Below are 72089 nucleotides of genomic sequence, written 5' to 3'. Positions count from 1 at the left end.
TCATGGGAAACTGCTTAACAGAATGCAGAATACAGGAAGAAATTATGCTTGAAAACCAGAAAGCTTTGTAATAAACTACATAATGAAATAGTATCATACATTTATCATAAATAATAAAAGCAGCATGAACATGCGATACTGTTTTATTAAATGGTCAGAGTATTACTGAAGGCAGAGAAAAACTACCTCTTTCTTGAGGAGGAAAAGTAAGATAGAAATAAAAAGGTAAATGTAGCTTCCTACAAAAATGTCATAATATTATGTGCTAGAAAGCATGATTATACCTTTTCTAAGCAGATTATGGTTTCTGTACATGCACTGTTCTTTGGATTGTATGAACAATCAGATCACATCTAACTGGCTATTTAGTCTCACATGCCTGTACTGTTGCAGTAGAGATTTTTGCACACATAGTTCTGTTGCACAAATATTAGCCTGTGTTCCTTGCTGTAAAGGACTGAGGTCATGTCTACAACAGAAAGTTCTTCTGGCAGAACTCTGAGCTGATTACAACTTGTACACATTGCGCTGGAAGGAGAGATGCATACTTACTGAACTGCCTTTGTTAGTGCCAAATGCCCTCCATTTAAAGGTCCATTTGGGAAAAAAAAGATGAGGTATACACACTTTCTGTTGACCCTAACCACTCTTCCAAGCCCAGGTCCTCAGGGACATCCTAAAGCATGTTCTGAGATGTCAAAAAGGAGTTCAGGTTCAAATTCTTGTAATTCCATTTTTTTCTAGCCCACTGTGTTTTTCCCATTCTTTAACATTCACATTTCTGTTGTAGATTTCCGTGATACTTTTTCAGGTTTCTGTTCAGTAGCTCAACTAGAAATAGGGCCCCAGAGACACAAATTTCACAGCAGAGCCTGTTCACCTACAAAACATACAGGCACTACACTCAAGGTAGCCAGTGAAGCTGTGCTGGACAGAAGGTGGAGTAGCTGATAATGGCAGTGCATGAAAAGGGCAAGATGTTCTAGACATCTGATGCTCAGCATGGCACAAGAGAGAAGCAGAAAGCTAGTGTTAAAGAATGTGCCATGTTATACTGCACTACAAACTCGGGAAAATCACCAGTGATCCCATATTTCATGAAGGTTGAAATGTCCTCTGGCACAGAGACACTGGTGACAGCAGATGGAGGTTGTTCATTTTGCAGCCCTCAGCCCAGATGTTGATTCACTTGGGGCAAGAAAGGCCAGGAAGTGTACAGTGAATATAATCCTCCCACAGCACTTCTATGTCTCAATCTGCTCCTGCATAGCACACTATCCTTACAGCCATATGGAGGCACAGCCTCCCTCTTCTTTCACATCCAAACTTTGGCTCTGTCTGTCCAAGACAGTTACCAAAGGCTGAGATTGGGGTGGATAAGCCCAGCATAGGAACAGATTGTCAGTCAGGTATGCCAGGACTGTGGCAACAGGAACAACAGGGAGACCTGAAATAATTTTGGAAGAGGCAAAAAAGTGTGTCGCATAACCCAGCCAAGCTCACCACACTGTGCCTCTGAGCACACAGGGACAGAAGAACAGCTATGCTGGCTCAGACAAAAGGTCTAACTAGTCTCATACTTTTCTGACAGTGCTGAGCAACAGATGCTGAGAGAAGAGTAAAAAAGGAGATCAGGCAAGTGCAGGCACTTCTCCAGCCTCAGGACTTCCTAAATCAGAGGCTTTCACATTATATTTCATTGTCTTTCCAGAAATTTGTGCTATTGTTTTTCAAAACCCTGTAAGATTTTAGTATCCACCACAAGCTGTGGTAAGGAGTTGTACATATTTTTGGGAAGTTTCCAAGGAACTAAATAAGGAACACAATGAGCTTGCTTTGAAGAGTTAAATAATTCAATCCGATGCTCTTTGTATTTTATACTGAAGAAAACAGCAACAAATTGCTCAGTATTTCTTGTTTTGTGACCATGTGGAACCTCATTTTATTAGAATCATAGAATCACAGAATTGTTCAGGTTGTAAAAGACCTGTAAGATCATCAAGGCCAAACATTAATCCAGGACCACCATATTCACTTGTCCCAAAGTGCCCAATCCACAGGCCTTTTGAACACTTCCAGATGATGATTCCACCACTTCCTTGTGCAGTTGTTTCCGTAATTGTCTTGGCTTTGGATTTTTCATAACTCTCAAATGCCCGTTATGAACAGAGTGGAGCGGACAGTAAGAGCCTGTAAATATGTATAAATAGGAATGTCATACTCATTAACTTGTTTATGATTTGAAAGTGAAGTTAAATTGTGATAATGTGTGAGCAGCAATACCCTTCAACGCTCATAGACTTGAATATTAACACTTCAGTTTAACACTAGTATGTGTGTGAAGGGTTTTCCGACACAGCCTCTATTTTGTCCCACAGGCCACTGTATGTTTCCTTCTAGTTGTCTTATTTATGAAAGGCCTGTTACACACTTCCTAGACCACCTACAGCTTTCACCATTCTTCTAATACTTACCTTGTACTTTCTGCTTTTTTTCAGCCATGTTGTGCATTAACCCTTTGTCCTTTTTCTTGGACTCAAGCACTCTCAGACCTTATTTCATGCACCCACTTCCTACTAATTAAACCTGAGAATGGAGATGTAAGCTACCCTGCTTCTTCTGATTTTCTAATCAAGGTCTATTAGTAGGAGACTGACTCTGAAAAAGGCAAATATGCACATTGAATAAAATCTCAAGGGAGAAAAAAAATTATCTTGGTGAAAATTTGAAAAGGGTTATATTAACTTCAGGGCTGCTCCACAATCTGAGACATAACAAACATGAAGGCACTCGTGAGAGCCTCTGGAGAGGTGTTTGTGAGAAGAGAAAGAGCTGCCAGAGTGGCACCAAACTACTGAAAGTAGGTGAAGATGAGCACTGGCTGCTGACTGTTGCTGGCTTGCTCATGACGTGAATGTGGGTTCTTGCCATGGATTCTATGCACCAGCCCACATTTCTTTGATTTGAAGTCTCCTGGTTATCTGAAGAGTCACTTTTCCTCTCCTGAATAAATTCATCATTACTGGGTGCTGCCAGTGTCCTTCTTTTCAGTCTGAAATGGTGTCCTCTCTCACTTCTGACACTGGCAATCCAAACAAGGTTGGAACTATTTTGGTAGACAGACCAGTTATGTTTAGAGAGAAGAACTAGATTATCCTTTGTTTTTCTTCATTTAACGTGAAAGTGTTGTTGCTTCTTATCCTTGTTGAATGAAGAATTTTGTCATTTGCAAGGGCATTTTTCTATGGAGACAGAAAGCTGGTTTATTCAACAAGAACTTTAACAGAAACTTTACAGTGCAAGCTAAGCTTGAGAAACTGCCATAAAAATTACTGAAAAAAAATCAAAGTCCAAAAGTAAAAGCAGAAAAAAGAATTGTTTACTGTGCTGCAGATCATGACTGATCCTCTAATGGTGTGCTTTGTATTGGAAAGACATTTTGTGTTATGAAGACATAACACAAAATAATTCAAGTGTTTTATTTTTGAGAAAACTAGAAATAATAGAAAAACAATCACATCACACTGGTCTCCCATGCTTTAAAAACCATACAGTAAATACTCTAAACAATTAGGAAATCAACATTTTATTGGTTGATAATTTGCTTTATTTCTTAAAACACTTTCATTCTTTTGGATTAGTTGACAGGGCAAATATCCATTAAATATAATTATTACTCAACCCTTATTAATCTGCAAGTATCTTCTTTGTCTCCACCAAGCATGTAAATGTCTACCACAGCTTCACTGAAGCAGATGCTAAATTGAGCCTTTTATTATCTCAAAACAGTGTTATTTTCAACTTTCCTTCTATTGCTCCTCCATTCAGTTTTCTGGTGTAGTCTACCACCATCCTCCCTCTTTGTAAAGCAACTGTCCTCTGCTTGACCTTCTGCTTCTATTTTGCTTCCTGCTTGCTGGTGCAGTGATTCACCCCCTGGTCTAATCTCGGATTTACAACTGTGTTGATAGCCCACAGTCAAAGAGATGAGGCAGTGAAAAGGACTGCCAGGGGAAATTAAATAAACTTGGAATTTATCCATCTTTAAAAAGTGGTGCGAAGTCCCTTAATCTCTATCACCCCAAAGAGTTTTTATGGCAATAGTTCCTCCTTCTATGTGCCCTCCTACCTCTCTTTGAAAAAAAACTGAAAATAAATACAAGCAAAATAATGAAATCAATAAATTTACCAGGATACCCCCTGACATCAAGCAGAAATGGACACTCCAAGAAATAAGAGAAACTCATTAAACCCATTAAGGACTTCTGCAGTTAAGATGTGGTATTACACATTAAGGTGTGAGGTGCCCCCACAATGGGATATTACGAGATACAAAGAAAGGAGAGGCAGAGGGAGATGCATGTACATGAGATTTTAAAACAGACCTAAGGCAACTGGCAGACAGGAGAAAAATTATCAAACCTTTCTGTGATTATACTGCACCTGCTACAGGTATTAGTGCATATCAGTCATATTCCTTTGAATTTAATGACATATTATTGACAACAGCTTAGTCTGAACCAATCTACCCCTTTTGCTGTAATTGGATGGCTAAGAAAATAAGGGGTTGTTTACTGATAAAATTAAACAAGAGCCATATTTTCTAGGAAAAGTTCTATAGGACAATGCATATTTCATTTCCCTGTGAGCCCTGTGTCCAATTTTTGTTCAGCCAGAAAGTGGCATCTCAGTCTCTGCTTCAGCCAGTGCTTGATGTTGTCATGAGATTTTACCACAGGAAAAAGAAACGCAAATTAGCATGTTTAGTGAAATTTCTGGTATGCACATATATACAAGCCACTTTTGACAAAATGCTGTACAATCTGTTCTTGGAACATCTCTAGGCTTTGCTATTAAGGCTTTGATTTTAAAAGTACCTGCACAGAATTCTCTTTCCTACCACACACTTATGCTTTATTTTTCCCTTGTTGTAAAGCTGTGGCAAGAAGGTACAGAATCCAACTAAACTTTGTTTTGCTCCTCCTCCCAAAATTTATACTTGAAACTTTATTAAGAAGAGTGACTTAGTTTTACTTGATAAGCTTTCTAATTTTGACTGACTGGGGTGACTTAATGATCCTTGGCACCTGTTTGCATCTCCTGTTATGCTTCAGTGCACTTCAGTGATAGAAGTGCACATTAAAACTCAGTTATTCAGAGTTCCTGCGTCTTCTCTGAACACAAAATACTACCTGTGTTTATGCTCTCCCTCATCCCACAGAGAGATAAAGAGGCTTAATCTTCTCCTGAGCTCTGCATGATCTTCTTTTATCTTCTTAGCTGTGTTCCATATAATGAAAGTGACATCACAGGGTGGCTTTTTGCCTCTTCCCAAATTACTTTCAAATTAATTAATGTCCTAAGTTTAGAATGTTTAGAGGGATTTTAATTTTTACTTGAAAATTTTGGATTGCATACACACTTTTTTATCTTTTTCTTGGGATGTGTATTTTTAGATCAGTGACCTTTTGGATGTATGATTCATGCTGATTCAATTTTTTCCAGCCGGTTCATTTTTACTTAAGTTGATACAGATGTTCTGAAACAGATACTTTTGTAACTAAACCAGTCATTACACACCTGTGTTCCCAATTTTTTATTGAAAATAAATAAATTTCCTTCTCCTCTATTCTCTACTTTTTTTTCCCCAAAACGTCCTTAGAAACCTTTCAGGACAAAAACCCAATATAAAAAACCCCCAAGCACCTCTACACTAATGCCACCTGTCACAGATCAGGGTCCATTCCAAATCAGATAATGCTATTTAGTTTATCATGCAACTTTTAAGACTCAAGCACATAGTCTATTTATTAATGCAAATAATTGAGTAGATTTAATATTTTGTGCATACATTGGACCACAATGAGCTCTGCCAAAAATGATTTTGTTTCCTTAGATTTTATTCTACGCACATGGCTCTTAGATATACTCCCAAAAATATTAACAAGCATATCCATCAGTAGCTGAGCATTCAAAAAGTAAATATCATAGCATTTTATTTGTCCATTGAGGTGCAGATCTGAGCTTTCATTAGGTTTCTTTCATATGTGGGAGCAAAGAGCATTTCCATGCTTTTACTAGTGACCAAGTATCCTTTCTGCACTCTTATTTTGTCATGAGAAAAAAGTCCATCTCCAGCCCTGGTGCCCTCCCTGAAATTCTCCTCTTCCCCTCCAAAACCGACGAAGGCATGTAGACTTACAGTTTGTGAATTTAACTCACCCTTAACTTCTGGAGGAGAGATTCCATATTACTTCTGTACTCAGAAAGACACCTCTTTTACTCTTGTATTTTCTCCATTAAAAGAAGAATCATAAATAGTACCCTGGGGGAAAAAAAATACTGTAGCAGGGCTCTGAAAATAAGTACCTTGGGAAAAAAACATGGGGTGTCCCAGTAAAGCAGCTGAGGAAGTTTTTAAACCTTGACCCTCGTTGCCTTCTTAGTGTAATCTGCAGCAAGTAGTAAAATCTGTAAAGGAGATGCCAGTGAAATACCAGACAAAAAGGCACGGATAATGTTGATATAAACAGGTCTTGGAAACTGGCACTTAAATGTGCTTTAAACATTTCTGTTTGCAATTCTATTAACAGTATTCTATATACTAGATTATTTTTCTTTTATGATGTTCTCTCAAATGAGTGCAATGTTCTTAAAGGTTTTGTGTTTCTCATAAACTGTCCATGTCTGACATGATTATATTTGTCTATTACTTATTCTATGTGAATCATAAACCCAAAAAGAAGATTAAAGTACAGACACCCATTGCAGTCATGACATAAATTGTGTATCTTTCTGGAGAACAATGCTATTAAAGACTTTTACTGCAAAGAGCTGCAGATGTTGAGCTCATGGGGCTGAGCCTAAATATACAAAGAAGTTTTGATAATATTTTCTAGAAAATGCTTTTAAGAATGTCTAAAGAACTGGCTAAATAGATCAAAAAGTAACCAGTAATCTCTGCCCCCTCTTACTTGACTGACCGCTAACAGTGAGCATTCAATATAAATCTTTTGCTAACCATTTACAATCTGATTTTTGCTGAAAAAAAAAACCAAATACTTTTAAATAATGGCCACACATGTAGAAAAAAGAGTTTGCTTGCACAAACTTGTCCACAAAAAAAGAACTGCAACTGCATAAACTTGTCAGGCCACATTGCCCTGTCATCCTTGTTCATGTCAGCGTTCATTTCTTCCACAGATTTTCTGCTTATATTCATGGAATAACCTTCAAAGTGAACAGATAATAGAAATGGCCCTATTTTTTAGCAGAACAAAGGATTTAGTGAAGCAAAAGGACTCATCTTTTGCTGAAGCAATAATTCTTGCTTCTGTCTTCAACTCTGAGCTTAGACTACTCTGCATCACAAATAGGCTTAATGCAATTAATGCTATCATATTCATGCAAAATCAAAATGGGTAGTATAATGCAATAATTAAGCTTAGAAGGGATTCCCAGAACCTATATAGTCCAAACAGCTGCTTGAAAAAAGAGCCAGCATCCAAATTAGGCCAGGTTGATGTTACATCAGATTTAAATAGAAAACAGACCACAATCATGATACTTTAAAGTTATATCAATTACTAAACACTCTTCCAAATACGTTTTAAAACACACAAGAGAGTTTACTTGAACGATTCTAAGTTTTTCAGCTAGCTTTTATCACCTTTGTTAAGATCAATCAACCAGTGTCCCTTCTCTGAAGGGAGAGATTATATTTAATATCAGTCCCCAACTGTTAACACTTAAAAAGCCCCAAAGTTTGACTGCTGAATGTGTTCAAGAGGTCTTCAGTATGGACAACGGCAAGCAGCTTAACAAAAGCATTGACTAATACAAGACAAGGCTTAAAAGCCAACATGAAGAACTTTTGAATACAACATTTTAAAGATGGTAATATAGACACCAGTTTATATTTGCAGTGATAGTCCCAGTTTATATGTATTTTATTAACTAAGATAATTGATGCTTTCTTTGTGAGTAGGAGAGATTACTCTGATTTCATCAATCCAAATCTTTGCCATGAAAACTTAGCTGGAGACTGAATTCTGCTGTGCCAGATCATTCCCAATTAATTAATCAGTAACCCCACAATTAATGATTCTAATTAACAGATTAGGCCACAAAAGGATTCCTGCCTTATCAGCCATTTATGCAATTGTTTGCTGCACATGGAGGAAAAGGGCTCTGAAGGCTTGCTGCAGGTCCTCAGCACAGATGGAGAGGAGGAGGCGACACAGCTTGAGACTGTGTACAACACAGCATTTTCCTCCCTGCAGTGCCTCCGAGGTAGAGGGAGAACTCCGGAGAGAACTACAGCACACCAGGTGGGCTTTCCTGAAGCTGCTGGAAGGCAGGAATAGTCTTCCCTAGGTGCTCTCAGGATGGGAAAGCAACGCCTACTGATTGCTGTTGCTTAATTGCAAACTGATGAAAAGCAGTTTGGGTTACTGGTGTTTTTAAGTGGTAGCATTTACTCTTAGAAGAGGACTTAGGGTAGGATGACAAGCTTCTCCTTCACCTGAAGTTTCAAAGGTTGTTTCACCAGGATGGATGAGACAGCAAAGATGAGTCATGTATCTTTAACTCTTTAGTGTTCAGAGTAGACAAAATATTTGCATGTTTACAATGAGCAAAAACAAACAAACAAACAAAAACCCACAAAGACCTACAAAAAGAGAAACCACCAAAAAAACAAAAACCAAAGCAAACCCCACAAACTAAAAGTACAAGAGTTTCCAGTGGCTGAAAATAAAATATCAGCATTTGTCCTAAGTGTGGTTTAGTGATTTGCATCTGACCAGGGATCAGAAATGCTCAGTAAGGATCTCACTGCCATTAGAGTTTTGTCTCACTGCATTCCATGTGAGAAGGTTTACGTGCTGTAAGTCTTGGATTAAAGCAAAATGTGTAAGGACAGATCACAACAGCGTAAGATAAATACAAAATTGTCTGTATCTGGAGCAAGTAGAGGAATTTATATCTGGAAAAAACTAATTTCTGTTTTTCATTCTCATATCTGTCTTCCATTTCAATTCTGTTTGTGGTCACATTAAAATAAAAACCCTTTATAGGAAAAAATTCAAAAGTATTCGAAAAAGAAAGGTATTGATTTTTGTGTCCTGAGTTTCCAGTCCTGTTCGGGATCTCTTCCTTCTGTTTGCAACTACTTTGCTAGATAGGTGCTGAAATTCAACTATATATATTTAACACTGAAAGAGTAAAATTATCTTTCAGAGGTAGCAGAAAATTAATTGAAAATGTGCTTAAGTCACAATGTATTTAATAATAATTTTAAGGGCTAAAGTTTCTCTAGTTTTCTGTGGGTAGTCAGCAAGAAGTGCTTCTGTTCTCCTAAACTTCCACAGCAACTTGCTTCCTTCCAAGTGTAAGTGGACTTGGTATATACAGCAACATCTGAAAGACCAGTGTGGGTTGCAGGCCAAGAGTCACTCCACACACAGATCATTAGCACAAGAATCCACTGAGGGCTATTAAATATAAATAGAAAGCTGTTACTCATAATTCAGAAACCTTCTCAGCAACACACAGCTACAGGGTGAGAAAACTGTCCACTTTTGGTGCTGGCATGGGATGTTGAAGTAGACAGACCTTTGATGCAGAATTGAAAAAGCATAAAATTTTATTACCTCAACTGTAGTAAATGACATGGACAGTGGTGAAAAGCGTTCAACTAGTGAAATACTAAAATTCACAGGAGTACCTGAACCACAGCTTACGTCTGTAGCCCCTTACTACCCATGTTAGTCCCCAATAAAGACCAAAATGGAAAACCAAACCAAGATCCAATATTAAGTTTTGCCAGTATAAATAGAATGGAATTAAACAAAACTTTTATTGTTAAAGAGATAGAATAAGTGGTTCCATTTCTCACTGTCTAAATCCAGAAAGACAGTTGTTTTGCCTCTGAGGATGTTTTTAAAGAATGATGTATTCCTTCCTTCCAGTCTCTGTGTGTATTTCTAAAGAAGGCCATTCTGCAAAGAAATACAAGTTAGGAATATACTGCACAGCAATCTTGTGTGACAGGTGAATAGAAAGTCAATTAAAAATTCACCTTTCAGATCTGAGAAGCGTTATTGTGTATGTGTGTGTGTGTGTGTTTCATTAATGAAAGAGTTGAAAAGTGTTGAGGGACTTGATTTTTAAAGCAAAATATAAGTTAAAAACTTGTCATGAATTTAGAAAGGCAGCAGAATCTAATCAAATGTGCCTGGTTAATTCTACAAAGGCATGACTTCTTTAATCCCTCTGAAGTTCACTTCCTGGGAGAAAGGTCAAGTTTAGTAAGAAAAAAAGGAAGGACATTGCTGGTTGCAAGACCTAAAACCCTGCATGGAAGAAGAAGGAAACAGTGGAAACATCTGTCTGTAACGGTAAGCGATCTGTTCTGAGGTTCACATGATCTCATTAATACACTCTGACATCCTGTGGTGTAGGGGCAGATACCTAAATTTGCCAAAAGGCAGTAAGACTTCGGCAAATCTGGATTTTTTCGGACTTTGCTGATTCATAAAAACAGTGTTATTATTTAATAAAGGTAAAGTTCTGGTGCATCAGCTGCACCTTGTCATCATTTCAGTTCAGAACAAAAAGCACTGGAGCAATTATGACTTGCATAAACTTGGTTTCTCTGTGAACCACAGCCAATTACCAGTAATGTGATAGTCAGCAGCGAAAATGTACTTGTCAGAATATTCCTTTAATTACACGTTATTTGAGAAATTGATTAAATAACACCTCCATTTTGTTTTAAGTGCTAACCAGCTCGAAAATTTTTGGTTTTTTTAAAGAAAGGTTTTTCCAAATCTCTCAAGAAAATTACTTAGAGGCTTCCTCTAGTAACTGGGATCTCTGCTGTCAGGGGGTAACTTGGGAGACACTCTGTTGTCATGGTTAATGAAGAAAGCAATGTTTGCTTAGACCCTGGGTATGTTCTTACAGTAATTGTGTAAACCCAAGTGGTCCCTTTCATGTGCAGGACCAAAAATTTTACAATTTAGTTCCTTTCTCAATCTGATTACCACCTCTAACCTAGAAAAGAATTATACTTTGTTCAAAGACTTCAACCCAGATTCTGACAGTATGTTTACCGAAGCATTTCCTAGAAAATTACATTTAGACTTGACTATCCTCAGCCTAAGAGAGAACTCACATCTGACAAAACTTGCAGCCTTTGAGCTGCATGTATATCCCACCAGTTCTCCTTAATAGGCTGTACATTTTGTCATCATCTCCATGTAACTTTAGAGAGCACGGACATCACAAGAACCTTTAGCACACCATTAAATCTTTTCTCACTCCATGAAAAGACTGGAGAAAGAATATGGATATCGGAAATTTGGTTTCTAAGTACACATCTCTACTCTTGAAAAATAAATTATACTTTGGCAAATCTTTCTAAGTAAGTGAGAGATGCTGAGTAATAAAGGGTGTAGGAGAAAAATTAAATTAAAAGGGACTTAAGTATAAAATACGGCACACTTGGATGATTCCCCATGGAACATGTTATGTTTTTTGTCCCCTGTGAAAGGAAAACAAAGTTAATTATAGAACATAGCACTGGGCAAGCAAATAAATCAAGCTTTGCACTGCTGAATTCTCACATCTGCAAATTAACAGCTATGGGTCTGTTAGCGTAGACTCTCCTGTTAGAACAAAATTATACCAAATGCAATACTTGTTTATCTTAGGATAAGAAGATATAATTAAAAAAAAAGTCCGTTTCACAAAAATTCATAGCCATGGGACTAAATAACCACCCACAGAAGTGTGTATTAGAATGAGAGCATTAGTTCAATACGTAATACTGCAAAAGCCCACTCACAGTGTCTGTGCAAAACCAGCATATACAGCATGATACAGCAGCATAGCAGTGCTGTAAGTATCATTTCTATTACAGAGGCTGGTGTATGCATTGTATCCTGTATCTTATATGTGTAATATAATGGGCATTTAATAACCTACAGACATAGGAATCTTAGAAAAAAAAAATTATAACTATACATGTGATTATGTATATGTGTGTGTGTATGAGACAGAGAAACGAAGGCAGAGGGAAAAACATGCAAACAATCTTCCAAAGAGAAACTTCTCCAGAGGAAAACACTAAAATTTCCATGAACAGAAGCTATGACAAAAGCCTACACACCCAATGCACACCCAATTTCTATACCTGCAGTATAGAAATGGTTCAGTCACTTCCACATATGCAAGCCAGGCTGATTGAACATCCACATTGAAAGATTTGTTTCAACAATCACAGCGATCACTAGCTTGTATGGGTCATCCATTGGATCATTGGAAAAATGGGTGTCACACCAATTTTTTTTCTGTTGGACAGCAGTAAGCATGTTCAGGCAGAAATGAAAAAAAAACAACAAACATCCAATCTGTGTGGAGCGTGTTTCTGAGGCTAAGTACTGTACTAAACTAGATAGTTTATATTTAAATTTTCATCACAGGATTTTGCTGCAAGTTTCATTTCCCTTGTTTAAAAGGCAGGTACTATTTACTTGCTGCTGCTTCACTCGGGGGGGTCGTAAGAATCACTCATTAATGGCAACACTTCCAACAAGTGAAATCCTCTCTAATGACACCAGCACTATTATTATGGGGAGAGAACGGCACCACCTGAAAATAAAATCGGGAGCAGCTTTTCTTTCCCCACTTTGAAGATGGGGAACTCACATCTAATTTTAACTTTATTTTGTTGTTTAGCTTTGTTTCTCTCTACTTGGCTATTCTCTCTCCAAAGTAGGGTGGCATTGTAACTTTGAGGGAGGATTCTCATTACATGGCATTGCAGGATTACCCCAGCTTTATTCAAACTAATGCATTTAGCCTCAGTTCAAAAGAGAAAAAACAAAACCACCCCATTCTCCCACTTGCAATCATACTCAGATGTTTTACTCCATTGATTTAGAGGTTTGAGTACCTTTCTGGATTTTTTTCCTATGTGTTTCATTTGACTGCAACAGAGAGTAGCTTTCTCTAGACAGCCAGCTTCTCATCCAGCAGAGGTCAGCTGTAAATGCATATGCAGTGTTATCAACAGGATTTGTACAAGTATCTGCAGCCCAGATTCCATCAGTGTTTTTATCCGTATTAGGCAAGATTAAAGCCAGCTAGGATAGCATGCAGAGGAGGTGCGGAATTGTGCAAGGGCTCCGTTTGACTCCTTTGTGGAGGCTCACTTAGCACCTCTCTGTGCTCACTTAACAACTTTGCTGTGCTAAATCCAGACCTGGCTAAAGACATTCATTACACAGCACTAAGGCACAGATAAAATACAGGAGCTCAATACCAGAAAAGTGTTCTCACTGAGATAATGCAGCAGTAAAGAATTAGAAAAACCCTCAGCATTGCTCCTTCACAGATCATTATTGTCCTGCTGCTAATACAAGTAGTGCAGAATTAGGCCACCAGTGAATATCACACTGTGTGAATATCCACCAAATATCCTGAGTACATGGATTAGCATATATGAAAGCCACTGCCTGCTATGGCACTGATTCCAGTTAGCTTAAGCATGTATAATAGACACTGTATTGCTGGGGATTTCCCTCCCCCCCCCCTTTTTTTTTTTCCAATGAGCTGAACAGTGACTGGATTGCATCAAAAAGATGAAAAAAACTAGGACTTTTATAAGGGCATCCTTCCAGCAGCAGGTCACACAAATTAGAACAAGAAGAATTGTTTTGGTATATTCCCACTGATTTCCAAGGATCCCTTTGTGATTTTATGGAGAAAATGAGAAACAAAACTAAGAAGATAATCCTAGAGAAAATCCCACTAGATCTATACTAGGTACTCCTGTGCAGTAAGCCATCAGCATCTGTCAGTGTGAACTGTGCTTCTTATTAGCAGTGGATGAGTTGCATGGTATTTCCCTAGATGATTTGGATATACAGTTGACATATTTTACACAAATTACGAGGTAAATAGCCATGTGTTTGAAAAAAAACTTAACAAAACAGAAGAAAAGAAGGAACAATCATGTCTAAGGAATGCACTGCACAATCCATTTATCAATTTGTTGTAATGTAAATGAGTCTCTCACATCATTAGGGAAAAGAGTTTTTATGAAACATTTCAACTTTGAAACACTGCATAAAAAGATCAGCATGTGATCACTCTGTTATCTGCTTTCCATTATTCATCTACACATAAAAAAATGTTTTGATACAAGACAAAATGCAGTCCCCAGCTGTATTTTGTCATGAAATGGCTTTCATAGCTCACAGCTCTATTATCAGGAAAAGATTCTCAGCAGCTGGGTAAATACATTTTTCTTTGTTGATGCTGACTGTTAATTTTGCATTTAAATGTTATAGAACTATAAAGCTGCAGAAAATGCCATTGACGGGAAATGCAGTTGCTGTGCTATGGATCATGCATAGGCAATAGATGAAAAGGATCATGCTGATTCCTCTCATGAAGTATTCCTGTTTTTAACATAGAGTCAGTGACAAAGAAGACAGGCAGGCCCTCAGGTGCCCAGGTAGATTTTGTAGTATAAACATGTGTGCACATATGTATCAGCTGCTTGTGAGGTTGAAAGTAATTTTTAAACTTCTTGATTTAAATACTAAGTTTTAACTTCAGGAAAGAGTAGCCTGGAGAACTTGTGGATGGCCCATGCCCAGAAGTTTTCAAGGCTGGGTTGGATGGGGCTTTGAGTTGCCTCAGAGTGGAAGATGTCTTTGCCCACAGGCAGAGCACTGGAATGAGATGATCTTTCAGGTCCCTTCCAATCCAAACCATTGAATTCTGTGATTCAGCATCAGCCACTGTCTCCTTAAAGTTTCAACCACTGGAACTAAGAAAGAATTAAATAGGTGATGAAAGTCTGTTTGAGTCTGAGATACACAGTGTGTGCCCTTGTTTCTAATATTAGTTCTAGGATCCAAAGAAACACTGAATTTCATATAACATTAAATTCATGAGCGTGTTTGCATGGTGATACATGAGAACAAATGTTAAAGTTAGAAGGAAAAAGTGTAAGTGTAGATTAGAAAGTTTATTAAATCACTGGGTGAAAAAATAGTTTGGAGAGCAAAAGACAAGATGGAGGATTTAGGGTGTTGTCTCTTGTCCTTCTTCTTTCTTCTTCATGTTCTTCTCCTAGAGGTTTCTCAGTAGTAGTAAGTGATTGGATAAAGAATGCCGCAGTGCAGTACACAGGTGTTGGGTCATTGGGTCAGTAAGAAAAAGAATTTAGTTGGCATCTGTTAATTGGGTAAATGGACATATAGAAGACCTTGAAAAGGACCTTTGTTAGCCATTTTACCCCTTTCTATCATGGTGCACCTAACTCCTCATACCTTGTAATGCTGCTAAGAAAAGAATAAACAACCGAGACCAAATAAGAGAAAACTGCCTCCCTCTCATCAATCTTCAGTTCAAGGGGAAAAAGAACCTAACCCAAAAGTCCGTAACAAGACAAAAGCCCATGTTACAAATGATCTTCCAGAATCAGTTTAAAAATAACATTTTCAAGTATTAATCTTTTTCTGCAGTGCTTCAGCACGTTGGGTTTGTACCTAGAAATGTTTGTGTGCACCTCAGACATTTAGAACATATCTCAATGGCATGAGGTATTGGTGGCAAGGGATACCAGCACTATGGCTGAGTTTAGTTCAGGAATGGAAACATCACAGCTATTAGTATGATCCTACAGTCCCTCCCACTTCCCTAAATAGCCTGGGTGGACCTATGTAGCTGAAAATGCAATTTAACACTATGTGTGCACAAAATGTACTTAGAGGAGGCACCATTCCTGAAGACTCTACAGTCAAAAATACTCTGACAGAAGCTCAGTTATCCCTTTTCACCCTTCTGCACTGTCTCCTCACCACGTCCAGCGCAGCTGCTTTCTGCACTAGGATGATGCCTCTTTCTCTCTGACTCCCTCCTGCACTACACAAGAGTCCCTCTTGAGAGAGTTTTGACATTCAGACCCTCTCCCACCCTTCACATGTTTCTGGAATGCCCATTAGCTTTTGTTCAGGATTTTCCTGACAAAAGAGGCTGAAGAGCCCTGGCACAGAGAACCAGTCTTAGGATAGCTTTAGATAATCCCCTAAACTGGCAAATAATCAATTTGAAAAGAAATAGGAAATGGAAAGAAAGATCACATGAAGCCCAGATTTGGGCTGATGACATTTGCTGTTAAACTGAAGCCAAGTCATCTCAGCAGCTGCAGAATCTCAAATCAGTTGCAGGGGCTATAAACTCAGGTCACAAGACGGAAGGAAGTGTTATAAATTTGTATTGTGATATTGGCTTTCGCAGATGAATCTTATATGTTAAATACTTTTAGCTATGTATGTACTTTTTTCTTACTAACAAGTTTTAAGCTTAAAAGAATTTCCTAGGTACAAAGCAAGGAAACCCCAGAGGGCAAGGACAGTGGGGCCCAAGCCGTTATCAGGAAAACAATAGAGCCCAAACTGTTATCAGCGAAAGACAGGAAGACCAGCTACCCTCAAAAGAAGGATGAGGGGCCTATCCCCTTATCGAACATTTCCAGAGGAGAGGAAACCAAACTCCAAAGTAATGCTGATCAGCAAGAATCATGATGACCAGCAAAAATAGTGCTGACCAGCAGAAAAATAAGTTGTGCAAAAGCATGATCTAAGAGGGCAGAACCAGGGGAGGGGACATGCTTGAATATGCATCAACCCCTCACAGCAAGGATGGGATAAAAAGGGGTATTCCCAGATACCAGGTGTGTTCCTGGCAACTCACCAGGGCACCCGGCCGTTTTAACCCTTTGCTTTATTTCTTTTGTCTCCTAATTGTCTTTTTATTTATATTAAAATCTTTTTATAATTTATTAAGTGAATCTCGTTTTTAAGAATTTTGGGGGCTCTGTCCGGGATAAGTACCTCACCTCTAGGACCACCGGAGATCCAGAACGGGGAACAGGCGCGCCCCTGCTGAGTTCAGCAGACCCCGCTCCGTTTCTCCTAGCGTGGGCCGAGCGGCTGCAGGTCAAGACCCCGAGGACAAGAAGGAGAAGAAATAAAGCAAAGGAAAAGGGAAAAAGGCTCCCTAAACCGCGGTATTTTTGCTCCATAATTCTTGTGCACGAAGACCCAAAGAAGAAAACGGATTGTAAGTAATCTTTGGGGGAGCGGGAAGCGGGGGTTGCAAGATACCCCCGGGGTTACTGGGACTGGGTCTCAGGGGAGGGGTTAGCCCCTCGGGAAAGGGAGCCGAAGGTTTTCCTGGCACAATCCACTGGGAAAAACAGAGTAAAATGTAGATCTTCTAAAACTTTGTCAAGTTGAGGATTAAATCCAAGAAATTTAGACTTAAAACTGCCAAATTGAGGAATAATCCAAGAAACTTGAGATATTTGACATATTACAGTGCCCAGGGGGGGATATTAACAAGTAACTGGGAAATAAAGAGCACCTTATTGTCTTGCTGTGACTGGGTGGAGTGAATGAACAGATGTGAGAATGCGTAAATAGGTGTGATTGTTGTGTTAAAGTTTGGTTTTTTTTTGAATTGTGTTGCTAAAGAGGAAAGGTTTTTCTGTGCTGTGCTGGAGTAAGAGTGAATACGAGTCGATGTTTCCACAGGGACTGGATCACGGTGGGGACATATTCGCTTCCTCCCTGCGAGCTCCTGTATTGGAGCCCCAGGGTGGCAAACCAGAACTGGGGCTTGTAACCCAGGAGCCGCAGGGGTGCTGTATCAAATCTGTTCTCAGCGGGATGGCAGCTCTGGTCTCAGAGCAGAGCCAAGGTTATCTTTAGTGGTGATCTTCGCGCCTTTCCTCCCCCTGGGCAACAAGAGCTGCTTGTGGGGGTAGGTCGCTTTGGTATGTGATTCAGCATTTGGAGTTGTTTGGTTTTTGGTTTTTTGGAGGTTTTTTTTTTGTTTTGTTTTTTTTTAGAAGTTTTTTTTGCCCCACTGTGGCGGCAGTGAAAGGTTTTTCTGGGAGATCGTGCTCCCAGAGCTATTCCCCATCGAGCTATTGAGACGGAGTGGCGGGTCAGCCTCAGGAGTGCAGGGACTCCTGGAGCTCTGGCCGGCGGTGAGTCGGGCCGAACCCTGATAAGATCCGGGCACGGAGGGTGCCCTGAGGGGATGAGCCCAGCCCGTCCATTTTGAGTAAGGCAAGAGCAAAAGGCCGTCTAGGTCTTGGTGCCCCTGGATTGTTTAAACTGATTTTGGAGCTTTCAAGCCGCAGAGCTGTGTTTGGGTTGTTCTGGTGGCTGCAGGCAGGCTGGATTGAACCACAGATGCTGGTTCGGGTTCCCGGCTCCAGGCACAGGGGGATCGGAGGAGCTCTCAGTGACTCCTGGAACCTCCTGAAGCTGTGAAACAGGCCGGGAACATGCCCAATGGTGAGAGAGCTGAGTGAGTCCCTCTGGGACCCAGGTTTTCTAGGCCGGGGTCTTATGAGACCTCGGGCACATTAAGTTCTGTGATTCCGGGAGTAAAAACTGGTGTAAAACTGTCTCAGAAAGATTTTTCTTAGCCAGATGTGTGAGTGAGATATGGAGCAGTACTGGCGTATGGTATCAGCTCCAAACCAAGGGAGCTGCAAGTTGCAAGCCTTTGTTTTACCGGGTTCTGAGAGAATTCCGTGTGTGATTGTGCAGTGGGCTTCTGCAGCAGTAAGCTGTGTCGGTGCTTAAAATTTGAAATTTCAAGAAAAACAGAGAAGTTTGGAGGGGTGCTTAGAAGAATTCCAAGAAATGTATCCTGGGAGAGAATAGAAAAAGGAAATAAGCTCTGTTTGTCTTTTTTCTTGAGTGACTGCAATATTTATTTTGTAGAGAAACAAACCAATTTCTTAGTATGCCTTCCAATTTCTTTACTTTAGTGAATATCGTAGAATTTTGTAGTTGATTTTAATTTTAAAGGCAAGTTACAGTAATTTGCATAGTACTCACTCCTTAAGGTGGAAACGTACCAGTTTGTCAATAAGTGTTAGAGCTGTTAACCCTAATGTTGTTTGTGTCCCGTGCTGATGAGCACAGCCCATGGTTCTTAACAGCAGAACCTGGTGCCAGCCTAAAAGCAAAATCCTGTAGGTTGTTGTAAATCTTTTTTCTGCTGCTGAAAATTATTTTGTCTCTCTTTTCACAATATGAAATGCTGATCATCTCTCTGATGATTTCTAAAGAGTTGTGATGGTGTGTTTAGTTGAAGATCAGGCTCAGAACTGCCATGATTTCTTGTTCTTTTGAATTTGCCAAGAGAGTGCACATGTCTCTAGGAGTTCTTGTGTTGTTTTGTAGCTGTGCTTATTACGGAAGCAGAAGTAGACCCAGTTAAAAGATTAGAATTAAGATTGTTGGTGTTTTGAATTGAGAAGAAAGTTGTAAAGACTCTAAACTTAGTCTATTTTAATAAATACATGTGTTAATTTAAAAATGAGTCTTATTTTGTGAAAGAAGAGTTTGAAAACAATTGTAAGACTGGTTCTTACTATAGATGGTTCATAGTATATAAGCTGCAAGTACTGTTGAAACATAAAGGTATTGTCAGAAACTTGTCAATGTATCTAAATGCCTATAAAAATAAAAGACCTGATCATATCTTGTCATGAGAAAAGTTACACTAGAAATTATTCACATTAAACAGCTGTGTGAGAATAGACTCCTTTGTACTTGTAGGAGAAAATTTAGAGAAGAATGATGTCTGTGTCTTCATTTCTAGCTTGACTGAAGATCTGTTCAAAGGAGTGGAAATAGTAACTGCAGGTTTGTTTTAGTTAGTAAAGGTAGCTGGCTAGCTGACTGGTCTCTGTGTCTAGCGCCTTTGAGGGCTTTGGGGAGGGTCCCCAAAAGGAGGTGTTGGAATCTGTAGTTGATTCTGAAGCAGAGTAATTTGTGTAGTAGAGATTCTGGAGGGATGTGGTGTAAAGAGTGGCAAGATGATAGTGGCAGAGAGAGAGAGAACTCTGCGATCCCTTTCATTAGAGTTGTAAAGAATTTTAGAAAGAGAGCGAAACGTGTCTTGTTAGCTCCAAAGAGTGAGCACTGGCTTGTGAGGAGAGAAACTTTCAAGTGCGATTAGAGGTGAGAATTGTGCTCGAAATAAGAGATGTTAAGAGCACCTGGAGCGCTGAGTTTAAGTGTTGTTTTATTGCTTTTATGTAAAGCGGCTGTAGCAGGACCCGGTCCCTGTGAGTGGCGGACAGCGGGGCCCGGAGCGGTGGTTCCCGGTCCTCTCCCAGCCGATGTGAAGGGTGCAGAGCGCGGTTCGTGAGGGGCGCTGCTGGAGCAGGACCCGCCGTGTCTGTGCCGGGGTCTCGAGGGGTGCGGGGTGCCGGCAGCGCTCGCCGGCCCGGCAGCGGTGCTGGGTGAGGATTGCTGCTGAGGAGTGAGCTGGCACAGCAGAGGAGCCCCAGATCAGAGCGCTGTGGACTCTGGGCTCTGCCCCTCGGCTGTGGTGGGAGCTGAGTGTTTAAAAATGCCAGTCCTGTGTGTGAAGGGATGGCGCAGGGGAGAGAGGGGACACGGGCTTTGCCCCAGGGTCAGCACGCAAGTGACAGCCTATGGGCCCCTCCCTGCAGAGCGAGCGGCTGAATAGAACCTGCTCAGCCCAGAGCTGCGGCAGCAGAGGGGGAGAGAAATGGCCTGAAAAACTGCTGTGAATGAGAAAGAAAGAACCGAACAAAAGCCGAGAAACAAACCGGTGTGATAGGACCAAAGCAAAAACAGTCTTGCTTGTTAGGTTCTGAAAACCTCATCAAGGTGTTTAATTTCTTGAAATAAGATCTTTTTTTTCTCTTATTTTTTTCTTTTTTTGCCGTTCCTTTCTTTTACTCTTGTTGTTAAAAGGAAGGGGTTCGTTCTAAGAAACTGATAAAAGAAGTTTGTGAAGCTAAACAAGTAAATATTAACTAAAGAATAAAAAGGTAATAAATGTAATTTATTTGAAGTTAAAACTAACCTAGCCTTTCTTGTTTAACTAATTTAAACATGCAGAAAGAGACTGGCTCCTAGGTTTAATGTTAAATTTCGTTTAACCCAAGAATTTTAAAGAATACTGATGGAAAATTTTAATGTGATGTTTTCACTCTCCCTGTGTTACTAAGAAATCGTTTTCAGGTACTACTGATAATTAAGGCAGAGAAGCTGCAATCCAAACCAAAGAGTGAAGTTGGATCCACGCCAGCAGAATCAAGGGACCTGTGAAAAGACCCGAGGAGTGGACTATAACTTCTGAACCGGGTGATACCAAATTGACTCTAAAGCGGGGGCTGGGTGGTAATGAACTGGGACAATCCACAGGATCCAAAGAATGAGCAAAGAATCACGACTAATTGGGAAGTGAGACCAAGCCTGTATCAGTGGTTTCAAGTCCTGCCTGGACAAGTTCTGAGACACCTTCGATATCCACCTTGGGGAAGAAAACTCCCACTCCAAACAGGAGGATCGGGGCTGTTTTGGTCGGGAAATCCTCATATTTTTGCTTTGGCCTGTGATCTGTATAAAGAAGGGGGAGAATCACAACTTCCATCAGTGTCACATCATATACCTTGTCTAAATCATCCCAATATGAGACATGCTATCTGGATTAAATATAAGTGTTTAAATTGGAGGATAATAGGTATTGTGGGTCACAAAGTTAAGCCTCTCATTGCAGGAAGTGTTAAGTGCCAAATCTATTAAAAATAACTTAAATGATAACTTTTTTTTACAGATGGGAAATTACTAGTTCGTGTTGAGTGAGAAATACCTGAGGAACTGTGGGAAATACCTGAGGAACAGTGGGAAACTGCTGTTAAAAGGTGTCGAAAGAAATTTGCTTGGAAATTACAAAAGAGGAAGTGACAAGGAAATAGGGGGCAAGACCAGATTGACCACTACAACTCGCCACCGAGAAGAATATAAACACCTGCTGTGAGCTGCAACCTCATAGGCAGAGTGGGTGGGAGTGTAAGCCATACTGGACCCCTATTATTCCTTCTTCTGTCACTTATCCTTTTCCCTTTTGGGACACAAGCAAAGCCATGTTACAAATGCTATTGAAAGCTTTACATGGAGAGACACCAGGGTTTCTTTCTTATTACCCACACCAGTATCAATAATCACTGCTATAACCCATCCAAATTAAGTACCTGTATGCATAAAAGGGAAAATATTAGACCACAGAAAATCTAGGAACAAGTAGTAACAGATTAGAAAACAACTGCCCAAAAGGAGAAAAAAGATGGATTTGCTTCACAGTTGTTGCCAGGAGAAATAGCCAAAATTTGGTAAGAGAGCAAATGGTAAGTGAAAAGATAAAGCCAACACAAGAACCCAGACCTATATTAACCTCATATCAGGACCTGTAAGCAAAGCTCAAACAGCAATTAAATGGAGAAAATTTCTTCATGAAGTAAGAAATACTCCTAGTAAAAAGTATAAAGTTGGTAATAAAACTTGTACATAGTAAGTTCCAGAGAAACCAACTCTGTATTAAACCCAAAAGAAAGTAAAAGAAAAATTGTGTACATAGTAATAGAACCAGATTCTCCCAGTGCAATAGTACAGGGAAAAATCCTTACTCTGGAATCCCAGAAATAGCCAAATTTTGGAGAAATATAAATCAACAGAAAAATGACTATTAGAAAGCACCAGATGTCTTATTTTGGGATATGTGAGAAAAGGGCATACCCAAAGCTCCCTTCGCAATGGAAGGGGAATTGTACTCTGGGAATAATTCAACCAGAATTTTTCCTTTTGTCAAGACGAGACAAATCAATTGGGGGTGTTGGTTTTTGAGGTCCTAAAAAGAAATAAAAGAGAATGGTTTTGAGCACCTCAAAAATGAGGAGATGAGAAATGGCCCCTGAACACATATTGGAAACATTCTTGAGCACAAGATGGAAGTTGGGGATATCGAACCCTAATTTTTGCATTATGAAACTCCAAGCTGTTGTAGAAATCATAACCAATAAAACAGCTGGAGCTATGGAACTAATAGCCCTTCAGAGATGAAAAGCCAGAGCTGCAATATGTCAGAGTAAGCTGGCTTTAAACTATTTATTGGCTAAAAGAAGGGGTGTTCTGTGATAAAATTAATACATAAGATTGTTGTTTTCAATGACAATAAAAAAAAAAAAAAAAAAAATGCCATTCTAGATATCGCCAAAGGTATCAGAAAAATGGCCCATGTGCCAGTCCAAAAATGAAAATCAGTAATAACCACTAATGGGTGAGATAATGTCTTGGGGATAAAGTAGTAGAAGAAGCTAAGTTTCTTCCCCTTGTAGCAGTGCTACAGCTGGTTTAATATTTCTTCTTTGTTTAATCCCCTATTTAAATTGGCTGATCACCAGTATATTTTAGGGCATAGCAAATGCCTACAGACTTGAAATTGGCTACATCTGGAATGGCAAAACCAAAAAAAAATCATGGTATTAAGAAAACAAAATAATGTGAAAGATCCGTTGGAAGAAGCTAAATTGATTTGTGAAAAAAAAAAAATTAACGAGTACTAGAAGCTAGAAAACAAGAATTATTGCTCAAGCCAAATGATTTATAAAAAAAAGAAGAGGAGGGGTTTGTTATAAATTTGTATTGTGATATTGGCTTTCGCAGATGAATCTTATATGTTAAATACTTTTAGCTATGTATGTACTTTTTTCTTACTAACAAGTTTTAAGCTTAAAAGAATTTCCTAGGTACAAAGCAAGGAAACCCCAGAGGGCAAGGACAGTGGGGCCCAAGCCGTTATCAGGAAAACAATAGAGCCCAAACTGTTATCAGCGAAAGACAGGAAGACCAGCTACCCTCAAAAGAAGGATGAGGGGCCTATCCCCTTATCGAACATTTCCAGAGGAGAGGAAACCAAACTCCAAAGTAATGCTGATCAGCAAGAATCATGATGACCAGCAAAAATAGTGCTGACCAGCAGAAAAATAAGTTGTGCAAAAGCATGATCTAAGAGGGCAGAACCAGGGGAGGGGACATGCTTGAATATGCATCAACCCCTCACAGCAAGGATGGGATAAAAAGGGGTATTCCCAGATACCAGGTGTGTTCCTGGCAACTCACCAGGGCACCCGGCCGTTTTAACCCTTTGCTTTATTTCTTTTGTCTCCTAATTGTCTTTTTATTTATATTAAAATCTTTTTATAATTTATTAAGTGAATCTCGTTTTTAAGAGAAGGAAATATGGAGAAAAAGAAAAGATGAACTGTTAAGCTTCCTTTGCAAATACAGGGTTTGAATTAATGTTCCAGATTACTAACTTGGATTACTTGTTTCCAAGTGCTGGGATTAATCAATGCTTTCCATTCACAAGTCTGAATAAAATGTTCTTTCCATAGTCCTTGCAGAAATGACATAGGAGTACACAGAAATATTAATAATGAGAAAGTCAATATAATCTTTAACCCACAATAAAAATATCCTAGTGTATCATGGTCTCCATAGGAACTGCACAAAATCTGGAGCTTGTATTTTGCAGGTTTCTCTGGTGTTACCAGTGTAGTGTTCAACCTGCAGCCCGGGCCCTGTGGATGTGTTGGATGGCCTAGATAGCCTAGAAAGAGGAAAAGGGTATGTAAGTGTGCTCCCTTAACACCACTCCCTTTAAAGGAGCAGCTGAGTACAGTGCATCTGAAGCTAAGAAAACCAGGGCTCCAATCTACGAGATAATAGTGACCTACCCATTTATGAGCTAAAGAAAAAATAGAAAATGCCCAACTAGATGCTATACTTGCTTATATATTTGTCAGACCCAGGTGTGGGTCTGATGTCATAGCTTTTTCTGCTATGTTATCTTAGTCATACCTTGTCTCCAGTGTAAGCTGAAAAGAAATTGCTCTCCAACAGCTCTTTTACTAAAAAAAGAGAACCACAAAGGGCAGCTGTTAGCAAATGCTTAATCATTTTATCAAGCACTGAAGTACCACAGATGTTCTTGAGATTCTTCTGCATCACTGTCTCTAATGGGTACAAGTTATCATGTGATGTCTGATTTTTTTTTACTTGTTAAGGGTATAAAATAGTGCAAAACAGGCATGATGGAAATCCTCCACAGTTACACCAACACAAAATTTCTGCATGCATTTGTGTCACTAGCACAGCTTCTGAGTCTTCTCTCTACATATACAAAATGGGAATAATAATTCTGTCTCAGCAGTCTGGCAGGGAAAGCTGATAACTCACTTCAAGACTACAAAGTGCTTGGTTATGGAAGGTTCTTATAGGTGTACTGATAGACAAATCAGTACATTCAAAAGATATAAAAAGATAGTGTCCTATATGGTCAGTTATAAATCTAAAAAGATTAAGTGATACATTCAGTGTGCTTCCAATGGGCCTTTGTTTTGCTACACTGGAGTTAGGTAATCATTCATCTTTACTTGCTACTTGCACTATAAAGCTCTATCTCCATTAGGATAATGGTAAAAAAATCAGACCTGGCAGCTTTATTCTCCATTAAATCTGCCTGCCATAGTGCAACTAGAATAGCACCAAAAATTAAAAAGAGACAAGGGAGGAATATAGATGTAAAGAGCAGAAGAAGACATTTTTATTGTCAGTGAGAATTAGCCAGCCAATCTTTCTAACCACAAAGCAATTTAACTTGGCCTTTTACTGTATCCATTTTCTCCGATTAATTTTTATGATGTCAGACTTCTCATCCCTTGGGGTTGGAAGTTTGCTGGACATTATTCAAGTCTTTAACCCAAGGTCCTGTGTCGGGCTCTCTGGTGATCCTTCAGGTGCCAGCAGCTTGGAGCCCTGACAGTTCTCAAATGCGCAGGTGATAATCTGACAAGTGTGGTTCCTCTCTCTGTGAAATGTGCCATAGCATTAAAGTGAGTTACTACTCAGCACTTAACAGCTGTTGGCTTCTCCTGACAGCATTAGTACAACATTAAACATAGAGATATTTTGAGAGTGAGAGATGTTTTCAAGCAATTGCAGGTCTGTGAGGTTTCTCTCAAAGGTGTTTATTTAACCGGAGCTCACAGCTGCAAGACTTAAAAAGAATGTATCCATATCCAAGCAAGAGCAGTAGCTTGAGTCATTTGCACACAAAATGACTCCACTTGACATGAAAAGGTTTGCCTTTCCTGACTCCCCTTACAGGAAGTCTGATCTGCTGCCACCAACACAAACAAGCTTTGTTTGAAAAGTTCCTTGCCTTGTTACAAGGACCAAGCACAATACCAAGACAGATGTCTCATTCCTCTGTTCCAATGTTTTTCCTTAAAAACACATCAAGTTCTATTTACAAAAAAAGACAGCTTAAAAAAAAATAAAGCCTAAAATAACTTTAAAAAGTCAAGGATATCTTTTTTTTTCTTTTGGGATATTTACCTCCATCTGCTACTTCCAAGTCTAATGCTCAAGAATAAATTAACCAGTCAAGAACACATGTATTCATAAACTGCCATGAAAGTGATGTAGTTGTGAGTTTATTCATCCTAGTTTCTCCTTTCTTTTGCTCCACTTTTGCAGTCTGTTCTTTCAATATCTATGTTTTTGTATATGTTAATTTTATCAAATTCAACTTTCCTGGTTGAATGCCTCAGAACAACAATCTAGTAAATCAGGTTGCATACCTTCTTACCCTGACAGCATCTTCTCTAACTACTTACAAATCAGATCGAGAGGTAAAAGTGAGAGGTTGAATTTGATGACAACAGGGATTTCCATCTGATGCTCAAAGTTGATAATATTTCTGGTTTCATTTCATGACAAGCAAAGAAGAACAGTACATTTTGTCAGAACAGGCATAACCCGGCAAAATATGGTACATTGCAATAGACTATTTCATATGAACTGGGAGGAAAATGTGAGAATAATAGTTTTTAATGTTTGTACTTAAGAATGTCTCTGATGGTGACCCCTAGATAGAAGAGCTCTTTTTTTGTTTAGAATTGAAGCTACTTGTTACTTTGCTAAACAAATAAGTGTGCAAGGTCCAAGAGGCAGATGCACTTGTCGCTGATGTGTAATTGCCGCTGATGTCAAGAACAGGAATAGTCATTTATGAGGCAAGCCCCTGGCAACCAACACAAAAATCACTTTCTACAGGAATGTACACCAACTCATAGATTTTGTCACAGCATTACATTTCAAGTGTAACTTTTTACTTTGGGAAAGAATAACAAAGTAAGCACAGTAACATTTCTCTCCAGTAAGGGGTTTTATATATCTTGACTTGAAGTGACTTATTATATATGATTTTAGAATTTTTAATCTATGTGTCATGTGTTCAGAAGGAATCCCAAAACCTGTCTTACAAACTCTAGACACATTGACAAAATAAACCACTTACGGGAGTTATTTATATGCATATAAGCTAGCCATCCAAAAATCTCATCATACTTGACTGCTTTCTGAATATTATTCCTGCAGATGGTAATCACACTGCATCATGATGCTTGTTTTTAAAAGTGCTTTTTTTAAGGTTCTGGGCATGGCAGAGACTTACACGCATTTGGTCAGAAGAATAAAATGTTACCTCTAAGTTTATTTTATCCAAAGGAATATAACTGCTGAGATTTTTTAGAGCCTTATTCTCAATGCTCCATGTCTACTCAAGAGAGAAAGAGCAACTTCACCTTCAAACATACATTTCCTTGTACAATTTACATTTGTGATATATTAGTCAGTTACTAATTAAAAAGGAGATGTTAATGCTCATTTTCATACCATAAAACCTGGTTTTTGTCCTCAATAAATCTCCATGTTTGGGGTTTTGGTTTTTGGGTTTTTTTTGGTTGCTTGGGTCTTTTTTTGTGATTTGTTTGTGGGTTTTTTTTTTTTAAGTCTCTTACACCCAGAGCACTAGAATCATATTTAGGTTTAAGTCCCATGCACCTCACTGGATCTCGATGGGATTTTTGCCTCAGGTAAGACTAGAAGATGCAGACCTGATGTTCATGTGTTTTGACAAAAACATCTTCATACAGTTCAAGTTCTTCAGTGCTGACAGTATTGATATTGCTTTCCCTGCATCCAAGCAACTCAGTACATTGAATATTTAATAATAAAGGTGATATGAGGACCCGTTGTCTGACTCAGGTAAATAACAATAATTTAAACTGAATCTTCCTTCTCTACAATGTATGCAATGCTAAATGAATATAGTGTCTCTCAAAAAAAAAAACCCATAAACATTGTCAGAGACTATGAAAGACTATAAGACTATAAAAGAAACTAGAATAAACTGGACATTTGGAATAAAATAACCAATTGTTCAATTTTAGAATATTTTGCTGCCACCTTTTGGAATTTAATAAAATGTGCATCTCAGTGGTTTGTAACAGGGATATCTAGTTTAGCCCTCAACAGCAATGACTAACATTATTAACAAAAGAATATATGTATTTCTTCTTTCTTCCTTTTGAAGTTCTTAACAATTATGTCGAGTTTCACCCTTTACCTTCACAGAGAGATGTAATAGCACACATTCAAATTTAAGGCTTTCACCCGTGAAGAAAATATAGGAAAACATTTGTGTATCAGACACAATAATATGCCATGATTAATCAGCAGATCAAGCATTATTTGGCATAAATCAATACAGGTAAACAAAGCAAGGAGCTGCTTACAGATGATACCTAAATATCAATTCAAAACCATCAAATAACTGTTTAAATCCAAGGTTACTTGTTAGAACTCAGGGCCTCTTTCCCCCATGTGTGTTGTGGCCTTTGCATTACTGTACTGCTTTTAAAATATAACTCTACATAAATAAACAAAAGGAGAACAAGTCCTAAGGCTCTGGGCTCTGTCCTACATATTCTCTCCCTGTTTCTGTCAGAGAGATTTTCTTCTGCACAGCTTAGAAAAATGCAATGCATTTTGGGGAAGATTAATATATATAAATACAGCACCAGTCTAGAGTACATGTCAGAAGTTCTTTGTTACCACTAAGACAACTAGAGCACTAGTCTTATTTTAGGAAGGCAAGATCAGAAGCATTTAAACTGGAGGAAGAAATGTCTGTACCTGGTCCTGAAGTGTACAGATTTTCTTTGATGCACAAGATTGGTATTCCCAGAGCACCGTGGAATTCAGGTGCCTTCATCGTGGCCCACACTGGGGACAGATGACCTCTAGGACACCAGCTCTGCAGGAACGTGTGCTGCTTGGCAAAGTGTCCGCTCACCGGGGGAAAGGTGCTTGCCAGGTGGATCGCACAACCACTCTTTGGGGAAATAAAAATTGGAATATTAGGAGGTGCAAGCACCAGGTGATTTATTCCTATGCCACTATAATTTCTCCATGCCTAAAATCTGATTTAAACTGGTTTTATCACAGATGCTGTGATATCTGTATTCCAGAAAGCATTAAAATGCGTGCGTTTCTTACGGAAAGCACTCACATCCCATGTAGGAAGGTTTTGGACAATTACCTGACCGCAAGGGTGGGGTCGACCAAGGTGTGTCAGCCCTGGCACGAGTGTCATGGATGTATGGATGCGCTCCTTGTGGGAACAGGGTTATCTGCAGGATAGGGACACCGATAATAAATCCTGGCAGGGCACGGGCACAGATAATAACTCCTGGCGGCGCGGCTTTGGCCCGGCTGAGGAAGTGGCGCTGCGGCGACATGAGGCGATTCCCGACTAACGCAGGCGATCGCCGGCGCGGCGGTTGCCGGGCGACGGGCGGGACCGGGCGGGACTAGGCCCGGCCCGGGGCTCTTTCCCGGGGCTCCTTCCCGGGGCTCTTTCCTGGGGCGCCTTCTCTGGGCTCTGCGCCGGGGATTTTTCCCGAGGCTCTTTGCCAGGGCTCTCGGAGGGCTCGGCGGCGGCCGCGGGCGCTGCGAGGCGTTAGCGAGACACCTCCGCCATGTCGGGGGGAGGCACCGCCGACTGCGGGCTGCAGGTGAGGGGCGGCGGAGGCCGGGGCAGGGCCAGGGGCACGGGCACGGTACAGCCGACGCTGGGGAACGGGGCCTGCGAGCAGATTACTGCCTTTGGGAATACGTTAATTCGCTGTTAATTCTGTGCACACCCACAGAAATCCGCGCTGCTTTCGAAATGAAAGCGGGCAAGCAGGCTGCCCTCGGTGAGGACGGCAGGAGCTGCTCCCCGTGCACAGGCTGGGAGCAGCCCGGCTGTCCCGTTCCTGACAGCCGGGCTGAAGGAGCAGCCTGGCCACCAGCAGGTGCCTCGGGAGGAGCCCAAGGCCCGTGAGGAGCCACTGCTCCTCGTGGTTTGTGGGTCAGGTCTGGAATCTGAAGATACTGGTGCATTTCTCTATGTGTTTACAATCTATAATTAAGGGCCAGTCAGAATCATGTAAATGTGTTGTGTCCATGATGTCCTGCAGCAGAGTGTCCAAAATATGCGTTCTTCCATTGGTTTGGACCTGCCACCTGCTTCAGGCTCCTGTCCTGCGGCAGTGAGGAGCTCGTCCTTACTCACCTGCTCTCACAAACCCTCCTCTTGTGCTCTTGCCGATCAAAACATACAAAAGAGAAGTGTCATATGATGATACATCATTAGTGGTTTGTTAAATACATTTCTTATGAAGAATATAAATAAATACATGGAGGTTTGGGGACTTTTTGATGTATATATGTTAGGGGAATGGAGATAGAATGGATGCAGTATGCTTCAGAATAATTGTCAATTAAATGGGCTTACCTCTGTTGCTCAGTTTTACTTATGTATGTGTGGGAGGGGAAAATTACTGCTGAACTTGAACAAGTGAATCCTGCCTTTTTTGTAAAAGTTACTTTTGAAGCCGTTTCAGGATGAGCTACAGGAAGCAATTTCTGATTATGCAACAAGAAAGGAAAAAGTTGAATATTCCGACGATTTTGAAAGTGATGAAGATGGCATGTTAAATGGTAAAACAAAATATTTTTCCTTGTTTTCTTCCCTTTCTTAACTCATTACTAGATCCTAGAGAATCTTTATGTGTCAATACAATTTAGTGTTCCAAGTTTTCACATTTTAACAGCTTCTAAATCACAGAGTCTTCCTTTGCCAAGTTAGCAGCAAAATCTGCAATGAAATCAGTGGAGGTGCCTGCTAGACCGCATGCTGTCTGTACTGGTTCCTATCATTGTGGTGCCCAGTTACCCTCCTTAGCCATCTTGTTTGCTTGACACCTGGATGAGACAGTAGTGCACAGTACTGTAAATGAAAGTAGACATGGGCAGAGAGAAAGGCAATGCTTTTTTTGTACTGGTTTCCCAGTCTGGACAATCAGTGAATAAGGGCTGCAGGACACACTGCAGAGCACACTTGCCTGGCAGTGTACATAAGCCAGGAATAGGTTTGATCTGGCTGTTTTTCTTGGAACGGGATGCTTTAGATTTTTGTTTGGCCAAATTACAAGCATTGGCCAAATGACTTTTCTTCCTGCTGGCATGACACTAAATTTTAAGAAAAATAGTTAAATATGTTAAACATGTTAAATATGGTCTTGTATTTTTAAAAGGATCTCCTTTACCTGTTTTTTATTCACATCTAAAACATCTGATAACAGTTTGAGGGATTCTTTGATTTCCTTTTGCTGACAAAATTTAGGAAAAGAAGCTCTCCAGCATTAAATGTGCTACTCTACTGTTATGACATTCTTTTGTCACTTTCCTCAAGCATTTGAACTCTGACATTAGGTCAGTTAGCAATAACAGACTAGAGGAAGAGAAATATTTTTGTTAAACATGTGAACCTTAGCATTGCAGAAGATCACTCCTTTGAGTAACTTCCAGTGGACTTTAAATGGGGCAGAAGTGAAGAGATGGGAAGGGAGGATGGCTTTTAATACTAAACATGCATAGCTTTGTGGTTGATGACTTGCTTTTACTTCCTATGGCATTGACACATAGTTTTTTAGAAGGGCTTTAAATTGTGTGGCAGAAAAGAATTAATGAGTAAATTTTTTTCTTTGGATTGGGTCCATGAAAATAGATGACAGGAAAGGAAGTACGATAAGGCTGTAGTTTGGTGGCTTTGCAGAGATCAGCAGCACAGAAAGTGAAATGCTCAGTAAATAAAGTCTGGAAGGTGTTACGTGAAAAATAGTGTTAAGTTGTAGAAGATATAGGTTCTGAGGTTTATTTTTCTTCCACTTGTATCAAATGCAAGTTGGTAATGTACTCTTTGCAGATATTGGGAAAGAAGTTGCTGAAAGTAATTCAGATTCTGCAAGCACTGAGAGATCTGTTGCTGGAAGTCCTCTCTTGAATGATGATGCTTCAGAAAAAGCGGTAGATTTGGAAAATGAAGCTGCTGATGACTTGAATTTATCCTTTCATGAAAAGAGGCTTCAGCAGATAATGGTTTTAGAAGGTGAAAGCATACAGAATGACCGAAAACATGATGAAGAAGGATGTGTGGAAGATCAAAATGAGGATAATGACAGAAAAAATAATGAAGTACTGCATGATAATAGTGAAAGTAATGACTTGCCTATTAATGAGCTACATAAAAAGAGAAATCAAGAGGAAAACCAACTAAAAGCAAAGCCTCGGATGCACAAAAAAGGAAATGGTTCAGCATCAGGTGAAAAGAAAATATTTTAATGTTGTTGTTGCTTAGCCATGTTACAGTATTTTAAGGTGTTTTAATTTGGGTTATTTTCTGTGTTAGTAATCATCTGCTTTGCCTTGCAAAGCCAAAGCTTGTAGAAATATACAACTTCCGTATGCCAGGGGGTAAACTGAACCAGTGTGGGCCAAGAGCAGGAGGTTCCTGTTTGCCTTTTCCTTTCAGAAGATGAAAACCAGCTATTTAGGTCCCTAAAGTCCAGCTCTCCAGTGCATGTGCATGGAAGGGGTGAGGGGGCTGCCAATATGCCTCCTGAGTGTGTGCATGGCACAGAAAGCTGTATTCACACAGCATCCACGGCACCCATGTACCTTTTAATGGAAAGGTCACAAAACTCCTTTTCCATGATCAGGTGAAGCTGTAATGTGATGAGTAAGTGTAATGTAAGTGTAATGAAAATGAGCTGTACCCAAAACATTTATGAATGGTAGATGTCTCATTATTTTAAAGTTAAAACTTCAGATGATCTTTTACTTTGAAGATACCGGCACACTTTGGATGTAAAGTCAAACACATAAACCCCCTAAACTTGAATATTTCATTACAGGAATAGCTAATTTATTTTTAATATACAAAGCAGGTTTTGGAATTCTGCTAATTGACTATATGTGCCAAAAGACTTCATTTTTTTATCTAATCCCTAATATGAGAGGAATTTGTCCTGTTTGATGTTACATTTATGACTCTTCATTCATTACCTGTAAAGGAAGATTACAACTTTGCAATTGGTAGAGCATGATTAAAGGTAGCAGCTTCGTTTTTCCACATGATGGCACCAAAATGCTAGGTATTTGAATGTGCAGACACATCTCTATCCTGGCTGGTGTGTCTGTGTAGTTTTAGACTGGCAGAAAAGAGGTTGAACTGCTTTTCTTCATGTGAAACAAAGTAGCACAGTGAGACACTGCAGTATTGGTTAAAGTTCAAAGAATTCCATGCGTTTGTCACCTTGAATTAACTTCATCAGTGTAAATTTAGGTTAAATTTCTTAGATTGTGGGCATTAATGTTCTTTTCTTCAGGTGATTGGGAGTTAATTTGTCATCCAAAAATTCTGTTTTTCTGAAGAATTCTCTTGGAAATTTGTGGAAGACTTCTAATTTGGTTTTACTGGAGCATTTTTTACTTGTGTCTGAATTGTTTTACAAATTTATATTGCTGCATTAGTGGGAGTTGAAATATGATTAAAATGTTTTTTAGGTCTTATTAGTAACGTGTTTCATAAATAACAATTTCACCACTTAGGCTTACATTCAGATTGAGGTGATATTTTCTTTAAATCCCCACTGCAGAATTTTTAGTTGTTCACTCGTGTGTCCCATGCCTACACAATGAAAACAGCATTTGCTACCCAGAGTGTTAACTGGCATACTTCATTAGAAGTTTGCTGGATGTCAGAAGAGCTCTTGCTGTGACTGCAGTGACTCTTGCTTTTGGTTTTGCTTTTGGCACTAGAGCCACGTAAGACAGATGGAAAACTTTGCCTTTGTTTTTCTCTCGCATTCTCTAACATTAGTTCAAACTTCAGTTGCTACTCCAGTTTTACATGAAACTACAGATGAATATCTTTCTTATCAGTATATAGTTCTTAGAAGGAGGCATACAGAAAATACATTATATTATATGAAATTTAATAACAACTTTCACAAATGGGTGGTTTTTCTAGAAATACATTTTATTCAGAAAAAAACAATACTCAAAGGCAATGAAGTTCTTGTTAATGTGTCCTCTCAATCTTTTTTTCTTCTTTAGATCAAGATCAGAAGAAGACTGCCAGCACCAGTGAGTTGAAACTGGAGGACAATGGTAGGCAATCCCCTTCTGTTGACAGTTCAGATGGAATGATGAAAATAACAGAAGGGCAAATAATAACTGATACAATCCAGGAGGTATCAGTGAATGATCAGTCTGAGCGTGGAGAGGCGAAGAACACATCCAAGAGCTCTGTCAAGGTATTGCTCATTCACAGTTTACCATGGTTTGTAACAATCTCCTAGAAGAACAGTGGAGAGTTTTGTAAAGATGCTGTTGGTATCTTAAGAGTGTAGGACACTGGAAAGCTGACAATTTATATCTGGTTTCTAGAGACAAGGCTTTTATAAATTCTGTATAGCTTTATGAAAGATGTAAGGAATATCTTTTCCACAAATTATTTAAGTCAGATAAAGGTATTGAAATGTGTTTTCCAGCCTTAAGAAAGCACCTTTCTCAAAGTGAAAATGTCAAATCTCTGTTGTGAGGATAGCTGAATAGCAGTGAGCAGTGTGTGTTGGCAGAGGATGGAATCCATGTATGACCTGAATAATGGATAAGATGAAAAATACTCAATGCCTTATCCTAAAAAGAAAATACATAGATACATATAAAATACACAGATACATATTAAAGCTAAGTATTCAAAATACTTAAAACAGTGTTTATAGAATAAACCAGTTGTGTTCTTTTTACTTTTTATTATTTCTAAACTATTGACTGTATTTTTAAATAATACAAATGAACATTCCTAGCTGCCTTTCCAAAATGATACAGGCATTCTGAAAGTTTGGTTGGTTGATTGGTTGGCCGACTGGTCGTTTGGTCGACTGGTTGGTTTGGGGGCTTTTGTTCGTTTTGTTTTGTTTTTTTCTCCCCTTACTTTCTTACCCTGTACTATATTCTCGCTTTATTAGGGTGTCTTTCTTGCCTGTTTTTATAGCATCATAAGACCATCAAATATCTTGACTTGGAAGGGACTCATATGGGCTGAGTTCAATTCTCAGTGTCATTGTTAGCTTGTAAAAACCTGTTTTGTCCTGGTCTGTTGCTTAAGAGACTCTATATCTTTACTTTTCCTGTCTATTTCTTAGAAACTAAGTGAAACAAAGGAGAGAGTTCTACAAAACCCAAAGGCTTCTTTACCTGACAGGTGAGAAAAGAATGCTGAGTATTGTTCTGAGCTATTTAGGATGCCTGTAAGCACCCTGACAGTGCTGCTCCCCTCTCATTTTCTGTCAGCATTGTCTTTGCTGCTGACAATCTCTGACCATCTGTGGAAAACAGTTTAGTGCACATGGCATGTTGTTATGACCCTTGCTCAGGTTTATGGCAGATCAGACTCCCAAATCTTTTGCCAGTGATGAGTGTGTTACTGGAGTCTTTACAGGCTCTAAGCTGTAAGTGGAAGTAATTTGTAAACTTAAAAGAGGTAAGTTCTTTCTCCTTTTCCTTTTCCCAGTCCCCAGCCAAATGCATATTAAAAAAAACCCAAAACACAGTAACTTTTGGTATGCACTGAAATAAGATCACTACTTGGTATGAGCTACAGTAAATGGAAAGGTCATTAATGTGTTTGTGTCCTGGTATTTTCCTAGGTCTACAACTTTTGCACATTTAAAGAGAAAAGGGAAAGCTGTTCCATCAACTTCACCTGTTTCATCTCAGTATCTGGGATCATTAAAGGTGTTGGAGGAAAAACGCATGCAGATGAAAAGTCCAGAATTCAACAAAGTAGATAATTTAAGGGCAGCTGTTTATCAGGTAGATTTAAAAAATTAACAAACCAACGAACAGAATTGTGTGTATAAAGGTGCTGATACAGGGGTTAACACCTCATATTTTCTTGAAATCAAGATTTTTTACTATTTTCCTTTCACTGGCTTACAGGTATAGTAATCCTTTTATTCTGTTGGTTAGATTTTGTAGCTGTGATTTCAGAATCTTAGATTTTTTTGATCACAATGTTTGTGTGATGACAGCTTAGTTTTCCACATGGGATGCTTATTTAACTAGCACATGGAAGAGCTAAGAGTAATTTTGGTGGCCATTATATTGGTTCTGCTATTTACTTTATCTTAAGAGGACTTTAAAAATATTTTAATGATTCTTACAGAACTGGCTGGAAAAGAAAAATCTCCTTCTACTGGAATTAAAGAGAAGTGAAAAGGAGAAAGCTGAAACTCTTAGGAACAATACTGAAAAGGTTTGTTTACATTGTTTTTTAAAAAGAAGTTTACAAACTATGATTTTTTGAAGTGTGCTTCCCGCCTAAGTGCATCCTTCTGCTTTTGTAATGTATCTGGTTTTCTCCAAATAGCACAAGGTGATGTGAAACAATAAATAGCATCTCCTGCTTGTTGGGTTTGTAGCAAACTGTGTCTGTCCAATGCTTCCCTACACGTTTACATAAGGTTTGTTAGAATTGTGCTTGCTAGATTAATTTTCAGGTTAGTTTACAAAGACCTTGGGATACTCAGCTCTTAAAGTGCTAAGTTTTGTTTTGTGCATGAGAACATGAGGCGGTCACTCCCTTCCTCAAGAGATGCTTACCTACAGAGGACTCTTACCTTGAATAGTATCATTCTTTGATTCGGTTTCTAAGTATTTAGTATGTTTCACTTCTAAGTACTTAACATGTATTTCTTATTCTTCTACATCTACTTGACAGTAGCTCGTGTCATTGAATTAAATTAAAAATGGGAATAGAAAAAACCCATAGAAAAAAATTTAATTGTAATACTTGTAATGTTATCAGGAAATCAATTTCTGTTTCTTTATTGCTCCATTTAGCAATAAGTTTAAAGCATACTATTTCATTTAGAATTTTATACTGAAATTGATTTAAATGTAGGCTTTTATTTCCAATCTAGAAAGAGGCACTTAAAAGAGAAGAATCAATTGCATGTTATGAAGCCTGGAAAAAAAAGAAAGAGCAAGAAGCAAAGAAGTTAAGCGAAAAAAAAAAGCTTGCGGAACTTGAGGAAAAGAAACCAGAACAGACTAAGGAAAAAACAGAAGCAGCACAAGCGGTGATGTGAAATATGTACATAAATGTGTATTTGAATGTGGTTCAGGAGATGGTAAAAAATAATTTTGATTAATCCAGAAAGAGATAGAAATGAGCTAGAATCTTAAATTTAGACATGGCTAGTTTTTGAAGGAAGCTTGTATTAGGTTTTGTTCTGTCAGAAATATGTAATGTTTACACTTACAGACAAACAGGCTGCACATATTTGGAGTCTATTCACTGAGTGTAAAATAAATTTCACACAAATATATTAGAAATTAACTGTTACCTACTGCAAAAATAAGATTCTTTTTAGGTATAGTGATACTTCTGAGCAATTCTACAAGCAAATATTCTAAAATTAGAGTGTGTAGAAATTACAAAAAATAATAATGGAGAATAGATTTGTGGAGTATTGACAGAAAGGTGAGAGGTAAGATTTCTCATGGATCTGTGGTTATCTTTAGGCATTCAAAAAATGGCAAGAAAGAAAAGTGGAATATTTAAGAGAGCAAAGCAGGAAGGAAAAACAGTCTGAAAGAATGAGGAAGAAGATAGAAGAGGACCTAGTTGCAGAGAAGAGGAAAGTCAGTGTATCAGCGGTTGAAAAATGGTATTTCTCCACTGTGTTTGTTATATCAAAGATTCCAAAATCATTGCTTATAAACATAATAGGTCTTCTGTGAATACCTGATGTGCTTGTAATTGGATGACAATGGAATGCTTGGGATCAGACTCTTCATTCCCAATGGAGGCAAAGTCTAACAGTGAAAACAAGCTGTGCAGCTCCCTTCACTTTATTAATTTAGTTGCTTTCCTCCCCAAGAGGATATTAACTAAACCCAGGCAGAGATACTGCAAATGAGAAAATTCATTGAGTAGTATTGTGTCTTACGTGGTTATTTTCATGCTTCATTACTAAGCCATAGGAAGGAAGGTAAATCTTTTAAGGTTTCATGGAATACAATGTAGGAGTGCAGATGCAGGGAGAAGGAAATGAGATGTATCTGCTGGAGATATTCTATATTAGTTTTACAAGCCAAGAGTACTCACAGACAATGCACAACTTACAGTTACCTATAGAAATTCAGAATGATTTTTCTTTTGATACTAAATAAGGGAGAACAAAGTACAGTAAAGGTGATGCCATAATAGATAGAGTAGTAGATTAATTTACGCATTGGTGAGGTATAAAAATGGACATGGAAGATTTTAAATACACATTCCCAATCTTTTAATAAAAGTGTAAAATACATATTTTGACTCAATTTACCTAATTGATCACAGATGCAGCTTTTAGTCTGTACATGATGACCTCTTGCTCTTCCCTCTCACTGTGCAGGAATAAAAAGAAGGAAGAATATATAAAAAAGAAGAAAGTAGAAAAATTCCTAGAGAAAAGAAAGCGAGCAATGCAACAGGCAAAGAAGGAAGAAAAAAGAGAAAAGGCTGTGGAGGAATATGAAAGATGGCTGGTATGTTTGGTTTGGCTGTTTGTTTTTTTTTTCATTTTGTCAAAACAAAGACGTTTGATGTAGTAATGAGTGTGAGCACTTGAGTATCGTAATACTCGTGGGGTGTTGTGCTGTTATGAGAGAGGCCAGATGGTGGCAACATTACACTGCTTGTCCCCCAGAATTTGTGAGCAAAACGTTGCTGAAGTATGGTGCACTTGATACCTGGCATGCATGGAAAATGTATTCTCCCTACCTACATGTCACAGAGCTTTCAATTTCCATTAGTCTTAAATTTTTGCCATTCCATATCAGGAGCAACCATCTCTGAAGGGTCAATTAGCCAGAGCACAAAACCTGCAAAGTCAATCAGCATTGCCATCTGCAACAGTCAGTGTGTGTACATTCAAGAAGTGTTGAGAATGGAGACTTGGATACCTCACAACTGATAGAAGCACTTTTAATGAGGTTCAAGATGATTTCCATCTATGAGAAAGGGTGGAAGTCTGATGCTCCCAGTTATATTTTTCTCACAGCAGTGTCCCAGTTGTAAAGTAGTAAATTAATCCAGTACTCTAGTCCCAACAATAAGGCAGGTTTTTTTTCCTTGCTGCAGAAATACAAACTAGAAGAGAGATCACTAATATTCTTAGCATGTTATTTTCTTAGAGGTATGTGACTTGCCAGTTAAAGAAGAACCTGTTTTAATTCCCCACGTTGTGACAGAGCCTTTCAGTTAGAAAGTGTTTCTTCTGTAGTCTCTTCCATGTTATTTCTGGCATGTCTTGTACATGTGATCTCTGTTGCCATTTTTAAGAATCAGATCTTGAAACCCAGCTGCATTAAGGTCCTTACAGGAATTCCTCTTTACTGTCAATAGCTTAATTTTATTTTATTTTTTTTTCAGGAGAGAGAGGCAAGTAGATGAGAACTGAGTCAGGCAGCTCTACAGGTGTGGGACAGTTTAAAGAGGACAATTATCCTTTACTTGGCTAACTCAGAAATACACAGCCTGCATATTTTCCCTTCTCTCTGTTTCCAAACTTTTTTTTAGTCTTAGATTTAGATATTTTAAGATGTTTGATCTGGTCCCCTATTGAAATACCTCTCACTTCTGTAATCACTGATAAGAATTTTTTTTTTCTGGTCCCTATTGTCCAGAGATTTTCAGCTCAATTTAGCAAATTATTAATGTTTGATCTTAAGTTATTTCTTGACTGGTCAATATTCCTGATTGCCATGGTAGGGAGTACTATGCTTTGAGCAATAACTAGTGCACTGCCCTGGTATGCTCTACTTACCGAGACTATCTTAATCAGCTTAGTTGTACCAGAGCAAGAATGTTACTTTTCATTGTACATTTGACTTCTTTGCTCTCCTGGACTCTGTATGAAGGTAAAAAAATACCTCTTTTTTGGGGGGAGTGAAAGATGCTGCCTAGCACAGTACTGCCCTCTACAAATTGTGTGTAAATTCCTGAGGTCATCACTTCAGTGGGATTATTAATAAAAATTTTACTAGTTGGGGGAATGACCAGATCTCACTGGATACATGTGTGCTTACATGAGAAATAAGCAATTGTAGGATGGGATAAGTGCTGAAGTGCTTGGCAGAGGTCCCTCTACAATGATCCCATTTTCTGTGTCTGTGTGCATGTGTTGACTGATGTGTCTCGTGCCCAGTCTTCATATTTTTACTTTCAGAGTTTGTACTGTCTCTTTGCAACTTACACACCTTTAATTGAGAAAGCATATTGGGAGATAGCTCTGTTATAGTTTTTGGCCAGAATATTGTCTCATTTTGTACAGTTACAGAAAAAATACAGACCATTAGTGAACTGCAGGAGAGAAACACTGTAAAGTTGTCATTGTATTACCTAGGGAACTCAGAAGACACCTGCCTGCAGGAAGATAGGCATCAGATCTGAGGGCAGAATTTGGAAGCCTTTTAAGAGTATTCTTTCAACTAACAGGATTATTTTTTAAGGGAAATAAAATAGGAGTCATATAGTGGGAAGTATTCTAATATGTTTTCATTCAAGAGAAATAAATGTGTAAATTCATCCTCAAGTTTCCTGAAACAGGTGTTGACCACAATGCATGGATAAAGCAGACATAAAAATCTCATTGTAGTTCTTCTAAAACAGAAGAAGCATTCTGCTCTTATGTTAATGGAAATTCTGTAACTTCTGCTTTTGGAGGTCATTGTGTGAATGTTTGATAGCATAAATGCATAGAGAAGATTACTTTTTAAGCCTGGAAATAAATTCCCTGGAAAAGGCTATTAACACTTGTAAAATACTGACATGAAAAGGATAATCTTGAGGTGAGATGCTTTAGTATTACCTGGAAATTAAAGCTTCTGATTATTTTGTTTCTTTCCTATCATTTGCTTTTTGCTAGTCACCAAGAAGTCTTCAAGGCAATCTAACTTGATAAATGATAATTTTTTACTACTGCATAATATCAGTGTCATTGACATGCACCTATTCTGAGCAGTGGAATGTGGACAAGAATCACAAAGAAAGTTTATAATGACAAATCAGTTTAGTTTCCATTATTTCTGAGATACTAATCTTGATACCTATTTACTGTGCATAGATGAGTTAAGTTGTCCATTTTCTCTGATAAATGTCAGCCTGCCGTGAGCTGCTGAGAATTAGGGCCACTCTCAAATAGTTCTCGAAGACCAGCATAAGTAATGTTGAAAGCCTTAGAAGAAGTTTGACATTTTACCTTGAATTTGAGCATGAGCAATATCTATTTTTGTCATTCTAAAGCTGTTTAAAAACATCAAGAAAGGATGTACTGGATAAGTCCCATGGATTTGTTGCTTTTCTGTGTTAGAAATACCTGAAGTGGGTTACTAATTTCATGTTGTTTAATAAGATATCTCTGAAAATACCTTCTATGTTGCAATTTTCATGGTCTGTCATTGCAGTAGGTTAGAAATAAGACTGCTATTGTTATTTCTCTTAAATGTTGTCAGTCTTCTGTAATATGTAAAATTCAGTTTCTATGTGACAGTCATACTGCTAAAGAATTTGATAAGTGAAAAATGAATTCATTATACTAGATTATTGGGTAGGAAACTTCCACAGAAATCAAGCTACACAGTTGAGTTGATCTAGTGTAAGACAAGATACAGTTATTGATTTAATTTTTCAATGTTTCTTTTACTCTTCTTCAACTAGTGCAAGTAACATCTTGTTTATTATTCTATGGAACATTTATCAGTTATGTCTTGTGAGAATTTGCACTGTAGTTTTGACAAGAACAAACAACTTTGTGTGTGTTGAAGACGGAGGAGTCCAGTAGATCTTCACTTCAAATTTAATATTTTAAAATAAGTTAAATTAACTCAAGACTCTTTCCTTGCCACTGGGATTCGTTAATGAAAATTGGATCTTCAAACCCAAACATTCAAAACTGAAGCACATTTCAAAAATCCAAAGCAACAAAAAAGTTCCTTTTGTGGGTGGGTGTATGCTTTATTTTTGGTTGTGGTTTTTAATACTTGAGTCTATTGTGCAACATATGTTCAGCAGAGAGTGCTCGATAAATATAAAATATGCACATTTCTTGCAGTTTCTCTGATGCTTGCAATACTGCTGCAGTAAGTCTTATTTTTAATGAGTATTCACTTGCCTGTCCTGATGGCATATATATATTCTTGTACAATATAATTCTATGATTAGAGACACAGGAGCATCTGTCATAAATGTATTCCTTTAGAGCATATTCTTCCCAAGCTCATCTGTACTGCTTGACATATCTTGAAATCTTTTTTTGAAAAATATCACTGATAATGCAGACTACTTTTCTCTAAACAGTTCCCTTCAAGAATTTTAGAATATCTTGAATTTGTTCTAAAGACCCAAAGCCACTAGTTACGTTCATCTGACAAAATCTCTATGGAAGGAAAAAGAAGGCAAAAGTGAAGGATGAAAAGAGTCAGAATATCACAGTGCTGCAAGCCTAGCTTGTCTCAATTTCTCCATGTGATCCAGAAAGATACAGTTTGTAGAGAGATAGTATTTTTTATTAGACTGTGATGAAATTGGTATTGATTATTTTAGCAAAGGGCATTCCTTTTCCGTGCAAACCTTGCCTTGCTTTTAATCAGCCTTACTAGTAACGACATGGAATTATTGTGTGCCTGTTTAGCCAGACTGGTGTTCCTGACTTGGATCTTCAAATTTATTTTGACAAAGAGCTGAAGGGCACAGATTAAAATCATAATGATAGGGTTGATATTTCAGTGTGTTGCTTTGCTTTTTACAGTTTTTGGACACATTAGTAGTTTGATTACTATATATGTAAAACTTGACTCAATCTCCCTTTTTGACGGTAATGCTTCCACACCCATTTTCCAGTCTATTCCCTCAGCCACAGTTACCTCACTATTTCCCTGCTCACATATGAAGTAACAGGAAAACACTGCCAGCATCTTGGGAATTTGTGGATATACAGTGTCCATCAGAGGAATAGGATCATGGGTTATGTGAGAGTAACAGTAAATTATATGCTGGTCTATAATGTCAACCTTGGTTCCACCAAGAGAAAAACTACTTTTAAGTCAGTAAGAAGTGTGCACCCATATGCACCACAAACCTGTAAGTGTGATGACAAAAACTTGCACCCGTAGAGGGCTTACCAGTGTACTAAATTACTAATGCAAATGCACCTTTAGATGCTGCTGCTCTTGAGGGTGAAATGGCAGTCATCTTTGGAAAGAAGAATTTGATGTAGAACAGAACTGATTAGAAATTCAAAAATAATTATAAATGATTGCAATTTAATTTTTGAATGACAAGTCTCTTGCAAATTATTAGTTAATGAGACAAAAAAGTGTTGCAAGGATCTTGCTTATCTCTCATCATCCTAATTGTGCCACTGCTGTTTGAAACAATAGAAAACAGAATTAGAACCTTGCAGTGCTTATAACATAAGTTAAATAGATCTTTGTTTAAAATTAAATTGTTTAATTACCAGTTTGTTCTAGTACATGGCAAGTGTGATTTAATAAGCACAGAAAGTTACAATGATGCATCAATATTCCCATTATATGAGAACAATGTATTTTGCATTGTGATTTAGGTGTCCTCTTAAGGACAACAAGTAATTAATATGAGATTAATTACATACAATACCAATTCATTACCTATCTGTTGGGCTATTTGTTTAGACAGTGTGCGAACCCAGCCCATCCTTGAGACAGTCACGGTAATTGTAAATGACACCCAGTGTGCAGCCTCTTGTGTTGCACCGTGCAATGTCTGTGTGAACCTCTAAAAGGGATGTGCTGAGCTCCAAATGGCAAATTTCCATTGCATGTTTTCTTTTTATTTTACACAAGAAAGGCATAGCAATAATTGTAACTTTTCTGTTAGTAGAATTGTTGTTGGGGGGTTAGGCAGGTGGTTTTCATTTGGGCTTTTTTTCACACATCTTTTTATTCTCAGGAAAACAAAATGAGGAGAGAACAACTTGAGAAGAACCGAAAGAAGTTGCAGGCTGTCCATGGGAATGAAATGAGTCCTCCCTGGAGGCCACCTGGGAAAGTCACATATTCTAGTAATTACTGAGCAATTTATTGCCTTCCAGAAGAACAGATAGTCTACAAAGTTCTGTCAATAGCCAGTAACTCTTTTGTTATCATCTGATTTTCACTGAATCCATTATAGGTGTTGAATTCTTTCTTTTTAGTTTATTTGATCTCTGTAGTTTAAATAAACCTGATACTCATTTGCATTGCTTTAGAAAATATAACAATTTTTCTAATTCCACATTTAAATTAGTTTTGCTAAATTCTATGCTATGTCATACCATTTTGGTGAAAATTTATATCCAGAATACATAAATCTGGACTCTGGTATTTTTTTTCACCCAATAAGTAGCAGAATGTTGTTTTTTTTTAAGTTATGAGACCACACTGTTTGAGGAGTTAATTCTTGAAGAAGCTGAAAAGATGCCCATCCAGAGCAGCTTCAGTGGCCCACATAAGAGCACGTAAGAGGTAGAGTAAAATTACAGACAGCAGCAGGAGAGATGAGGAACTGCAGCCCCAGCAGAATGAAACATTGCCAATTCAAAACTAGCACACCTGGGTTTTATGAGAAAATACTGAATTTCTTACTGTAGGCCTTCAGATTGGGGTGGTGGTATGCATCATTGGTGCTCTGGGCTTTTAGTATCCGGAGCCTTGAGTTTGGGTTTAGTCTGTTAAGAAACTCCAGCTATAGTACCACAGGAGGATGAAATTTGTAGCAGGCACCAGAGTTTATTGTACAGCAGACCTGGAGAGTCTGAGACAAGGCAGCCTATGAGAAAGGGATCATCTGGATCTTTATTTTTCCAGTGTCCAGCTAGAGGAAGCAAGGAAGGTCCCTATGCTGACAGGCTGTACTTGAGGGATGGAAATGAACAGTGTGGTAGAATTAGTGGCAGAGATCAAAAAAGAGTGTGTAAAGTGCCTGTTCCTTGACTGAATGCTGCATCCTTACTGATGTTAAGTCTTTCTGTAACAGGCTAGAAGGTTTTGACAGAAGATGGAAGTGAGAAGATGTTGGTGACATCTTTCAGAGGAGTGAGCGTCTTTCAGAGCTTGTGAGGAGTAGCTCACAAATTCACAACTTCTCGATTAGAAAAGTTACTGAAGTCTGTAGACAAGGGAAAAGAGTTGATGTATTTGACTTTTATAATAAAATTTATTAATGTTACATTAATTAATTTATGTAATTTACATTACATTGTAAAAATCTGGACATGTCACAGCATAACACAAATGTCGTAGAAGAATTAGAGCTGAGAAATATAAACATATGTACATTAATGTATAAGAATATACATATATCTGTATAGATACTATCTATATATTTATTGATGACAGAGGGAAAATATTTTGTATTTAATAAAATATATTTTAGTACAATAGCCTCAATATTGTCATTGGAGTTTAGGATGCAAATCCTTATTTAAAGCTTTAATGTATGGAAATTAACTAGACAGTGTCTCTAAGTACAAGTTATTCTTTCATCATTGTTAACATGACAAATAAATGGGATGTTCAGTGGGAACTGTATCCCAGTGAATGCAAGCTTCTACAGCATTCCAGCTGTCTCCTCCAGCTCCCTGATGCTTGCTGACACACCTATGTAAACATTCATTTAAACAATAACCTAGAAGATGATTAGTATGTCTAATTTTTTTTCCAAAGTATTTAGGCATTAAGTTGCTCCATTGGTGCACTAAAGGCACAGGCTGATGAGAAATAATTTTCTGTTTCAAGTCTCCCCTTCCGGGTAAGAAAAATTGTATGTTGTTTTCCATTGTATCTTTTTATTCTTTTGTATTCACAAAATATGAGATCATCTTACCTGGTCTATATGTCATGGACTGCTGTGCTTCACTTGATTAATTATGTGTTTAACTGAGTTACTTGAAACAAACTAACAGAGAGAAACTTTTCTGAGTTGTGAACACTGATGGCAGCCCTGGCTGCACATCAAAACCTGAACTTGCTCCAGTTCATCTGTATCTTTCTTTCACTGGGGAGCCCAAAACTGAACATGATGCTCCAGATGCTGTCTTGCTTTCAGCTGCAGTGTCACACATGCCACACAGAGGGGAACAATCCCTTCCATCAACCTGCTGAGCACACTCTTGCTAATAACAGCCCACAATGCCATTGGCATTCCCTGCTGTGAGAGCCCATGGCTGGCTTATGCTCTGCTGCTTCTGCTCTGGCATCCCTAGGTACTTTCCTGCAAAGCTGCTTTCTGACCACTGGGCTTAGGCTGTACTGTTGGCATGAGGTAATTTGGCCCCAGATGCAGGACTTTGCCTTTATTGACCTTAAAGGTTCCCACCACCCCCTTCTCCCACTTCCTGGGAAACACCCTGCTTGGCTCCATGGATTTAGTTGCTTCCAAGTAACTGAAGTGCTCCCCTGTTCTGTCTGTCTCTTCAGTGCTTCAGTGTCTGAGGCTAGACCTCGCTAGTAAAAAAAAAAAAAAGGCAAAAAAGAACATTAAGCACCTCAGCTTTTCCCATGTCCTGTGTCAGTAAGTCACCTGGCCCCTGAGGAGCAGGATTCCATTTTTCTTTCTGCCCATGTACTTCCAGAAGCACCTTTTGTTACCCTTTGAGTCCTATATGAGCTTGCTGAGCTTTGGCTTTAGTAAACACTTCCATATTTTAGTGAATGTAGGGTAATTTCTCTGCTTGCTCCATGGTGCAAGTACTTTCCACCATCTCTGTGCTTGCCTGCTCTCTGAACTCCAGCAGGAGAGTCTGTTCCTGCATGCTGGCTGCCTGCCCCACTTGCTTGACTACACGTGTGTCAGAATGGAGTTTCTTTGTTCTTTGATGGGGATGTCAGTGAAGGTCAACTAGCACTCCTGGCTCCCTTTACTTCCCAGGGTAGCCTCCTGTGAGATCCTGCCAGACAGATCCCTAAATAAGCCATCATCTTCCCTACTCAAGCCAAGGTTTTGGTTCTGTTTCCTTTACTGCTTCTTACATGATTAAAAGTTTCACATTCTCAGACTCAGGACAGCCAGGAGGTCATCAGCTTTCACAACCCAAGCTAGTTCATCCCTATAACCGTCCATTAGCTAAGGTCAAGTCCCAAGCACCTCTTAGGGCATCAACACTTCCACTCTCAGATTTCTACTGGCCCATTGGCTTTTAAAGAAAAAATTCTGAGATTTTAGTAACATTTATGAGCTAGATTTTCCCCTAATGGGCAATAAAGTAATTGCAAAATTCTTACCTGATTATTTCAGCCTGGCACATGGAGAAGTCTGCTCTTACTAGCAAACTGCATTCAGTTTTCAACATAACACATCATTTTAGCACCTATACTCAGCGGAAAAGTTCTACTAAAATTCTTTAGTACTGCAAAGTATTTTTCTCTTTTACTACTATTTCATTTATGGATTTTCTTTCTCTGTGATGCTTTTATTTCTGGATAGCTTCAGACTTGGACAACAGAAAGTTTTTTCATATAATTTTTCATTTAAGGAAGCATCAAGAACTCCCATTATATGCTAATCATTTTTCATTAATAGAAATACAAAATTAATATATATTCATGTTCATCTGCTTATCTGGTCCTTGATGACAGCAAATGGTAGGAGGATAACATCAGTAACTTTCAGCATTTAACTGTTGGGATGCCCAGGTGGAGCATCATATTAACAATACCATGGTTAACTTATTTTTCTTTGCACCTTTTACCATGCTGTTATACGTTGAACACCCATTCCTATATGCTGATTTCTAACCAAACAATGAAGGAAAAACAATAGGAAAAAAAATTAGAGAAAGGGAAAATATTTTAGTTGTCCTCTATCTATTTCACTTTCTTGAAGAAGCATCTGGAGAATCATTGCAAATAAATGTGACTTTGGGAAAAAACTTTCTTAGCTACCCTGAATTCCTCTGTACTTCTTAGCAGTTCTACTACTAAAGTATAATGAGGATATGCAGAGGTGATTTAGCACTTAGCCTAACTGCTGAACTGTGCTCTTGGTTGAAAAGGGAGCCAGAAAGATTTATGTTGCAAAAGATCAGCAAGCAAAATGAATAGCAGTGAGAAAATAAAAGCAAACTGTACTGTCTTTATTAAATTTATCATTTGTAGGAACATTAGTGGTTATGAACATGATGCTGGATGCTGCGCAAGCAAAATATAAAGATGACTAGCCACAGAAAGCTCCCCATTCCAGAAGAGATTTAGTCAAAAGCACAAGGAGGATGAGGAAGGCAGCATCACTTGCTGAACAGCAGCTGTGGTACAATTGTATCAACAGCTCTTGGCAGTTTGGTTTCACAATGCATCAGCTACTGTCCTTGCTTGCGCTCTTGCCTTCAGCAGAAAAGCCAATGTGCTGATTTTCCCCCTGACTCTTCTGCTGACTATGTGCTTAAGCATCCTCTCTCTGGCTTCCTTTCTTCCCATGTACCAAATTCCCTGTCTTTCCTGCTTAAGAGACCAAATAAGTCTGTCCATTCTTGCTGTCATACAGCACCTCCAAAAGAGATAAATCTGCTCAAAGGATGAATCTGCCGTCAGTATTGCTGTACAATTCAAAGAATTATTATGGCATTGAACTCTAACATCAGCTTGAATTGTATTTTCCCTTAAACAGATGGTAGTGCATCGAGCTGTTAAATTTCACTGCAACAAAATTGACATTCTGTTTAGTTTCTATTCCTCATGTGAATCAATAAAATGTAGGAATGCTGCATTGGAGGAATATTCTTTGCAAATGTCTATGCATTTGTAACCTATCCAAAGAAAGGGCTCTTGATAATGACCCCCAGTTTTCAAGGGGTTTGGATCATTAAGTGTCACTAGAAAGAGAGGTTATGTGCAAATAAATCAGGACAATTACAGGAGGAAATGAACAGGATTAATAGCTGAAGACTCAGCATAACAAGTGCACATTAAATGTTTCACAAAGGCTTCCTACTGATTTGCAGCTCAAATACCCTTTACACTCATCTCTTTGTGATTCACTTTCACAGTTTCTCACACAGACATTTTTTTTTTTTAATAATCCCGTGCACAGTTAGAGCACTCATAAGAGAAAGAGTGGGGAGAGTTTTTGTCTATATGAAATTCTTGCTCCCAGTCAGAGGTACATGTAGAAGCACAATTATGAAATGGGAATGGATGCAAAATATAAATTGCTTAATAAAATTGAACTAGCAAGACTGTAACACTCAAAAGTACTGCTGCGAGGGAAGGAAGTCTGCTAGCCTGCAGTCCAGTCACAGAGCCTCCGCACTGGATGCCACCAGACCTGGTTCCCAGCTGCCATCTTCTGCACATCTTTGCCATCAAGTTTGTGCCAAAAAACCATCAGTTTATGTGGGGCCATGCCACAGGGCTGCAATGACATGCCAAGCTCTTTTACTGTCTCGCCAAGAACAGGTAAAACAGAGCAAGGACAAGACTGGCCGGTGGGATTTTGTACAGACTTCAGTCTTTCATAAAGGCTCAATGTCCCTGTTCTGACCTGACAATATTTGGGAAAATGCCCTAAACAAGCTTCTGCCCACACATGCCACAGCAAGATTTACTATGAGCAGGATGTATTACAGTCACGGCTGACAAGGCTCTATTTTCATCAGTTTAAATATATAATTCCTTTAAAAAATTGATAAGCTGTTGCCACAATAAAATACTCAGTGGACAATAAGTGAGTCTTACTCATCTTTAGCAAAATTGGCAGCTAAGAATAAGCACACACATATTTGTAGCATTTGTATGAGGCATAGGTTGCACTGGAATACAAAGAATATTCAAGAGAAAAAGCAAGGCTTGCTGTTAAACCACCATGAATAAATACCGTGTTTGAGTAAAGTATGTATTAAAGAGTTTTAGGGGAAGAGGAAACAAGCAATAGCCATGAAGTTATAGCCTGCAGTTCCCCTCCACCTAATCACATGAGAACACACAACCTTTTACAGACAGAGATTCATAAGCCAACAAACACAATCCCTTACCACAATTGTAGGATGGACATCAGGGTGCCTCCTGCGATCAGCACTTGATCTGCCCCTGCCATGCTGCACATGGGCAAAAGCTTTAGCCAAACACATTACCTTTTCAGCTTTTTTACAGCCTTTAATTTCCAGGTGAAGCAGGAACTTTTGGCTGCCTGCTTTTGGAGTTGGGGCTGCTGGATGTGCTGCCACAGCTGTGCCACCAGCTGTGTTCCTGCCTGGTCCTGCTGCCTACATCTCCCCACTGCCACTCTCCATAGCCCTTTTGTCTCTCCCATAGCCACATAAGAACACAACACAGACTCACAAGCTGCACACCTGCTGGGGAGCCTTAAAAGCATTCATTACACATTTATAACTGCCCTGCTGCAGCTGCTGGTGTGGCTGTACCTCTGGGATGGATGGAGATAGAGCAAACAATATGGCAGCATATTTTTATTATATATTTTATTATATTTAGCATATTTGCCGAGGTGGCACACGGCTTTGTGGAGCCTGCTGCTGATAAGCATTGCTTCTGCTCAGTTACTTTTTTTTATGACTCCCATCAGACATGTTTGAGTATTTCTTGTGGCCACTGACCCCAACAAACTAGGACTTTTTGTCTGGCTCCAAACTTTTCGAATGCAATCACAAAAAAATAATAAATAAGCCCCAACAAACTACATGACATGTTATTTCACTTCTGATGTGGTGTTCAGGCCTTCAGTCCCTCCTGGGAGCCAAGCCTCTTGTAAATATGATTATGATAAATATTTCAGTTGTATGGCATGCAGTCCATTACACAAACCCTTGCGTGACCAGGGACCAGGGCTGACAGGGCAGATAGGGCCGGCAGCTCTCAGGTGACTGCTCAAACAGGGCTAAGCGCTGCTGCCGGCTGGTGCTCACACAGCGAGGAACAAAGCACTTTGGGCAGCTCGGTAAACCCAAATCCCATATTCAATTATGGATAGAGAATGTCTGTTTTGACTGAAACTCTCAAAATAGCTTAGTTTACTTTTCTAAGTGAGAAAGCTTTGGAAATGTGTTGTTTTTGTTGCCTTACAACATGGGATAAATGCTGCTCTCCTGCCTTCACTGCCCTTGGGAAGCTGATTTTCAGCTGAGATTCACTTTGCCAGCTAATGAAGGAGGCTGCATTAAATGGCAGTAGCAACAACAGGACACAGATGGTGCATTACCATGCCCCTGGAGAGCAGCCAGAAGGGATCCCACTCAACCTCATCTGCCCCCAGCGAGCAGACAATTGCTTTTTGCCCTGAGGGTCTCCTTTTACCAGCATGATCCCGCAGGGACACCCTGCTCACGGATATTCAGCTCTCGTTCTTGACAGAAGTAGCACACACAGAAGTTGGAATGAATGTTTCCTTTACAAAGGAGCTTTGGTATGGGTAGACCACGGGAACCTAATCTCCTTTGAGCACAAGTGCACACATATATTTGTCACTGAGTTTGTATAGGGCATCAGGAACTGCTTATTTTTCTTCATGCTTTATACTGATCTGATGAAAAAATAGGTGTTGCTGTAGTCTTACAGCAAATAAACTTGCTGGAAACAGTAGGGAAGATAGGTCTTTAATTACTGCATTAAAAATATTCTAGATGTGCGTCCAAAACCCTGACTCCTGCACCTAACAGGCTTGTGGTGTAGTATAACTCATCTCTTGTATTAATGTGCCCTGTGTCCTTGCTACACTGCTAGCAAGCACCAAGCTGGTTGAAAGCGCTTCTCAAAGTGGGAGGGAGGGGTTGTCAGCCTGGCCCATGTGTGGTGACTTACAGAGCAGCACTTGGGAGGTCTGGAGCTGCCTTCAGTGTGCTGCTGAGAAGGTCTGGTGAAGCAGCTGGCGCACTGATGCTCATCATCACCCCGGAGAATCCCTTGGGCCAAGCCCACACATGTTCTGCCTCTCCCATGGGAGCCTCACGGCCTGGAAACAGCACAGATAGGGGAGATCACCCAGATGTGCTTTGTGGGGTCCTGTGCACTCAGCTGTAGCTGGAGGATTCACATACATAAAGGAGGAGCAGGAACTTGGGAAGAAGGGCGAAGCTAGAAAGAAAATTCGAAAGATGGGGAACCTGTGGCAGCTTCCTGACCAATATCCCAGCTGTGGGAACTGAGGAATAATGAGAGCTTTTCAACTGTATTTGCAGGTGCACTCTAACCCTGAGTTCCGCTCCTCGTGCTTGGAGTTTTGTGGTGCAGATCCTGATCACTCCTGGACTTGCCTCTGGGATGTTTTCCAGGTGTGGGAGGCACTGGGAGAGGAGGAAATCTGAATGGACAGCACCCAGGGAAGCGTGGGTGATGCTGGCGCTGCACACAGGGAATGAGGAGTGGAGTCTAACAGGAGAGGCTGCTAAGGAGTGGGTTAGGCAGCACCAGTGAAAAGAGTGGAGTCACAAGGCAGTCACAAGTCCTTTCTATCCACTACTATCTGTATTCTTTTCCTCCGGACACTTTTGCCAGAATTAGGGCTGTGTATTTGGCCATTGTAATTAGCATCAGCCTTGTATTTCTACATAGGTTTCCCTGATGGGAAATGATTGTTTATATATTATTGCAGAAAGGCAACGAGACTCTGATTCCCTTTGAATAAATATAATCATTATTATTACTGTTGCTGTTATTGTTATCTATTCCATGCACTTTCAGTGCAATTCCTATATTTCAAAAAAGGATGCACACAGATGAGAAAAGGACAGACAATCCATGGTAAATACTTGGCAAACGCTAGGAAAGGGATATGGTGCAGTAACTCTTGCAGTAAGCCTTGCCAGAGGGAGTATTTGCCATGAAAACACAAAAGTTAAAAACAAATATGTAGCAACAAAGTAAAATTTAATTAAATGAAAATACAGAGCAAAGAGAAAAGTTGAATTCTGGCACCTAAACAAAAGCATTAAAACAAATTTAAGATAAAAACATTACTGTAATTAAAAGGTGAAAGAAAAGGGACTAAACACAGCTGAGAAAAGGTTGGTTGGAGTTATCCACTCAAGAACAAAAAGTCTTGGGGAAAATTTGGCTTGCCTATGCTTGCTGGAGGAGCTGTAGATAGTGGGTCTGAATGTTTATGTCTGCTGTCCAGAAACTGTATTATTGTAAGATATTTTGCTAATAGTATGACATTCCAAGATCTGTTTTTGCTAGACATGGTACAGCAACTGTGATGATATCAGGCAGTCATGATTTGATTGTGATGTTTAAATGCTCTCAAAAGAATGGCTCTTCAACTGTGGAACAGCAAACAGAACATCTGTGGTAAAATAGTCTTGTAGAAAATGCAGTTCAAACTGCTAAAAGCATGCTTTAAAATTCAAGCTAGTACTTGCATGGTGCACTGTTAAATTACAACATGGCACCCTAGAAACTGGCACTGCCACTTGAAAATAGATTCTCACTCATAGAAGTGTTGTTTAGTAGAAATCTTTAATATCAGGAAGGTTAAAAAATGTTTGCAGTCAGGGGAAGTTCTGTTCATCTGTGTAAAGTATTTTGTAAAACATGGCCCAAGAGACAGTGTTCTCTTTTGAAGTGATTTTTTTTTTACTCCAGTGGGTACCTTACAAAACAGGGGTATCCTGTTTTGTAACAGGAAATGGGAAGTCTCAAGATCTTCACTGGAGATGTGCTTTTGACCTCAGCTCTAAAATGGACCTTCATACTGAGGGGTAAGTTCTGGCTGCATCAGTGAAGAGGCCTGAGCAGAGCCCCGTGGAAAAAAGTATCTCGGCTCTCCATTTTCCTTCAGCTCTCCAAAGCAACTTGGAAGCTGCACACTGAATTTAAATGTGTAATCATGTCAGTCATAATTGTATGGGCATCTTCTACTGTGTGGCTCCTGCAGGGAAACACACTTTGGTACAGGAGCAAGATTAGAAATGATGCTGTGTAGGCATGGGGATCCAAACTGAGAATCTGCACTTTTCGTGCTGCCCCTCTCCCTCCTGCCCTATATATTATTGGAGTTTTCAGCGGCAAAAAAACTGAGTAGGCTGGTTTTCAGGTGGAAATCACTAAGGCTTAGTGCACCTTAGCACATTCCTTTCTGATGTTAAAGGTGTTGATTTAAGTCATGCTTTTCATTTAGAACTGTTCAAGTAATTCTTCTGCCAGTCTCTGCCAGCATCTTCAGTCAGCTATATTTGTGTTGTTCTTGACTTTGTTATCATCTTCCCTTCCCATCACCCTCCTGCTGAGCACAGTTACAGGCTGGCAAGGTCACTGGTCCTGATGCTTAGCATGAAATAACATGTACCTCTTTGAATATCGCTGTACAACAACTTCTTGGTGCTCACATTCTCTATGTTAAAGCAGCAGGGAGCTAAATCAATGCAAGTCTCAATTCTCAGTGCAGCACAGGTGGATATGTGATGTCACCCTCCAAGGGCACTAAGGTATGTTCCTCACACCTTCCTACCTGTTACACTGCTTGTTTGATATTAAAGGCACCAGGAGCCTACAAGTAACATACTAAAAGTATTTTCCATCCAGGTGAACTAGAGGCAATGCCAAGGGATGCCCTATTCCTGGAAATGTTCAAGGTCAGGTTGGATGGGGCCCTGAGCAACCTGATCTAGTGGTTGGCTTCACTGGCAAGGGTGTGGGGGGGTGGAACTAGATGTTCTTCTTTCTTTAAGGTCCCTCCTAATGCAAGCAGTTCTGTGGTTCTGTGATTTAAAAAATGCAAAAAAGGTAATTGTGTCCAGTTTTCTGATAGAAAATATATTGCCCAAGTATTTATATACAGTGTAGCCAAATAATTGTATTCCTGGCTCAATTTAATGATTAAATGCTCCAGAACAGGAATTCTGTCCAAACATGTCTCTTCCCCTCAGTTCTCTTTTAGGGAGGCTTAGATGTAACTGACTGACTGTCTGGAAGTTATTTATAAACCAGCAGGTTCATATTTGGGAGTTTGAGAGTAACTTGCCTTCTGTCAGCTGAAGAAGAAAAGTACTTCCTTCGTAGCTCATGCTCTATTTGTTTCTAATCAGTCAAAAAAAGACAAGATTAAAGTCTTGGAGTACAGTCATTAATTTCATGGAAAGATGTTCAAACTGCAGTAGTAGAAGTTATAAAGAATGTGAGTGTAGAGAAAGGAGTAAGAATATGAAAAGATGGGGAAGCTCTTTCTACAAGGCAACTTTAAAACTTTTTTCCCTAGAAAATAGTATCTGTATTATTAGGGTGATTTGAAGAAAAGAATAAATCAGAAACTGAGATGCTGAGCTCTAGCTGCTTAAGTATGTTTTGTTCAAATGCAAATTCAATTGTACCACAAAGCTGTCTAATTCTGCAGGGTGTTTAAGGCTACCCAGGATCTTTTGACTGATAGATTACAGTGAGTTTGTACATATTGCAAGGAATATTCCCTAATTCCTCTGCCTTGATGTTTCTTACTAGTGAATGTCTGAAGCTGTAGAGATTCTTGAATCTCCTTTGAAGTCAGTAGGGAATTGGGGTCTTTAAATTTATCTGCAGATTAGAGCCCATTTTCCTTAGGTTCAGGTCATTTGATATCCCTGGCATGTGCAGGTGTGCACTCAGCAGTGCTGATCAGCACTGACAAGCAATCCATAGAGCAGGCAGCTTCTCAGAGCCTTCACAGGCTTTTCACATGGCACAGAGTTATGGAGCTATACAGATATCCAGGCTGCCCTCACTGTTGTTAGTGCTGTGGTTGGGAAGAGCAACAATGGCTCCTGTCCTGGTTTTGGTGCTCCTGTTTCAATTTTTATTCACTGTCTCTTTTCCAAATACTTTTTATTGTTAGTTCATATTTCACTTTTTTTTTTTTTGAGTTATCAGCCACTGAAATTCCCAGAATCTGAATAGTTAATGCTCACATTCATGTTTACCTTGGGCTTCAGAATATTTTTTTTTTTAACTAAGCAAGGAAGATTTTAACCACAGTCATTTTTCAATCTATTTGTAGGAAAGTAGAGATATTGTAAGTTATAGCCTATCTGTATCTATAATTCTGGCTTTAGAAAGACCTGAATTTGCACTATCATGTGTTAAGCAGGTCATAAATGTTTCCTGGGAGATGGGAAGATTTAAAACATGTTCCAAGCCAAAGCCTCTTTGTGACATCCTTTTAGAACACTGCAGCTCTGAATTTGGCTGCTGAATGGACTGCAATCATTATTATTTCATCTTTCAGTTATTGCGAGACAGAATAAGTGAGTCGTGACATTAAAATCGATGCCTACCAGTTATACGAAGGAAGCCTTTGGGCTTGTCCTCTGTAAGGTGGAAGCTGCAGCAGAGTCTAATTTTCTCCTGCAGACCTTGCTGGGGCAGCCACAGCTCCTACCTCTCCCCCTCTTCCTTCTCTGTCTGGCAGGGAGCTTCATGTGTTCCCTGGGCCAGGGGAGTGAGAGGAGAGGGAGGAGGTTGTAGAGGGGCAGGATCTCAAGGGTTTCCCTTTGGCTGTGGTGCTGCTCCTCATCTACTTTTACTGGAGTGACTGGATGCCCTGTGTCAATGGAACCCAGGCTGTGGGGCTGCTCCCCAACACACCGTGAGAGGACACACCTTTCCATCCTGCATGGCACACCTGGGTGGAGAGGCAAGGCAAAGGGCTCTACCTCCCTTTTCTCATCCATACGGAAGCACCTCTACCCTTGCAAATAGAACCATTCTAAATTTTCTTTAGTAAAATGCTGAAAATTAGATTCTCTTTATATTCTGGGTAATCACGTGATACTTCATGAGTGTTCAAAAATGTAATGTGGCTTATTTTTCTTTCTCATGTCTAGGGGCAGGCACATTATGTACATTGCAATAAAATGATGCCATCCAAAAGCAATCAAATTCTGAGTGTCAGGATAGGTAAAAAATATTCTTATTCACAGTCCTAGGATGATTGCATAAAATGATGTTCAGTACTAGATTAAATATGGAAGAAAATACTAGATCACAAATCCTTTAAATGAGAATTTATTCTTTTCGTGGGGAAAAAAAAGCCCATTATCAGAAAAATAATACAACCTGATGCAAGTCTGAAAATTACTATGTATTCCTTTACTGTATGTAAAACTAACAGAGGACCAATTTCTAAACCTCTGATGAATGATCCTTTCTGACCTTCTGAAATGTTTCTCTTCTGAATAAACATTAGAAACTGTAGATAATTTATGAGAATTAGGATATATTGCCCAAGGTGCACTCATGAGTGATTAAACAATCACTGTAAAGTGATTTGCCATGCATCTGACTTGTGTGTGGGAGTAAGTAAATGGCTCGGTGCGATGATAATGGGACTACATTTTTATTACAGATTCTGTTGAAATTGAAACAGGCTGCATTCAGCCAGATACCAAAGGACTTTAAACAAATTCCAGGCAGAAACCAGGTCTTATCCTAGTACGTGTCCTAACTACTAAGTATCAACATTTTTCTGTTATGCTGCCTAAAACTTTCTTTCTGGTTAATGAGTCTTTTGGCTCCTTTGGGTAAATTCTGTACTAAAGGCAGGAATCTCCAGAAAGACCTCACAGGTCTAAGTGAGAGAATAAAAAAAAGGCACACAGTCATCAATATAGATTACTCTGTTCCAGTGAAGTGCCTCTAGAGAAAAAATAATCTGTGCCTGTGGGATGCTGAGCTCAAAACTGGCAGTTGCAACTGCAGGAGGTGATGCTGAAACTGCTGGTTCTGTGGAACCATAGACAGCGACATGCCCTCAGAGCGCTGGGTGGTGGGAGTATGGTGGGAGTAGGCTGAATACTGGCCAGGTTTTCACTATCAGCATCCCATACTTCAGCTGTGTTTACTTACTGTTAAATAAGCAGACACAACCTTCCAGCACTGTTGTTGAACATTAGGATATGCTAGAGTGGTTGCAAAAAATCTGTATTTCCCATCACCTGTAGATTTCCTTGTATCCAGATGACAATTGGCTCAGCAAGAAGTCTGTATAAAATCCTGGGGTGAGATGCCAGCTTGCCATTGGGTATCATGTGTTGACCTAGGTTTCTAATACAGCTTGCAAACCCCACTGTATTAATTGTCAGCCTGAACATTAGATGTTAGAGTGACTAACTCCTAGGTACCCATATTCTTTCTGGCTATATTTCTGCATATTGGAAACATTCAGTGGTATATGCACTGTCAGGTTTGTTTTTCCTCAGTCTTGGATCTTGCAGAGAGGTTTCCAGATGCTTATTGAGGTGTTTATTGTGATGGCTGGGTGGTTTTACTGTGTCTTTGGTAAAGGGCCGAAACCCTGACTGTGCACTGAGACCGAACTTTTCTCATCCAGACAAATTCTTTTCTGTACTACCACAGTTGGATGGGAGTTACTAAAATTCTGTGTTCACATAAAACTTGATGCTTCTGGGATCTAGACTGGAGTGAGCAGGAGAAGTGGCTTTAAATATATAATCTTGTGTGCTTTCTGTAGCAGTGTGAACAATTAGTTTGTCATATGCCATGTTTGGCATCTTTCAGAGTCACAAATATAAAAAGATTGAACTATCCATTAATAAAAAAATTAAATTCTTTGAAGTTTTTAAATAGAAATCTGGAAAGATAACACTCTCAAGAAATTAGGATTGAAAATATATGGACCATTTAAAGCTACTGTCAGGTGATTTCTGGCTTAATTTGCTGTAAAACATTCACTGAGTGTTCTACATTCAGCCTTCAGTAACAAAGCAGAACATGCATAATCTATATTATGTATAATATGCAATAAATAGCTATGTGTGCTCTGTATTCTGCATAATCCTTTATGTATAACATGTATCATCTATATCAAGACAATCCATTATAACTGCATATCCAGATTATAGATATATCTTCTTTTATTCAGTAGAAAACAGTTTTGTATACTTAACCAAATCTTCTTATTTCAGCAGCAGAGCCACACATTCCCTTGTTTTACAGGAGGATATAAAAATATCAGCATATGTAAATCTGTGTGTATTTCATATCAGTTCCCAGGAAATGTCTATCCTCATTTATCCAGATATATATACAGAGATCTTCAGAACATTAGGTACTTAGGCAACAGTCCCATTCTGGTTAGAGCTTTATCTAATGAATCATAGAATTATGGAATACCCTGAGTCAGAAGGGACCTACAAGAATCATCAGGTCCACCTTTTGGCCTTGCACAGAAAAGCCTCAATAATCACACTGTGTGCTGACTTTGACCAATGATTGTTGTCTTTCAGGCGTTTTTCTGTACCTCCCATAATAATCTTCTCCATGATTTTTCAAGACACTGAAGTGAGATTGACAGGCCTGCAGTTACCAGGCTCAATTTTCTTGCTCTTCTTGAAAATTGTGACAATGTTTACCAGCTTCCAGTCAACAGGGATCTTTCCAGATTCCCAAAACTGTTCATAAATCATTGAGAGAGGTCTTGCAATAACTCAGGCAGGTGTTAGAGTACCCCAGGATGAATCCAATCAGGCCCCATAAACTCACAGAGATCCAGCTGGAGCAGCAAATCCCACAAGTTCAGGCTTGACTGGGCATTTATCATTCTTGCAGTCATGGTCCTGCTGCTTGAGGACCCCCTGAGCCTGTCATCAGTGTTGATGACTGAGGCAGAGAAAGAATTTAACATCTCTGCTCTGTGTCCGTCTTTCTGAGACAACCATTCTCACCAAGTAAAAGGCCAATATTTTTCTGGTCTGCCCTCTGCCATTAATATATTTTAAAGACACTAAGTTAGACATCTGACCTCATATCTAAACTCTTCTTTTTCCTTGCCTTCTTTTTGCTCACCACTTGGCCTGAATTTCCATAATTTAGCCACCTGTGATTTTAACTCTTAACTCCAGAAACAGTGATTAAAAAGGCTTTAGGAAATATTGTGCTATTTGACATAAGTAGACATAACCTTGTTCACTCAAGATGGAAAGAGAGCTTTCTTATGCCTTGTTACCTAATAGCTTATAAACACCTTAATGTAAGGAAAATATTCTCCTTCAGATGGTTCAGTTGGCACTCAACCGTCAATCCATTTTTTATTTACACTAATTCTTTATATTTGCCTGACACCTTTGTTTCATTTAAATAGAAATGTAGCACCAGACTTCCTAAATGCAGAAGGATGATGCAGGGGAGGCATCACTAGCTGTTGGTAAGCATATGTTCTGTGACAAGAATGCAGTTGTATTATCTGGTTGCTCGGATCTGTTTTGAGGGATAATCCTAAACAAAGGATCTTCCATGGTACATTGAGTCTAAGGACCTGTATTCCACTTTCACCTGATGTGACAGAGAAAGATGAAAGGGGACAGATTATGGCAGCTAAATGAGGTGTACCCTCCAAATTATTTGCTTGATTTGTAATAGCAATCAGGTTTATTGCAGCCTGAAGCATGATCTGAAAAAAGATCTAGAGGGATCTTATTAGAGACAAATTTTAGGATTAAATAAAACACAAGCCTACTGTCAGATTTAGCTTTTTCACCTTTTAAAAAAAGTTAATCAGAACGGTTTAGAAAACCAAAAATTGCATTTTTGTCACGTGTCCTCTTTTTCTGACACTGTGGAGCTGCACTCTGTGTTGCTGTAATATCAACATGTAGCAAGTTGAATCATCAACATTTATTACTGCTGAGTTCTAACATGGTGGAGTGTTTTCATTGCTTGAGAAGTTATTTTGGTGGTATCATCTCACACAGCTGTGTGATCATAGGAGGTATTAAATTAATAGGATGTATTCCTTAATTTCTCCAGCAGAGCTTTTAAAGCTTTGATGGAGCTGATGACATAATGCTGTCTTTTGATGTCTGGAATAACATTTAAAATTCCAGTTTTGCATTCATTGCTAGAGACATACAGTGACTGTTGCTCCATCAAATGGAGATTCAGTATAACTGTCAGATGTTTGGAACAGTCCAGATTTGTTGTTTGACACTCAGCCACAGTTAGGAAAGTAAGTCAGAGATGATATATATTTCTGCCTCATTCCTGTATTACACAACACTGAAAACAACTAATGAAAAGGCAAATAGCATAACAAGATCCCTGCATAAGTCTGCAAGTAAGATTGAACTTTGTGTGAAGCTATTTTGTTGTTTTTAAGACCAGTTGCTTCAAGCAAGAGGTTAACAACAAGATTTTTGTAGTAAATGATAAAGTGAAGTTGATTCCATCTTGGCAGACTTGGAAAGCCTGCAGGGTGTTATGTAATTTGGATTTGGAATTTCAAAAGACTTGCTAAAGAAATAAAGTTGGAAGAGTCAGTGAAAGATGATGTTTGTTATCTGCAAAGTTTGCATGTGCATCTGTGATAGAAGCTTCTGCTGCAGCATCTTTCCAAGTTAAATTCTTACATTTTTCTTCTGCAAGCAAAATGTAGGTAAATCAGTTGTTGACAACATTAATAAATATGAATGTGATAAATGTGGTTTCTAGGAAGGCAATAGTAAAATCTGTCTAAGAGGATATTTGTGGTCACCTGCATACCTAATACTTTCTTACCACAGAAGTTTATCTGCCCCAGAGAAAGCTGAAATAGAGAATTGATTATTTTCTTCAGATCTACTCCTTAATCACACCTTAACTGTTGCAATGCTGAATACCTTAAGTCTGAGAATCTTTCTGCTGGCTCTCACGAAGGGGGACGGAATGTGAAAAGTTCTGCCCTCAAGGCCAGGACCAACATCCATCAGGATCACCTGTTGTGTAGGTGAGCTTTGCATAAGCTGGGCTGTGCCTCATCATGTCTAGTCCCTGGTTCCTTTTCCTCACTTCTCCCAGGAGCCTCTCCCCTCAGCCCCATTTTGGAGGCACCTTTCCCTCACACACCAACCTGCCCCGTGACCCTCGTCACTTCCAGCGTGGGTCTGTGGTGACCCAGGTCACTCAGGGCAGAGCTCACTGCAGTGGTGGCCAGCACTGCTCCGGTGGTACTTGTGCCAAGACAGCAAAAAATAACAGCCAAAGAATTACACAGATATCATTGCAACTTAGAGCCTGAAAAAAATATCAGGATACATTCAAGAAAAGCATTTTGTAGGCACCTGGAAAATGATATGGAGATGAGTAACAACCAGCATGGATGTACAAGGAACAAGTCATGTCAAACTGATTTAAGTTTTTTCTCTGACAGAGTGAGTAAGGGAGAAGGAATAGAAGTCAAAAAATTTTATGAATTTTTATGCTCCTTCACTCTATCTAAGAACTAGGACAATATGTAATAGGTGAGACTATCGGGAAATGAAGAATTGGTAAGAAAATTCTACTCTAGAATAGAAAATTTGTGCTTTAATATCAAATCAAAAGGCAAAAAAAGTATATCAAATATGATTCAAAGACCTTCCTCAAGTCTAGCACTATTCATTACTTTCATCAGTGATTTCAATGAAGGAATAATGTTTTATCTATGCAGAAGGTATTTATTCAAAAGGCTGTAAATACATTAGAAGACATGATCAGGTTATCAGACTTGAGGAATTATCTAACAGTTCATTTGAAATTAATGACAACTTCAGAGGGGCAAGACTGCCTGGCCAGCAGAATTGCAGGAAAGGATTTAAGCATTATAGAGGATTGCAAACTAAATATGACTCAATGTGTCATGCTGCTGGAGTGACACACACCAGAGTGGATGCATCATCAAAAACAGAGTCTTGAAATAGGAGTATCCACCCCTTTTTAGCACAGAATTCCGCAGATCAGGAGGGATGTACATCAAATGTCAGGATCCAGAGTGGTGAGGGAACAGTAACGTCAAATTTAATGATGAAGACTGAGGAGATCAAAGTCTTGAGTTACATCAAACAGTGGAATAAACAGAATTAAATTCCCTGCCATGTGCTGCAGTTAGGGCAAGTAGTAATGGACTTGAATAACAGCAAGCAGACTTAAGTAAGTAATTAGAAAAAGTAAGGAAAGTACTCCAACACTGATGGTATTGGATGGGCAATGGTGAGATTAGGGCACTTCAGTTCGGGAGGTTTGTTTAAAAACAGACTCAAGGAATAGGTACATAGTGTGATTTTTGGGGCTCCCCTGTGCAGGGCCAGGATTTGGGTTTTTACAATGCTAAAGGGTCCCTTCCAGCTTGGAATATTCTGTGATTCTATGACTAATTTTAGGGTTGACAATTCTCCTGAGCCAGAAGATAGGTTAACTAATTCTGTGGTGTCCATTTCTGCCATTACAATTCCTGTGAGGCTTTTTCCATGGTAAAATACGTAGAAATGTTATCTAATTATGTGGACAAGTTGTGTGCTAGCTCCACTAATTTGTTCCCTAGGAAAATGGAAAGAAACCTGAAGCAAACTGAAAACAATGGACCAAAATATAGGTAAAAAACTTTAAGAACCAAGTACAGAAAGGGAGTTAGTGCTGAAAAGGGATATATTTGTGACACCTTATTTCTGACAATGCCTGCTTGAAAGCTTAAATTCCAGCAGTTGCACATGAATCACTTTGAATATTTAAGCAAACTTCTTCTCCTTTCAAAATATGTGCGTATTGTATCAAGATCAAACGCTTTGCTTAAGGTGATTGTGCTGCTCAGTCCTCACTAATACTAAATCTGTATGCTCCGCTTTTGTAGAAAAACTGGGTCATTATGAAAAACTGAAGAAATCTCTGTAGGTTTCTAAATACCTACTCATCCAGAGGTGCCACATTCCTGCATCCTACCCTGTGTCCAATGACTAATGCAGCGAAGTAATAGTTCACTCTTTAAGTAATAAAATTGGGTTTTTTGAAAAAATAGTTTTTCAAAACAGAGAGATCTGCTGTTTTGGAGAGAGAGGGTTGGGGATTTGGTGACTTACTAACTAACATTTTCTCTGCAGTTGCCATTGTCTGTATCTAATACTAAACCTTTCATTTTGGGGGAACTGAAAAAAATTTCTAAGGGGTGCAAGGAAGGTGGGATTCAGGCAGCCCAAAATGGTAGGAAGATTTCTGTTGAGTGAGGAGTGGCACCAGTAATGTAATGTCATACATTCAAGTGCTGTAGCATATATTCACTCAATAATTGTGTTGAAGGCTGTTAATAAAGTAATTTGTTCAGTAGAACATTAGGAATATTATCTCTAAATCTGAACTATATCAATATCACAAGATGCTTAAATTGCTCTTTCCCTTAACATAATGGGAGGAATAGAAAGAGACATATTGCTGCTCAGATTTTTCTAATTAAATCTTTTGAATGTATATATTTGTTAAGTGTACTAATTTTTTATCTGTGAACACAGACAATTGTTTTATGTGAATTTGCATTAAAAAAACAAACAGTAGCCATAAAGGCCAAGGCAAAGTGCTAAGTAAGGAAACAAAGCAATCATCCTAGCCTGAGATTTCCACATGTGAGTGAATAGAACAAGATTGTGAGGAATGTCTTTTCCAGCAATCTACAGTGTACCTGTTCTCGGGTAGTCTAAGAGGAAGACCAGTTTAAGGGGCATACACAGTGAAGTATGTGAAGCTATTTTAGCTTTATTTTGATTTGTTGACGACTCTCTTTGTATCCTTACTGTGTTTATGTGGGTGCTTAGAGTCAGTGGTCTGTCTGATCCTGCCCTTTGAATGCTGGGTTTTGGCTGCCCACTGCCATTTGTCATCCTTTGCCATGTATTTGTACTGAATTCCCACTGCAAAAGAACAGAAAGTAAACCTTGGTTTTGTCATGAGCAAGTTTAGATAGAAATGACAGAGAATGCTGATGAAAATATTTTCAGCGATGTACCAAAATGGTAGATAGAATGGGAAAACTATTCCTGCGGAATTTGCTTTCTTGATGAAATCATCAGCAGTGAGTGATTAGAGGACTCTTATTGCAAAGCCAGCACTGGCTCTTCAGATTCCTTTCCTTTTTAAGACTAGCAAACACCAAATCTTGACCTTTAATGAATGCCCAATCACTATGGTATAACAGTTCTAACTAGAAGTGTAGGTATTGACTAAAGCTGGTCAGATTCACAGCTGATGTAAGCAAGTCCAACACCATGCTGGACTTCAGTTGAACAGAACAGGTTTAAATCCTGAGTACCTTCCTAGAAAATCCCAGTGCCAAATCTTAAGCTTTTGCACATATGTAGGTACTTTCAGTATCTACTAGTGGTTAAAACACTTTTAATGGTATCAAAGCTAGAAAATTTGGCCACAGATTGCTTCTAGGAAACCTTATAGGAATGCAGAATCAAAATGCATGGGCAGTTGAACTGTTGGCAATGTGACAGGTGAGCAGTTGTTTAAATAACTGTGGGATCACCGTGCTATCTTCCAGAGCCACTAAGAGTGTGTAAGTAGCTGCTCTGAATTTAAATATCTTCATGGATTGCATTAGAATTGACAGGCTTATTGACTGTGCTTTGAAAATTAACAGAACAGATTTTTTGCTTGCCAGTAGAGGTGCATGCATAAAAACACCTTGGTCATACTAATGAGTTACCCTATGCCTCCTCTCAGTAGCTCTAATACTAGTAAAACACATAATCACAAACACTATTGCAGCCTCTGAAGCTTTCAAAGGGGAAAGTTACACAGCATTCTCCTGTCCTCTTCTACCAAGTTTAACAAGAGCAATTAGAAGTTCCAAAAGTGAAACATTTTTTTCTAGTGGGCTAATGAATATTTCTGGTTGTTTTTTGTGGGTTTATTAACAATGTTTTTCTTAAATGTGCTCTGGGAAATGTCTTAGTGATTATGAAGCAATTGAGTCAGTGTTTTATCATAATCACATTACTTTTCCATGCTTCATTTCTAAGTTCATGTGGGGTAAAGTATTTTACTCAGGGAAGTTTCTTGCTTCCAAATAGTGACTTCTGTGATTGTCATTATTCCTTCTACAGTCAGGATTTATGTTTGAGAAGAGAAACCTGCTATTAGGTATTGCAGTAATTAATTACGTGAAACTAATATAAACCCTGTCTTTTTGAAGAGAGTAACTGGTCAAAACCTGGGATTAATGACTCAAGTAAGTGAACTGTGCTTTTCCTCTCTTGAGAGAGTGTAATGTTTAATGTTGCAAGTATGGATATAAATAGGTGGAAAAGGTGCATGAATACCACAGTATACAACTATACAGAGTAGTAAAATATGTTTCTTAAAATGGATGTAAGACTGATTTAGCCCTTTTGACTATTGGAACACATTTTTATAAAAGAATAGTGACATTCGTGAATTCACATATAATAATTTAATTTTTCCTAAAAGACACACTGAAGGCTGGGAGATTCAAAATGGAAAATTCTCATGGGTCTTATCCTCCATGAGGTCATGTTATAGAAATACCTCCAGTAATTTTTACATTTCAGTTAAAAACTCAAGAACTGGTTCTCCTTTCTCCTTCATTTTGAAGGTAATAGTTTGAATTCTGTATTTTTTCCTTGCTGTGGTTCTAAGTCTTAACACTTTGATTTAAATGGAAAATATTCAAACCCTTTATTGCAGATAAATCTGCTCAGACCTATTGATAATTTAACTGTCAGAGTTGACAGTTAATGAGATTTTTATTAGATGAGCAAGTATGGGTTGCTGTGTTATTGAGAAAAAGCTTGTGGTTTCAAACAACAGCTACTTGGCTGCCTTTACTCCCACAGGTACTGGGCATCTCTCCTGGTATATTGCCAAGGAACAAAGTGGCATAATACAGATTTCAAGGGAAATTTCTATGAAATGGGAAGAAGTTTTCACCTAAATTATTTGTGAAGAGAATTTAGGCTGCATAGGTGCACCAACAGTTCCTTGTTACCAGAAATCTACTTTTGAAACCCATGAGTTAAGTGTAGCAAATCAAAGTGGGCTAGCAAGGTTTTAGGTGTGAGTGAGACAAGAGAGCTCTGGGTCTGAAGTCAGAGCAAGTTGCTTTGTGGCACCTGCATGCAGAGAAATGAAGGCAGTGGCAGAGCAGAGAGGGGTTTCTGGCCACCCTGAGGAGAGTGGGGCAGCCTGTGGAAAGCCATTGGTCTGACTGGTCATATCAGAACTCCCAAATCAGAAGAACTCCCATAATGAGAGCAGATTGTTCTGCCCAGAGACGTGTGGTTTTTGTGGTAAGTGCTTCTGGAGTCATTTGTGTGACAGAAAAACGTTGGGCTTTATCTGATTTATCCAAAGGCTCTTGCAGGCAAGCTTTTGGCTTGAGGAGCCCTTTACAGCCATGACTTTAAAATGGAGTGAAATTGCTTAATGGACATCTGGTGAGTAAGACCTGCCATGTTTTAACCTCGCCCATGTAGTAAATTTGCATGAATTCTACCTGTTTGGCATTCAGGACCAAGTTAATGTGAATACAGGCTTCTAGATATCATGTCCTTAAATGGGGTTAAAGGCAAATAAAAGGAGAGCAGGAGTTATACACAGAGCCCAAGCTATGCTGGCTGAAACTTTATCATAATAATTGTTCATCTGTATAAGCTCATCTTTTCCAGCGTGAAGAATCTGACTGTACAGAAAGTATTGTCAAGCGTACTGAGTAAATAAGCTGAAAAAAGAAACACTTTCTTTGATCACTTTCCCTCTCAGTCATCTTGGATTTAATTTGTAACAATAGCAGATAAAGCTCTTACAGTTTTATGTCTTACAGTCTTATATCATGCTTTAAATAATACAAAACCTGTGTCAACTCTATTAACAGCACAGGCTGGGTCAAACATGTTTGGCACCGTGTTTATAATACTTGAACGGGTATGTATTTATTTCTGTCGTCAGGTCAAATGTTTATCAGTGGTAATATTTCAAAAGCACATAATCTTTACTTAGCTTTTTTATTTTTTGTTCTAATAGACAAGAGAGCAGAAAACTATTTGTGTGGGAATGACAGAGGATAACAGAGGGTGGTTCTTGATCTTCAGTGAGATGCTTTCAATCTTTCCAAAAAATGTCTTGTATTGAGACTAAAATCAGACACTGTACCAATGCTGATGCAGTGTTTTCTGCTCAGTACATGTGCACAGCTGAACTGCTGTGTGCTCTACTTCTGTCTAGATAGACACACACCTTGCACAAAAGCAGGTCTGCTGCTGCTGCTGTCAGTACAAGCTTTGTACTTTCAAAGTCAGTGGCACAATGCTCTCAGGCACAAATTTGTAACCGGAATGACAAGGTACGTATTGTGAGCTAACCCATCTGGGGCTGTTTGAGAGTCATTTTGCTAAGTTTTAGTAGCTCCTGTACACCCATGCACATTCTTAGACAAATGTGACCTTCTACTTAGTGCTACAGCTGTCTCTGATATCTTGCTCTGCCCAAGAGTACTGACAGGCTGTAGATCATAATGAATTTTACTTTGGACTTTATCAAGGCAACTCAAAGAAATCCCAAAAATGTTAAAGTCAAGCAAGGTGAGATCAACCATTGAAGTAATTCTAGAAAGTAAAAATTTAATGCATTGTTTCAGTTATTCACAGATACTTAATACGACCAACAGACTCATTGGAGTGCTTACAGATTGTATGTGTTCTGTGGAACAAATGTGCTACAAATGAATCTCAAGAAAACATGAAGATAAAGGTCTTACTACATAGCAAGACACCTACAATCTTAATCATTGCAGCCAAGTGTAATTCAGAGCCACAGTTTTCATGCTGTTTCCTCTCACATAGGTTTCCATTCTTAAAACAGAAAGGAAACTAACATTTCAGGGTCTTGACAATAAATTGCAGTGGAAAAAAAGCCATATTCCTCCATTCCAGCTGTTCAAAATACAGATGTGGTATGTGATGGCTCATTTATGCCCATGGATTTGAAAGGGACACAGGAAGAAATCTGAAATAATCCATGGTGCTGTAGATATAAAGTGATTCCTCCTGCGCTCACTGGCGTGGAATTGGTGAGGCTGTTGGCACCTGAAGGGATGGTCACATGTGGAATGGTCAGTGCAAGGCTCTAGTGACAACAGTGAGTGGAGAGATGGGAATGTACCAATGTGTGCATTTATTCCCTGAGCACATAGGCACTCTGCACATCAGCTATCTGTTTTTCACATCTGTAGATATATTCCTTTGTAACTGAAAAATAAACATTTTCTTCTGCACGATAAGTACTGAAGATATAATCAACTCAGTGCTTAGAGTCAGCCAGACTGCAAATATCTTTAAATGGGATTTAACTGATGCTGCATATTTACATAAGAACACAATTTTTTTGTTATATAGATATTCTGATCTCTTCTATGGCTTGATATTTTATCTAGTGAGAAGAAGTTGTTCCAGCTTGTTACCTCCAGCGGGTTTTTGGTTTTATGAACTACTTACTGTCTGGAAGAGTTTTCCTGCATGTCTCAGCATGGCTTATAAAACCTGGCTCATTCTATTCTTTATTTTTCCAGGAGAAATGCAGCTAAGAAACTTGCAGAGTTTTGGTTGATGAGAAGATATGTAGGTCACTGAAGGTAAGATGAAAATGAAATGGTTCTGATTTTTAAAATTGAACATGAAACTGAAAATTTGCATTCCTCTATAGACACTTCAGAGGTGTTTAAACTTTTACTGAATAGCACTTAATCTACGTTGTTTTCAGAGCAGAGAGACACTCCACTGCTCTCAGCATGTCAGCTAACCTAGTGCTAGGGAACACAGTGTCGTGGGAGAGAGTGGGAGCTTCAGACAAAGCTTATTAGAGAAGCCCTCCCTCTGAGTCACAAGGAGCAGAAAGGACCCCCTTGCTTTCTAAACTCCTCCTCAGAGACAAGCCTAGGAGGGGCTGGATCCAATCTTATCCTCAGATTGTCAACAGTTCAAGTCTAAGAAATTATAGATTGTGATTGAACCTTGTACAACTTCAGGATTAATGATTGCAAATCAGATACATTTATATAAAAATTAATGATTTATTATGCTAAATGATTGGACAAAGAGATCTCAATCAGAATTACTTAGTACAGAATCTGAAAGTGCTAGTAAGGTATGACAGGATAGTGCACTTTATCAGAGCAATTATTTTAAAGCAATTGTAATAGAGCTAGCAAAAACAATTATTCAAGTAGGGATTGAGGTAACTCAACCAACATCTGGGGCCAGCAAAAGACATCTCTTTTGCTCAGCCTTGAGGAGAAATTTCAAGGGGTGTCCCCACCCAAAGGAGGAATTTTCATACACACTCCAAAAAGGGATATGTTGGAAGAACCTAAGCATAAGAAAGTGTACTGGACTTAATATAGTATAAAGTGACTGCCAGTCATATGTCTCCAGATCAGTTTAACTGCCAAATCTTTGCCTATCAGGATGTTTATTTGAGGTTTATGTGTCAGATTGGTTTTAGCATAATTCAACACTACAACCCTGTCAGTCCACCTCTGATAACCCTGCAAATGCAGGGCAGAGCATCCTGCTACAGATGCCTGACAATAAGAATCCTCTAATAAATTAGGATTATCACTGAAATGTTCCTAAAACTGGCCTTCATCTAAATTTTTACAAGATTAAACAGCTACAGAAGCTATTCATTTGAATATAAGAGCTAGAAGCCTCTAAAAATATATGAATTATGAATATAAATTGGTTGTTCATGTTTGGAAATCCTACCTGTTTGTAGCACTTTCATGGATGTGAGCACAGTACTGTGAAAATCAAAACCTGAGTGTCCTTTTTCACGGTTTTTAATTCAATATAACACCATAACAATATACACTTCTTTTTAATAGCCTGTTCTTTGCCATGCCCTTTCAAGTTAAAGACGAGAGCAGGGTGTGGAATTTCAAATGTCTTCCTGTGCAATTAAATGCTGTGTTCTCTTTCATGTTCTTTGTTGTTACTTGGTCAGTCTGTTCTGAACTATTTTCTGACTAGGCAGTGAATGTCAATTGGCTTTTAATTTGGGGCAGCAAAATGCCCAGGAATATCATAACCCCCTATTGTATACAGTCCTAGAGTTTTGGAAATGGATCTCCTTGCCTTCTGGCCCTGCCTCAGGAAGTGAAAATCTTTCTGGGCTCTTTCAAGCAAGTGGCTGCAAGGTTTGCTGCTAGCATTTATAATGTGAAACTTAACTGTTTTGCATTCATGCTAACACTGCTCCTTCAGTGGATATTCTGCATTCCACATAGTAATCCATTTTTCTCAACTGTAAGTTTAATTCAGCTCCAGGTTCACCAGATTTCTTTCAAACTGCTCTTATAACTCTTCAAGAGCAAAAAGGAAGTACAAGAACAATGAACAATTGTAAGTACTTATATTGCATTAATATCTTCCAAAACATACTACAGGTGAATTGCACATTCTTTACTTAGAAAATTAACTATTTCTTTATTAAAAGCAGATGATACAACTTATGAATAGAAATCAAAGAAAAAGAAAAATATAGCTGTGGATACCTATGTAGAAGGGAAAATTCAGTAGGGCTGAGAGGGTTGTTTAGATGAAGGCATGCAGCCTATATATCTGACCAAAACTGTTTGTGTGTAGAAGTGCAATTGCTAGAGCAGCAGGTAAGGGCAGAAATGGAAAGACACAGCTCACCTGTCTCAGCTGTGACATGGTAGCACAGACCAAGTGAAGTGGAGAGCAACTTTGAGAGGCTATTCAAACAAGTGAACAAGTCTTTTTTTGACCCACTAATTCTCCATAGAAGTTCTCAACATACCATCTGAAATGAAATTAACAAAAAATGCCCTGTTCTAGCCATTAATTCTGAGTGAGTACCCAGTGTTGATCATTGCTGCTAAAAGACGGTGTCTTTTTATCAAAAATAAATGTCAGTCACTACTCTTAGACCCTAGATATTCTGCTGAAGTGTTTCCTTGCTCTGCTGTGTGCTGCTGCCCATCTTCTCTTTATCTTCTCTGGATTGGTTTAAGTAAGCATGCTTACAGTAATGAGTGGATACTGAAACTTCTCTAGTCTCCCATGAAGAACTTGTGGAGACAGACAACATTTCTCTAGGTAT

At 38.9% G+C, this 72089-nt stretch overlaps 1 protein-coding gene across 1 annotated transcript; it reads left to right on the top strand.

Annotated features, from left to right (window-relative positions):
- The first annotated feature begins 29682 nt into the window (after positions 1-29682).
- On the top strand, positions 29683-45511 carry MAP9 (microtubule associated protein 9). The gene is made up of 12 exons (XM_058839157.1): positions 29683-29848; positions 30713-30818; positions 32086-32481; positions 34278-34477; positions 35372-35430; positions 35876-36041; positions 36394-36483; positions 37151-37309; positions 37755-37900; positions 38630-38762; positions 44206-44317; positions 45271-45511. Exons 1-12 carry the CDS (start codon positions 29813-29815, stop codon positions 45273-45275), a joined length of 1608 nt encoding a protein of 535 aa, XP_058695140.1. The 5' UTR covers positions 29683-29812; the 3' UTR covers positions 45276-45511.
- The last annotated feature ends 26578 nt before the right edge of the window (positions 45512-72089 follow it).

The sequence above is a fragment of the Poecile atricapillus genome, chromosome 4, assembly GCF_030490865.1.
Source record: "Poecile atricapillus isolate bPoeAtr1 chromosome 4, bPoeAtr1.hap1, whole genome shotgun sequence".
Classification (NCBI taxonomy): Eukaryota; Metazoa; Chordata; class Aves; order Passeriformes; family Paridae; genus Poecile; species Poecile atricapillus.
The sequence above is the reverse complement of the archived record's forward strand: the minus strand, read 5'-3'. Positions and strand labels throughout refer to the sequence as shown.

Coding starts and splice junctions, on each gene's coding strand:
- MAP9 (XM_058839157.1), top strand. CDS start 29,813: ATGTCGGGGGGAGGCACCGCCGACTGCGGGCTGCAG. Junction 36,484..37,150: donor TTAGGAACAATACTGAAAAG/GTTTGTTTACAT, acceptor TTTCCAATCTAG/AAAGAGGCACTTAAAAGAGA. Junction 37,310..37,754: donor AAACAGAAGCAGCACAAGCG/GTGATGTGAAAT, acceptor GGTTATCTTTAG/GCATTCAAAAAATGGCAAGA.